The following is a 72,089-nucleotide window of genomic DNA, read 5'->3' as shown; positions in this document are numbered from 1 at the left end:
TTGGTAGTATTTTTATTATACTGGAAACAATTCCTAGCATGTGCTCAAAATGTGCGTGTTTGCCCAAGCAACGCCATCTTAATAATCTGAATCATAACATAGTGCACGCTATATTTATCCACGCTATACTTCAGCATAAATTCTCGTGTTTGACAATACATTTTTTACTTCTCTTTATTCAAACCTTGACAATAAATATACTCTATATGATCAAAACATGTTTACAGGAGAAATCAAGAATATATATTTTCTGACCAGAGCAAATCCTTTGGTGTTGATAATATATTCTTAGGATTTACACCAAACAGAACTCTCCCACCAAAGTTATAATTTACTGAAAATTAATGGACATCAAAGCAATATCCGTATTTTGGCGATATATGGTTATACCTGTAAACTGTTATTTGTTCAATACTCTTACTTTATAGAATAACTCCATAATTAACGATATTATTTCAATTATACAATTCATTGTTAGCATTATCCGTATTACCCCCCCCCACCCGCCCCTGAATGGTGAAGGGGATAGAGTAATGGTAGGCGTGTGTGTGTGTTGGTGTATTGGCATGCGAGCGTCCGGAAATCATGTTCAGAGCATAGTTTGAAAAATATATGAGATATTGACTTCAAACTTCTTTTACAGATAAATATTTATTGTCCGAAGCATAATAAGGATTTCTTTCGGTATTTGCTTAAAGTGTCGAATAAAGATAGAACTCATTGAATGGAAATGACTAGTGTCAGCTAGTAATGAGATTTGCTATCCGATGTTTTCAATTTCGAGATTTGAGTGCTATTAATATGTTAATAATATGAAAAATAAAATATACCGTTGTGTATCCCACATTGTCAAAGCATGTATGGCCGTCCAACTGCCTATTTCTCCTATAATTCAGAGCACAGTTGCAGTCACGCCAGGAACGTATCAAACTATCGAATACTCAAAATGTCCTCCTCGTGTCATTTACTGTTCGTTTAAAAAAAATAAATAAGGATATCGGGTTGTATATTGCCTCTAACAGGACGAATTATACAAGTTTATTTCAACACTTGGCTGTCGGATGTTTAAGTATGAGCCCTGCGTTAAATTTCAACTAAGTTAATTGTTATTTGAAACAGGAAGCTCTGTACGATTTGCAGTGCGTTAAGCGGGACTTGAGGGTGCCTGCAAATAAGTGAAGGAAAATGGACTCTGTTAAGGTAAAGTATATACATATTTTAACAATTAATCAAGGAGGTTTTCATTTTATTTTCAATATTTATTTGTACATGTATTTATGTCAAGTCAAGTTTTTACATCATATCAAAATACGTAGTGACGTACATTTGTGTCTCACAACAAAATCCTTTTTATATTCAATGTTTTCTTATATTTTACTTTGTATACGAATCATAAACTTGCTGACATCGACAAAAGGGCACTTATCAAGAGTTGAATTAGCCACATTCTTCAGTTTGATATTACAATGCACAGGAAGTGGACAAATTAAACCAAATCACCGACAGGAATATAGTCTGCACTTTACTTCTAAATTTCTTGTTTGTTTAAACTTTAAAATATCATAAATAACACAATCAAAACTACAGCGAGAAGCCCCATAGCCTAAACGTTTACCAAGATTCAGCTTAAAGGGACATCCTATGTTTTAATCTTCAGAAATGCTATGCATAAAATGAGTACATATTTCATTTCTGTATTTATTTCTTGGCGACAAACTTCTTTTATCGTTCCTCAAATAAGATACATCTTGATTGTTTGCAATATTTCAGATTCCATTTCTATTGCTGATGCTTTTATTAGGTATGTATTACTTTGTTTTGATTATTTAATCTTGTACCAATAGGTTTAAAACTTAAGCTTAGTTATTCAACTCGATATAGATTAAAAACTCCTTCAATATATTAATTATTAAATTATTAAATTATTAATTTATTAATTCACTCACTCACTCACTCACTCACTCACTCACTCACTCACTCACTCACTCACTCACTCACTCACTCACTCACTCACTCACTCACTCACTCACTCACTCACTCACTCACTCACTCACTCACTCACTCACTCACTCACTCACTCACTCACTCACTCACTCACTCACTCACTCACTCACTCACTCACTCACTCACTCACTCACTCACTCACTCACTCACTCACTCACTCACTCACTCACTCACTCACTCACTCACTCACTCACTCACTCACTCACGCGCTCGATTTCTCACTCACTCACTCTCGCACTGGACATTGTTTAAAAAAATCAAATATTTTGTTGAACTTAAATTGATTTCCAGCTAAATGTGACTCATGTCCTGGTCGATGCCAGTGCTGCCTGAATGACATATGCGGGGATTACTTTGGCTATAACCAGGCGTGTAAGGATGGCTGCAAAAATGGATATTATCAGCCCCGCTGCATGTGGCTATGCTCAGAACACTGTCAGTATTGTGGCCAAATGGACGGTGTGTGTCTAATATGTCAGCCAGGATTTTACGCACCATCTGACGAGTGTTCAAATGCCTGTGAATACAGAAACTGCGCGTGTGCTCAAACCGATTGTGATTATTGCCTTGATGGATTTTACGATGTAAGCCAACATTGCAATTCGGCTTGTTCAAAAGGATGCATTGAGGAAAAATGCAATGATAATGGCTCATGCGACTGTGTGGAATATTTTAAAGGAAATACATGTGACATGTGTGTACTAGGGAAATACGGAGAACTTTGCAATAATGATTGTATCAACGATAATTGTGGATGCACAAATTCAACCAATTGTATTTCCTGTAAGGCCGGTTACTTCTCTTCTCTTTGTTCAAAATCGTGTTCCGTAGGTTGTAAGAATATTTGTAACAATGAAGGTCACTGTTCATGCCATTCGCAATTTACCGGAAGCAACTGTGAAAACTGCAAACCTGGATATTACGGCGACAACTGCACCACTCCATGTACAAATGGTTGCATCAATGGAACGTGCAATAGAGATGGAACTTGCGACTGTTTATCCAATTTCACCGGTGCAAGGTGCGAAACCTGTGTTGTAGGACATTATGGTGATTCCTGTGATAAACCATGCGGGCTAGGTTGTACAGGAAACATCTGTAACAAAGACGATGGCACATGCATTTGTGAATACAACTACAAAGGTGCAATATGTGATATTTGTAACGACGGCTATTTTGGAATTTATTGCAACTCATTTTGTCCGGATCGTTGCTATAAATGCTCTTCAATTGAAAACTGTTTAGCGTGTAAAGAAGGTTTTTTTGGTTTAGACTGCACACACCAATGCTCGGCTAATTGCTTAGGATCACATTGCGATAAATGCTGTGGCCTCTGTACAGATGGTTGTATGGATGGATTTACAGCCGCCGCTTGCAATGACAAATGTGATAGCATTTGTAAAGCATGTTCTCAGACTAATTCTACACACTGTTTATCATGTTTCGGTGGATATAGCGGACCTTCTTGTAAATGTCTACCAAACTGTCAATGTGAATTAAACAGTGAAGCATGCAATGGGTGTACTAATGGTTTCGAAATCGAAAGCAAATACTGCAAATGTAACAAAAAATACTGTGTTGACTACTTGAACTGCCCATCATGCCTCAATGACTCGTTTTATACATATAATGGTACATGCTGTGAGTGTAGCACAAATTGCAGAAATGGACAGTGCGTTTCAGAAGACCAGTGCTTAAATGGTTGTGAGGACGGATATACCGGTGCAGACTGTGCAGATTTATGTATAGATTACGATGTAAATTGTATAAAATGTGGTCAGGTTGAGCGGTACTGTGTTATTTGTGAAAGCGGGTTCTCACCAAACACAGAAAGTGTATGTGCAAGACAATGCAGTGATACATGTTTTAACAAAGAATGTGATGCTAAAACAGGCCAGTGTCTTCAAGGTTGCAATGAGCGGTACTGGGGTCATAACTGCAACAATTCATGTCATCCTTCTTGCATATCCTGTCTGCAGGAGAATGGAACATGTACACGGTGTGCAAACAACTCTTTAATAAGCTTTGGGGATCACTGTGCAACACAATGTAGTGAAACCTGTGTCAACAAATTATGTAATGATACAACAGGCCAGTGTCTCCAAGGTTGTATTCGCAACTTTTACGCCGATAAATGCGATTTAGAGTGTCCCTCGACATGCGCATCTGAACCCAACAAAACAAGATGTGACAACTACGGTCGATGTCTACATGGCTGCAGGGAAGGTTACAAAGGGATCACCTGTGCGAGTGGTAAACACGTGATATTGTTTTCCTTAGTTAGGGCGACTGCTTGTCATGCTTGCAACCTTACCTGCCTGCAATATTATAATTATTCACGAATTTGACATTTACACACATATATCAATTTAAAACACGTTTATTTTTAAACAAATTTCAGCAACATCGACGCCTAAATCCGATGCATCAGTTGGAAAGTTAATCGGGGGAACTGTTGGTGGGGCAATTACAATTGTATCTGTGGTCATTGTCATCGTTGTGTTTCTGTACATGAAAAGGTCTGTTCAATACACTGTTTTGAAGAAAAAAAACAATTTTGTATCCCTGCTCTACACAAAAAAGCATTGCACCTTATACGAAATATCATTTTGAAGAGTACCTTGTCGATATTTCTTTTTATGAAATGTAGCCAACTTTAAGTAATATCAAGAATATTTAACGGACGAGACATCTGTAAAGTTATAATAGTATTTTATAAAAGAAACAAAAAAACATTGTAACAAATCCATTTTCTTTAAGGAGAAAACTTCATAAGAAACCGTCTGAAAGTGGAAACCAACGTGCATTCCGTAATCCTAATCCATTTACCATAGAAGGTAAAACGTAATAAAGTATTCTGTAGTGTTATTATAGTAATAATTGAACAGCTGTTTATTCATGTTAAATATAATTGTGTTTCTTTTCACATAAACCTTACCTAATTGACCAACAGCAAATGTGTACATATATTTTTGAGTTATAACACTCAACTGATATAAAAGGTTTGGTTGGTTTAGTTATGTGGAAATTCGAGATTCATAAAAAAGGTTGAATTCATACTCGAACATTAATTTAAATTAAGAACACTGTCATTGATAAATGTATAATGTTTATTTCAGATCAAGAAATGCACTATCAACAATTGAGCAACCGACATAATACAACGGCAGGCGCACAACAATTGAGCGTACGACATAATACGACGGCAGGAGTACAAGATGAAGCGTACACTGAACTGCAAACAAACAACATGGACTACGAGCTTTTGGATATTTAAATGAGACAATGTTTTCTTTAGCTAATTTTCTTAGTTCAATATCATTTTTGGATTATTTGATCAATTTCGTTTTATCGTATATAATATAAGTATTTACAATCTTAATGACATTAACTTAGAATTAACTAATGATAAACTGGCGTTATGAAATAAAATTACTCAAATCTAAATGTTTTAATTTTCCTTATATTTGATTGAGAAAAGCGGAGGATAATTTTAAAACTTTTGTTGTGCTAAATTCGTTAGATATTGCAATAAACACACCACGGCCGCAGCAATATTGTTTCCCCTTTGATAGCGAAAAACATACGCGCACCTGATGGCTACATGCTACTCGCGAAAAACACCAGAAACTTTTTTTTAAGTTGTTATCTTAAGATTTAAACTAAGATTGTTCTGCGTTGTTGAGTATTCATAAGTGTACGAAGTATGACGTACATGAATAAAACATCTTCAAGTATGACCATTTTTAAATACCATTTAACATCTAATACATCCTCAAGATATTTAATTTCATTGTAACGGAACACTTATCAAATTACAAATGCAGTTTAAATTGTGTGGTCATTTTTATACAATTAACTTGATGTTGAAAAAAAAGTTGAAAACAGGAAATTTAACATAATTTAGAAAGTTCAGAAAGAATGTAAATGCTCGTTTCGGAAAACAGAATGGGACTATGTGAACAATACTATTAAGGAAGGAATTGAAAATAAGAACTCATAACCGTTTTGGAACTATGTTAAATCAAAAAAGCAAGAATATATTGATGTATCCCCCCTTAAAAAGCCTGGAAATGTCATTACAGACTCAAATTGTAAAGCTGATTTACTGGTAGAACAGTTCCAGATAGTGTTTAATTAAATATCAGAAACGGTAAACGAAAACAAATTAAAATACCAGAAAAATTGTATTCAATCCATTCTTGAGTTGACAATTACTGAACAAGGTGTCCTGAAGTTACTCTTGGACTTAATTACTGCTAAGGTCATGGGCGCAGAACAAATACCTAACATAGTGTTGAAAACATATGGCAATGAACTAGCATCACCAATAACATTTTTTTCCAATACTCAGTGGACACGAGAACCCTACCAGCAGATTGGAGAAATGCAAATATAAGTCCTGTTTTCAATAAAGGTGACAGACACCTCGCAGAGAATTATAGATTATTTGGTGTCAAAAGTATGTATCCATTCCTTTGTTTGATTCCGATTGTTATCTTTTATGTTATTCATTTGTCCTTGTATCTTTGATTTTCTAAATATTGGACAAAAATATTTTTGTTTAGTCGAGTATGAATTAAAACTTTGCTTATAGTATACTTAAGCAGGAACTAAAAGTGTGCGTCGGTATAAGTAAGACCAGGTGGCGATGTTAGTGGTGGTGTTAGTAGTTTATTCTCCGAGTCCCGGCGTGAGCACATTGAAGTCTCCCAGAATGACAATTCAACCACCCCACACCTATCTTGGGCAGACTATCAGGCGATTAACCAGTACTAGGTGCTTTCACCTTTGCAAAGAACTGACAACTTCTGTACATGCCAGGGGCAGTTTTACAGTGCGAATGGTCGTAAAAAGGATTTCATAACCAATCACAACAGAAATGACCTGGTCCGCCCGGGAATCGAAGCCGGGTTGTCCGATTCACAGTCCAACGCTCTACCGATTAAGCTAACCGGGCGGACTAGTAATACCAGGTCCGTTCATTTTGTTCCTTTGTTAAATGCGGAACGTTGGGCATTTTTTTATTTTTTTTTAAATTAAGAGTTCAATTAATCACTGAGTCAATTTGCATGATCAATTCACAAGGTGTAAACTAGTTACAATTTCATAAGTATTTCACTATCATCGTTTTGATAGAAAAAAAGGAATTCTTATGTTCAGTGTATTATGTACTATGTTGCATTCACAAAACCTTGTTCAAAAAACCTTAAATATGATCCTAACGTGCGCAAAATCAAAGGAATATATATTTTACTATATATTCAATCCTTATCAATACACATTGGTATTAAGAAGTGAAAACGAATGGCCATATAGATATAGTTCAATTCAGAAACAAACGAAATGAGAACCTGATAAAAAATATATTTGAAGAACAAATCATAACCAAGTTTCCTTCTACATCTCCGAGTTTGTGATAGCGTTTCCTGATCTTTTTTAGGGAGAAAATTAAAAACTGAGCGCTCAAACGGCCTAGTGCACACAGATAATATATCTGTTTTCGTCAATATTAACTATTGCAAAAACAGAAAGTGGGGCTTTAAAACTTTCCTTCATTTATACCTTTAACTTCATGTAAACAAACAAAAACTTCACAATGCTGAATTGATCCTATAATTTTTACGTTTAATTCCTGTTTAATATAAAATACTTTGTGACTGTATACGGTTAAATTCATAATTCACTAAAAAATTTAATTCTTGAAAAGCATCCAATATGCGTTTATTCTAATCCTTATGAAAAAATACTATGTTGTCAAATAGTTATAGCTTTGATTTGGTTGTGCCATAATCCTTGTCCATATTTTTAGCTCTTTTTTCCAATCAAGGTAAAGGTCATATTTGAAATCATTTTTTTATTAAAACGTATTATATCTCCAAATTATGTGTTTAATACTTATGTGAAAAACTACAGAAACAAGCTCAGTAGCCACACGTTTAAACATAAACCCCGTTTATTGGTACAGGGCAAACGACATCTAGCGTATTGCATTATGCTAAAGCGTTTAATGCAATTTATTCAAAAACTCATTGTTTATTTATCGAGTTGTATATGGAATAGACTAACACAGATCTTAAGAAAAAACTCATTTTCGTAAGTTCACTCAAAATCACGAAATAATTAGATAATTTGTAAAAGTTTATATGCTTGTAAATTGTTTTTAAATCAATCTTTTTTATTTCTTTTTACTACAGAGCATAAGATTTAACTTCGAGCATGCATTTCTCATTATGTGATATATTTAAGAAAAATGGTAAACTGCTAAGACATATTTAGGGTCAAATTACATCACCCACTAATGGTAATTTATATGTTTATATATATTGAGGACAGATAATAATGTTGTGTATTAATCTTATTCATACTTCATAAGCATTTATCTACTTACTAAATAATTCATTATAGAAAATCTTCTATATAATTATAATAACATGAATAATTATTTATAACAGGATTGTAATCGTGTATTTGATAGCTGAAATGCACAAATGTTAAATGACTAGTCAGGGATTAAAGATGTACAGTGATCAAATTTTCATCTGAAATGCCGTGTGTGTTTTCATCACGTTTCTTTCAAATAATTCACGGAATCCTTCATCAAAATCATTAATTTTGATATATTTTCGTCGTTTTCGGTAAATCTTTAAAGTTATTTTATTAATTGTCGTTCATCATATTTGCGATTAAAATTGCTTCTTTAATTGAATAAAAAATAAGCTTGCTAGAGATTTCAATATTCAATGTGCAATTTATGAAATAGTAATAAGCCAAAGATTTTTCTCACACATTATTTCTGGCAGAGGGATTAAAATATACTATTGTTCACATATTACTTATTATAATGGTACACCAAAATAACCCCTTCAAATTGGAAAATAAACTGTTCGGAAGATATTTGAGTTATAATCAAGTTGAGTGTAATCATATTTTAGTCATTACATTCATAACAAATGTTTATATACAGAAATTTGCTATGGCAACTAGCATTTTCAACCCTTAAGCGGTTGTGTTTTCAGTAAATGTAAAACTGATTGTTAAATGTATTAAATTGCTTCTTTCATTTTAATTTCATATCATGAATTTGATTGCTTTTTTAATTAAAATTTCCAAATGTAAAAAGAAAAAAGAACGGACGAACAACAATCTAAATAAAGTCAGTTCACTCAAATTCTGTTTTCAGTTTCAGGCTATGTTTACTGGTTTCACTATTTGAAAATTATATGCATTCAGTGTTATAAAGTTCCCGGATTGTGTTTATTAATCCATTGCATTACATGATATACATTTACAAAACGTGTTTACGTAAATATCATATAATAAACTGTTTGTGTGTTTATACAGAAATCACATTTCCCCAACATTCGAATCTAATTAATCTGAGAATTTATCAAACGAGTGCTGTTCATAGTTAACACTTTAGCCGTCATCAATATTTTACGAAAATAAGAGTAGGTCACTGTGTCAAATATTGAAAATAAAACCTTGTAAATCTTAGAAGCGACTATTGGTGATAAATGTTCAGAACATTTATTTTCATGTCAAATTCGATTTGTTGCATCTCAAAAAAGTCAAATGTTTGACAACAGGCCACATGTTCTAATCAGTTTAAAAGACATTAAGTAAACTGGTTTGTTTGTTATGATTCCAATTCATATTTTGGTATGTATAGTCAAGGAGGTCTTAAATGATTGGGCTGATCTGTTAACACTAGCTGATATGTATGTGTCAACCAAATGATCATGACATTTGAATGTTACATCGTCAAACTTGGTAAAGATTCACTTTTTAGGACACTCCAAAACTACCAAAGGACACACCAGGACTTCAATACACCAAAGACTATCCCTTGGCTACACTTAAATATCCACAGTATACACCGCACAACTATCTTATGAGCTACTTTAGAACATCCTGCAACTGCACAAAGACACAACCCGAGAACACCCTGAAACAACACCAAAAAGGCAGGAAATACATAAGAACACTCCAGTACTACCCTATGACACCATGAGGACTACTGAAGGACACTGATGGCTACCAAGGATACTTCGGTACTACTTAAAGACACCACAGGGCTAGTCAAAGGTACTCCAGTACTATTTAAGGACATAACTTGAATACACAAAGAAACTCCAGTTCTACTAAAAATGAACATGACTACTCAAGGAAACCAAAAACTACTCGTGGACACACTATTACTTCCCAAAGGATACGCCAAACCTACCACAGAACACATTGAATCTAAACAATAACACCCAAGAACTGCCGAAGAACACTTCATAATTACTGAATGAAACTCCATTACCACCAAAGGACACTCGAGGACTATCGACACACTACCTGAAAACTACAAACCGTGACTTCCAAAGGACGCCCCATTACTACCCAAAGACAATCGGACAAAACCTTAAAAGTGCACTAAACCACTCTTAAACTACTCAAATACATCCCAGAGCAACCCAAGAACACCCCAGAACTACACAAGGACACACCATGACTACCAAGGGACAAACCAGTACTGCCCAAGGACAACTCACGACTACTCCAGGACACCCCAATACTACTTAAGAATGCAATGATTTATATATTTTAACTGAATTGACACATGCATGTACTCTTGTCCTGAACTCTGTGCCTTCATAATCTTATTCTGTTATTGATATACTGGGTCATTTTACGTAAATATGTGTACAGGTGTTTATTTCTTATCTTACAATCTGCATGACACAAGCAGGCAGATAAATAAACAAAGGCAGACGCTTAACGAAAAAACAAAACGACATTGCCAAAATAGTTTTGTTCTTAAATTCCATGCCAAATGACGTCATAAAACGTTTTAAGCAAAAATGGTGATACAGTTATAGCGCACTGGAATCCTAATCACTCCATCGCAAGTTCGACTCCCTTTGAGTTGTTGTCAATACTATTAATTAAAAACACACAGAAATAAATAAAAAAAAATTAATTAATTTACATCTAAATAAGTGAAAGACTAAACGTTATATGTGGTATAAAAAGGTAAACATATGAATAATACTTAATATGCATTGGTCCAAAAATAAGTGTATTTATGTATGGTAGCGGATGTACGTCTAGTCTCATTTTCTGTTAAAATGTCCATATGTTAAAGTGTTTTTCATTAAGCCATACACTAGATATATCGCAAATAGTAAAATAGTTTATCTAAACATATGCCTTACGGCAATGCAAACATACACATATATACAACGGACATATATATTTCAGTTTTAACTTAAGGTATTAGCCGCGTAATACACACTTTTTTAAAAGCTTTAACCGACAACATAGTTATAATCACGGTACACTATGGGACTTTTATCCAAATTTTGAAGATTTTTTACCGTGAATTAAAAAAGTTATTTATGTTTCATTACACCCACCCCAAACTCCAAGGGCTACAAAGAGCGATAAGTAAATATTTTGTCTATATTTGATTTTTTTTCGCATTATCAGAGATTATGAAATAAACACAACAGTTTCTGGTAAAATAAACTTCAGTTAACAGAAAACTAAAGTTAAAACGAACACATTATTGATACACATGGAAAAAAATCATTTTGATTGATCTTATGATTCTTCGGAAATGAGCAGTTTTTCGATGTTTGAAAATATATAGCAGTTTCATAAAATTCATAAAAAATAGTTAACTATAAGGCAAGCTGCCTGAATTATCTATGATATATATTGAACAATTTAAAAGACAATTTATGAAAGTTTACCGTCCAGTTTTGAAGAAAATATACATAATGTCATGTTACCATACATTTTTATAGCTAATAAAATGCTTAAAAATCAACCTTTTTCTTGTAAAATATTATAAAGCTTAATTGGACTTATTCATAAAATGTACTCTTTCAAATAAATGAATTTTACTTATGATACTAACTCAGAATACAGAGTTTAAAACAAATGAGTGTACTTTTAAACTAAGATATGTGAAGAAACAAGAACACTTAGTGGGCTCGCCCCTCCAAAAATATCAGAGTGAAAGTTCACAGTTTTATTGATATTATAACATGTAAACAATCTCTGTGGGTAATTTAATGTATATCTGTTTTATTTTGTCATTGGTATTCTAACAATTAGTTTTTTTCACAATAATTCTTCATTCTTCAACATTTGAAGTTTGGTCTGTTCCCATGCTTTGTACTTGTAGTGTGTGCACAGATGATAACTCAATGCTGAGTCAATGCTGATTTGGTTTTCATGCACCTTCAGGTACTTTACCCATCAAGAATGTTTAGTGCTGTAAAGGAAAAAAGTTGTACTTTAAAGCCTTTCTAACTAATTAGTATAGATAATTATACTGCCATACATATACAAAATAAAATATAAACAGTTTAATATTTCTCGACATTATTTTGAAAAAACAACAACAAGCTGATACATACATGTATATATATAAAGAAAATTTTAAAAAAATAATAAAATTCATCATCATCATCATCACCATCACCACCACCTCCACCACCACTTGATTATTGAATACAGTAGTTTTATAAAAAACAAAAACCAAGTCAAATATGTTTTATATGAAATACTCACATCATCTCGATCAGATGCAACTGCCTTGTGGATGGACGTGGCTGTCAAATTCGCTCTCAAGGATACAACATAGTATTTAATGCAGGCTGGAATTCTTCATAACCCAGTGTTGTTGACTAAGTAATATTCAGTCATTTTCCTGCCTGGAAGAAATTAGACTTCTGATTATCAACCAGCAGAAACTACCACCGTAAAATACAAATGCACAAGTATTATACATTCTGCACTAAAATCTGTTTTAGCCAAGAGTAAGGGTTGGTAGGCACAAATGTGTAGTTTTTGTGCATATGGTTGATAATGATTCACAACAGTATGGGGTTTTAACGAGACCTACACCAAGCCAATGAATGTCAATAGGGTCCTAGCAGATGCGGCTTCAAGCCCCAAACCACATACAACTTTTTTCACAGGTTAATTTTGAAAATATGCATTTTGTAAACAAATAACGGGTATGTACATGTATTTTGTGGTATGTTAGAAATAAGTCACTTACCAAAACACATCATTTTTAAACAAAATTTTAAGTCTAATATTTTTCTAAGATAAAACAATCAATTTAAAGATTACATACTTATATTATATCTTACACATAAGTTATGTACATAAGTACATATAAAAATATGTAACATGTACATAAGTTGATGTAAAATATGAACATGCTGTCTAAACATTTAGCTAATAAAAATGATTTAAGAATTCCAAAGATAAATTAAAAAACAAACGTTTTTGAACACAAACTTACAAAACTGCTCAGGGATTCTTACATTCAGAGCCCTTTGATACGAATATCCCAGTTCCATGCCGATTGTTGACAGTTCGTTTTTTCGAGAAAAAATCTTCTCTTACGCGTATATTTCATCACTTATAATCCATGTTTAACTGTAATGACTCAAATTGTTAGATGTATCGTAATCAACTGACAGCGTGTACTTTTAGTGTTTATTTATTTTAAACGTATATTCATGAAAAAAACATCACAATGTTTCCAAATCCTACGATGTAAAAATTCCATTATTGACCTATGAATAGCCGGGAAATACCTTCAGTTTCTAAAAATAGCAACATCCGGTACAGGCCGAATACGCCCGATGTTCGTCGCGATCTGTCGGCGAGTGGCGATATATGTCGATGTTACCCGATGTTTCCTGAGTTGTATTACATGGCTAATACCTTAAACCTATAAATGCCCGGGTATGAATGTTATCCTCATAAACTTCCTGAATACAAATTGCAGCTTCAAAATACAATTTTGCCATTTGTGTATCTACGGTATTTTATTGCAAGTTTAATTTCCTCGTCACGCAAAAAGCTGCTGTTTTATGTGCAGCTTGATGCATAATTCACAAAAAAATGGAATTGACTTTGGTATGTACAATTACTTTGTTAAGTACAATACGATTAATAAATCATGATTTAATATTGTGAAATTAGTGTTCATTATTAATTTGATTTCATACGCGATCTTCAAGCACCTTGATTTATAACAGAATTTCCGTATGACAAAAAAATGCTTAATACTATAGTGTCTGTAACGACATGTTCATAAGCAAAATACTACTCTTTAGCGCATTTTACTCTATTTTTTCTATACACCCACATAGCTTCTAGGATTTGGCAGTTCTACTCTTTATTATTCCCTACTTTTGGCAATTTATTATCCTAATTAATAAGGACAAAAAAAGAGTAGAAATAAAAACAATAATTATGATCTTGTCAAATAGTTGAATATATTACTCTTTGTTTTTAACCAAATAGAACTGTCGAAAACACATCATTATAACAATGCAGATGGATTCCACTCCCCCTAAGTTATATTGTACTGACACTCAATGGATATCGAAAGTAGAATCCGCATTCTTGGGATATTGTATTGTATCTGTAATCTGTGTACTAACATTAGACTATAGATTTACTGCATACTAAAACATATTATTTCATTTAAAAATACTTTAAGCGGTATCCCTATTTCGAATTGTATACACCGTTCCACTTAGTAAAGTTTAAATATGGTATTCTACAGGGTATATGCTTAATAAAAGTGCCGAGCGCGATCAGATTGAAGCATACCTTTTGATACCACACGATTTTCAAACGGATATGTTGTTTGTTTGTACGTATATTGAAACAGTTGTCGTAGCCGTTTGACATATACTCGCGGTCAATGAAAACGCACCAGATAAAATAATTATCATAATTTGACGTTGATGTGAAGTTCCTTTAAAAAACCTAGAGTCAAATGAAGTTTAGGTTATTCTGAAAGGTAACACTTGCCAAATGATGATTTTGTGTAATTTGATGATTATTGTGCTACCTACAACGTCGGGGTTAAAATTGAAATTCACAAACTCAGTATCTAGTAAGTCCGCCATTAGCATCCAGGAGAGCTTGGCATCTGCGTCCCATACTACAAATGAGAAGTTGTATGCAGTACTTGGGGATGGTATTTCATTCCTTCCGAAGCGCCTGCACAAGCTCGATCTTGTTGTTGATGACTTGACTTCCACTGTGTATCTGACGTTAAAACTGGTCCCAAAGATGTTTAATGGAACGCAAATCCGGAGAGAAGGCAGGCCATGGCAAAATGTTGATGTTCTGAAGTGTCATAAAATCAGTAGTGAGTTTTGCTGAATGGGACCGTTTGTTGTTCTGTTGGACAATGGTGACAATACGTTGATATTGCAAGAAAGGCACCAGTCATGGATTTAGGATGTCATCATACTGCTGGGCCGTCAGATTTCCTTGCACTACTATTAGCGTCTTGTAGTGCCAGGATATGCCTGCCCAGACCATGACACTGCCTCCTCTCCAGCGAGTGTGTTGTCTGACGTAACCTTCGGCGTACCGTTCACCCCTTCGACGCCATACCTTACGCCTACTATCAATGCAAAATCTGGACTCGTCTGTGAATAAAACTTCTTTCCACAAGTTTTGCGTCAATCTTAGATGTTTGCGAGGCCACAATTGGTAGTTCTAACAAATTTCTGGCGTTAACACGTTGCTCCTTCACGCAGCATATGCCCTTATCCCTGCAGCCATTAAACGCCGACGGACCGTCTCGACGATGGGAAAGGACAATATTATGGTCTTTCTTGAGAGACGTAACACGTTGACATCCTAGGCGCGGCCGATCTGCTACAGAGCCGGTTACTTCGTGTCTTCTCACTTATCGCAATATTGTCGAGTTTGAACAGTTAAGCATTCGTTCAACAGCACGGAACGACATACCACCGGCTACCATATTAATGGCTTCATGACGTATTGCGTCACTCAGACGCCCCATAGTAAAAACTATAGACAAACGTTTTGCCTGCGTTGTAACAGTCTGGAGTTTAGGTGTGTACTGATAAAATAGATGCATTCAGCGCATTAAAACATGACATAAATTCGCAAAAGTAACGATTTGCACAGACCCCAATATATTGCGTAATGGACATTAAATGTCCTTTAAACTATATCGCTATGTTATAACAAATGTGCTAAAACACCATGCTCATGTATAGAAATTAAAGTATGCCCTAATTCGCTGCACATGTATTTTTTATACATTTTGGTGCGTTTTCATTGACCGCGAGTAACACTTGAAGAAATAAATCATTAATTAAACAAAAGAAATTATACACGTTGTAAATAACAGAAGTATGCTCTTACTTGATTGATGAATACTTTGTTATGATTTAAGTATTTACGGCACAAACACGTCAATGTTTCGAAGGCCTAAAAAATATCATTTCTCTTAAATGTATCCTTCAAATTATCAACATGCAATATTAAAAGCAAATAAGTTTACTCCTACAATAAATCATATTAAAGTGTATACCCTTCAATAGTTAATTCTTACCGACCAGGGTAGTTATAAGTACATACGCGTGTATGACGCGCTTTGAACGAATGGTTTATGATTTATTTAGTTGTGAACCTTAAATCATAGGCGATGTGAATTCTTTATAAAAGGGTTTTACACTTGATTCTTAAGTGTTTAACATAGCATCAAGTTGCATGGGTGTGGTGTTTCATTTCTTTATTTGTTCAGTTTGCAAATGTTATGTGCCGTTTGTAATTACATCATTTGTTTACATACTCACAACTGTTTTTAGCGCTTGAGTGGAATTCAAAATTATCATATCACATTTTTAGCGAAACAGATAAAGTACCTTAAATAATTCGATACCTACGGCAGGAATCGGTCAAAAGGCGGGACAAGTTATCCAAGCACATTTTTCACTATTTTTCGCTTTATATATTAAACTGGAATGACGCAAAGTGGCGGAAATCATGGCAACAAAAACGATCTCCAATTTGTGTCTAAAAACCCAGATACAACAATCTCAATTGCCTTTTAAGTAATAAGTTTATTCCTGATATAAGGCTGCTCTAATATATGAATTCGGTGCATTTTTTGCGAAATGTGTTTGGAAATTGTTCTGACCCCGGTGTTGTTTTCCAGAAAAACGCTCTGTTTTTAACTCTTTCGGGTTAATATCTCCCGTTTCAATATAGCTGGGGTAAAATCCATTGTTTTGTTGTTGTTTTTAATCCCTGATACACAATTTATCTCATTTATCTCATTTTTTATCACAAAAACTCTTAATCTTAAAAAAAGTCTAAAAACATGTTATATTAATACATTTCAGACTGTACTTGTATTGCTGTTGCTTTTAACAGGTATTTATCACACTTGTTCACATTTACTTTTATACAAATAGTTTAATAAGTAAAGTTAGAAATCGATAGCAATTCGCAGTTATTCAATTGTTCTTATTCATTCGTTCATTCATTTATTTATTGTTTCATTATCATTCATTCAATAAATCATTCCTAAACTCACTTATTCATTAGTGTGTTCGTTCATTCGTCCGCCCAACCGTTCGTCCGTTCGTCCGTTCGTTCGTTCGATTGTTTGTTCATTCGTTCATTTATTGGTTGATTGATTGATTGGTTTATTTATTTATTGATTAATTAATGAATGAATTAATTCATTCATTATTCATTCATTCATTCATTCATTCATTCATTCATTCATTCATTCATTCATTCATTCATTCATTCATTCATTAATTCATTCATTCATTCATTCATTCATTCATTCATTCATTCATTCATTCATTCATTCATTCATTCATTCATTCATTCACTCACTCACTCACTCACTCACTCACTCACTCACTCACTCACTCACTCACTCACTCACTCACTCACTCACTCACTCACTCACTCACTCACTCACTCACTCACTCACTCACTCACTCACTCACTCACTAATTCTTCTGCATTCATTATGTAATTCTACAATTTTTATTTCTTTTAATTATTCATTTTATTCCCTTTAGTATGTATTTTGATATTTGTACTAGAAATGAAGTATTTGCATAGTACTAGTATATGTTTGCTTAAATATTATGATTTTTAACTAACTGTAGCCAAATGCGATTCATGTCCTGGTCGATGCAAGTGCTGCCTGACTGACAGATGTAGTGCAACTTCAAAGGGGGACCAGGTGTGTTTAGATGGCTGCAAGGATGGCTATCATCAACCTCGTTGCATGTGGCTATGTTCAGGAAACTGTCAGTCTTGTCGCCAAGCTGACGGCTTATGTCAGTCATGTAAACCGGGATTTCGCGAACTATCTAGCAATTGTTCAAAAGCATGTGTTAACAGAAACTGCGCGTGTGCTCAAAGCGTATGTGATAACTGCCTTGATGAATTTTACGATGTTGGCCAACATTGCAATTCGGCTTGTTCTAAAGGATGCATTGAAGGAAAATGCAATAATGATGGCACATGTGACTGTGTGGAAAATTTTGAAGGACATAAATGTGACAAGTGCGTTCTAGGAAAATACGGAGAACTTTGCAATAACGATTGTAAAAATGAGTTTTGCGAATGCACTAACGCAACCAATTGTATTTCCTGCAAGCCTGGCCATTTTGACTTCTCTTCTCTTTGTTCGAAAGAGTGTTCCGTAGGCTGTAAGGACAATTGTAACAATGAAGGCCACTGTACATGTCATTTGCAATTTTCCGGAATAAAATGTGAAAATTGTAAACCTGGATATCACGGTGACAACTGCACCACGCCATGTACAAAAGGTTGTATCAATGGAAAGTGCAATAGAGATGGGACTTGTGACTGTTTACCCAATTTTACCGGACTAATGTGCGAAACCTGTGTTGCAGGAGAGTATGGATTTCTTTGTGATACACCTTGCGGACTAGGTTGTACAGACAATATCTGTAACAAAGACGATGGCACATGTACTTGTGAAGTCAACTACAAAGGTGCACTTTGTAATATTTGTAATGACGGCTATTTCGGTATTCTTTGTAACTCAGTTTGCCCGGATCGCTGTTTTAATTGCTCTACAACTGCAAACTGCTACACGTGCAAAGAAGGTTATTTTGGTTTAGACTGTTCACTCAGCTGCTCGGCTAATTGCGTCGGGTCAAGTTGCGGAAAAAGTAACGGCCTTTGTTTAGATGGTTGCCTAGATGGATTTACAGCTGACTCTTGCAATGACTCTTGTGATGGCTTTTGTAAAACATGCTCTCAGACAAATTCTACATACTGCAAATCATGTTTCGATGGATTTAGCGGATCTGAGTGTAAATGTATTCCAAACTGCCGATGTGAATTAAATAGTGGAGTGTGTAATGAGTGCACAAATGGATTTGAAATGAAAAGCAAGGATTGCAAATGTAACAGAAGTTATTGTTTAAATAGCACGCATTGTACAACGTGTCAAAATAACACGTTTTATTCTTATAATGGTACATGCTGTGAGTGTAACACACATTGTAAAAATAAACAATGTTCGTCAGAGGGCCACTGCTTAAATGGCTGTGAGGACGGATATACCGGCGTAGAATGTGCTGATGTATGTACAGATTATGATGGCAACTGTACAAAATGCAATCAGACTGAACCTTTCTGTGTTCGATGCCAACCCGGGTTCTCACCAAACACAGATGGTGTATGCACTTCATGTTCTGGTTGTATTGATAAAGCATGTGATACTGAAAGTGGTGTTTGTAGCATAGGGTGCAGACCAAATTTTTGGACCAATACTTGCGAAAAAGAGTGTAGCTCAAACTGCAGTGTGTGTGACCAAGTATCTGGCATATGCATCGAATGCACAACAAATACAGTCTATGGGTTGTTTTGCAATTTGACGTGTAGTCCAAACTGTATAGAATCCCAATGCAACAGAACGACAGGTGATTGTAATAATGGATGCATTAAAAATATGTATGGCCAAAAATGTGAGTATAAATGTCCAGAATCATGTGAAGTAAAGGGCGAGAATTCCAAATGCGACTTTGAAGGTCAATGCCTATATAATTGCAAAGCCGGTTACCAAGGACGATCTTGTAATATTGGTAAGTACTTTAGGCAAACCCTAAAAGTAATTAATTTTTCATATAATGGTTTAATAGTTGAACAGTATTACATATTTTATTTCTGTCAATTAACAAATTCAATCTCATAACATAAACTATGTTTTCAAAAAATAATGTGGTTACTGCTCCCGAACCCCCATAATGCATTGTCATTATATACGATACTATTCAAAAATGAATACATGCATATCGTCAATGTGTTTGCTAATTGTGTATAAGATATTTATTTTGCCACAGTTGACACAAAGGCAAGTAAAGTTTCAACAGCCGCAGTTGCTGGAGGCGTGGTTGGAAGTCTGATTCTTGCTATGGCAATTTTTTTACTCATTGTCCAAACACTGCGGAGGTTAGCGTATTATTCACACTTCGTTAAAATTGTATATGTTATCAACATGCGTTATGATATACGCACAAATATTAAATGACGATAACTACTTAGAATGAAAAAATGACATGCAGTCTTTTTTTCCTCATTCAATATATAAATCCGATACTCTTTTTTTATACTTTTCATACAGGGAAAAGAACAAACAACGAAACTCTTCCCAACATGTTTATGTTAATGTTTCCGGCAATAGCACTTCAGGTAAATTTCCATACACCACCTGTGCATATACGTTTAATTGAACAGATGGAAATATCAAATATATTAAGTGATTTTTATGAAACTTTAATATGTTCTTTTTATTTCCATTCCGGACATCATAAGTATTTGCACGTTAACTCTTTATTTATTTTAATATTTCTAGTTCTTAAAAAAAACGATGAAACGGTGTCTCATGGTCCCTTTGTCGAGAGTGTGAATCCAAACTACAAATATTCCCCCAAAATAGAAATAAAGACACAAACACAAGAAAAGCAATCAGGCGAAAAGAGAAAGCTACCAGGAAGACAACCTGCAAAGTCCGTGACAAGCGCAATGCTTGAAATAGGTAAGATAGATTAGGCTGTTTGGTGTTAAAAGGATTAAATATGAAACCTAACGACGTCGGGTAATCATAGTCATTATTTATGTATCTATCACGATTTGGAAGAAAGTCAAAGGCTGATTTGAATCCAACTCGAAACCATATCAGTATTGCTCTCTTGTCAACAAAGTCATTAGAATGGTCGACCTTACGATTAGGTTGTAAGCTGAAGTCATACAGACTTTGGTAACGTAAATCGAAATGAGGTATCGTCAGATCTACTTTTTGACATGATATGTGTAACTTATTAATGCTCCGGGATTACGAAACGGGACAAATGGTGTAATGCGGTTTAAAAACTGCGATTTAAAATACCACTTTATTTAAATACGTTGATTAGATTGCAACATCAATGTGAATTTAAACGCACGTCGAAGAATCTTAAATATGTCTAGGTGCGGGACACAAGGGAATAGGTAATTAAAGATAATATCGCAGAAAAAGGAATTGTGTTGACTAAAAGAGCCTGCATTGTCTACTTACAACTTATAGTAATATAAGCTTGCAAGATGAAAGCAGTGTTTATATTTCATAGTACATATCGTTTTATCAGTTACTGTCATAAAAACAATCTAATTATATAATAAGTCACCAATTTTCCTTTCCTTGCCTTAGGTTATGACAGGCCGTAATCGGTTACATTTAAGGATTTATTTTTCATTTTGATAGTATTGGCTTTAAGAGTTAAATAGGGCTTTTAGCGCCTAGATTCTTCAACGCTTCAGGGTGTATATCTCTTGTCTTAGTGTCTTGGACATCTAATATAGCCAATCAAAAGTTATGTTTTAATGGCTTTATATGTCTTAAATTTACTGCTGTTGTTTTTATTATAGATGAAAATGATGCTTGTGGGCGTGATTTCGTTAACAAAGCTGAAGATAATGACGGTGCATATTACAACGATGCAAATGACGTTAATACAAACAAGGTGCCGGTTGAGTCTTTGGCGCGAAGTGTATACGGAAAGACAGACAGAGAATTCGAGGAAGAATTCCAGGTAAAACTGTATAATGAATACGGAAAATTGCAGAATCAAATCATTACATTCAATAAAAAATACTGTGTAGAAAAATATGTCTTAAAATGTATGATCATTTTTTGTTTGTCTTTTTTTCTCACATTTTCAAGAACTTTCCAAGCGGCCTCACGAAATCGTACCATGCCTCGCACCTAAAAGAAAACGTCTCCAAAAACAGATACCGGGGAATATATCCATGTACGTTTACCATCAAATTATGACACACTATTGTGGAACGTACTGACTAGAATGATAAAAAACTAATCACCACCGTCAAGATAGACTGAATAGTATATATGTTTCTATTAGTAAATTTATATTTTGTCAAAGTAAATGCGAAATGTTTTTTATATAAAATCCGATAGGAATTTGTTTTAGAGCATTTGCGAAACACGACGTGAACATGCACTTGTTCGCTGGTACTCTCTTTTAAACATTCCTTTTGTTATCGTACATGCTATGACAGACATGAACATATTGCAAATACGTGGATAATGAAGTTTATCTAACTGCACTTCACAAACACATGTACAAGTAATGTTTCGTAACCTCTATAATGATCAAGCATTGTATAGGTGTACGTATCATGTCATATTTAGATTAATGTTCAATTTCTAAATATATAATTCATTGTTATTGACATCTTGTTTTAAGATGACGATTCAAGAGTGCGGATCAAAGGAGGAGACTCGGATTACATCAATGCCAGTTTTATCGATGTACGCTCGTTTGAAACTTTCAAATTTTTAATGTATGATGTTCAATTGATAAATTTTAGACATCAACAAAAACTTGCAAATTGTAAACGTATTTTTCAATGAATTGTTCTTCATGTTTCACTAAACTTGCCTTTATTTGTGCATTCGCTGAATTGAGGATAATTGCATTTGTTTGTTTATTTGCTGAAACGAGGATAATATTTTTACAAAACAGTCCATACTTCAGTAATATGATATAGTAATATCAGCAGTAAATGTTAAAGGCTAACGTTTCAAACCGTATTATTTTCCTGCAGGGCTACAACATGAAACGCGCGTACATTGCTACACTGGGTAAGAGACAGTCATAGGGAAGTATTTGTATTTTGTATTCATTTCATTTAGTTATGACCGAAATTTACCTGCAAAACGCATTAAATAGTTTTCAATATGACAATGGAAACTACAAGTAGATATTATGTTCAATACTTATGTGAAAAATTACAGTCACAAGCTAAGTAGCCAAAAGTGTAAACATAAACCCCGTCTTATGGCACAGGGTAAACGCCTAAGGCTTAGAACTCAAAAACAAAAATATCACAAACAAGAAACATGGAACAACAGCGCAAAACTCTACAAACAGCACAGTGTATATAAACTACTAGTATATTAAAAACTAGGTATGTTTATGAAGGATTGTTAACTAGGAACTGCCTTTGAACGGTCAGTAATATTTAAAATTACTTGGGGTTTGAAGTTAGAAGGTATAGATGTAACAATAGAAATTTAAACTCCATGACAAAAACTCAAAATGGTGTATACAATGATCACATCAAAAAGGTATTTGTCGAAGCAACTCCAAGACATTCAAACATATATTCAATCAATCATTAGGACAAAAACGTTACTTAGTACATTTTCGGGCCCATGACGATGCCCATGTCTTAGATGTCAAGCATGTGCTGAATTATTTATAACGGCAAATGTTATCTATTACATTTATAGGGCCAATGTCGAAACAGCTTGGAGATTTTGGTATATTCTGGCAAATGGTTTGGCAACAAAAGGTTGAAACGATTGCCATGGTTACCAATCTGATTGAAGACGGGGTATGTCCCTTAAATATAATGACCATGAGCCTATATTAATCACTTTTGCGACAAGTGAGATTATGGTACGTTGTTGCAATATATCACAATATGGTTGAATATGCCAAATGAATCGACTTATCGTATGCGTTATTTAAATAACAACATCACGCGACTTCTTTTCACATTTATTTTATCAAGCATGCACAATGTAAAAACTGCGCGAGGCTTGAATGAATTCATTTCAGAAAGATAAATGTGATCAGTACTGGCCCGACCCTGGTGTCAGTAAGACGTATGGCGATATCACGGTGTCGTGCTACACGGAAAACAAATATACAGAATTCACAAAGAGAGTGTTTTCAGTATCTAAGGTCAAGGTATGTTTTCAGTTATAAGGATGTTATACCGTGAAAGCCACTTCAATAATTTCCGCATGCTTTGTATATATTTTAATTTATCATATTTGTCAATATGTTAAACGATGCGCTCAAAACATGCTTTGTCAAAATTGACTGATTGATTTAAATTTTGCTTTAAACATGTACTACAAAGAACGCAAATACTTAAAACAATAATCGAAATTGCATAAAACCTGACGGTTATTTGGTAAGGATATTTGCATCTGCATTATTTCACTTTAAGAACTCTAATTGTATATTGTTGCAAGCTCGGAGAACCTGCTAGCACTTTACAAAGTTTAATTTAATTGAAATAAAGAAAGTACTGTATTACTCAGCGGAAAAAAAGGATGCTGCACCACCTACACTTCACTTGTTGGCCCGATAGAGATGTCCCCGATGATGTCACCGCTATAATTGAGTTCAGACAGGCGGTGTTGAACTCGCCACAACAGTTCAATGGTCCACTGCTTGTTCATTGCAGGTTTAAATGTTAACATTTCATTTAAGTTGCCATTGTAGTGACTGCTTCTATGTTTAAGTTTGATAAAACTTTTCAATCATCACTAGTTTATAAAAATCAATTCGACAGCATGACTGTTATAAGTTTGAGAATCTGACAAGTCTTTCTAAATGGGTATTGAATTTCATTTACGGAAATTATTTCCTATCGGTTTTACTTGCATTATACCGAAGCGAAACATAATTTAAGCAATTCAATTTGTGGTTTTGTTATTTTATTAATAGTTCTTCGTGACAAATACAACTAGTTAACTAAAATGGTTTTACCCGTTTTGTGCAGTGCCGGAGTGGGAAGAACAGGGACATACATTGCACTTGATATTTTGACCAAAGAAGGAGAGGCCGAAGGAGCTATTGACATTCCTGGATGCGTCGTCAGCATGCGGCAAAACAGGCCTAACATGATCCAGACACTGGTTTGACAACACTTTCATTAGCTATGCTTCCTACTCTATTTATAAGAAAAACAATACAAGGAAGGCTACTGTGACGAGCCCAAGAACAAAAACATTAAAAACATTAAACTTGATCCTGTTTAAAGGCCAAACTAAAGCAAAACAAGATACAAACCACTAGGAAACTAAACTAATAACACTTATGTAAAAAAATATCTGAAGTCAAAGGTGTGCGATTAGATACAAACTGTTTTCCCCGACGATAACAAACTTATTCAGCATGAAGGTCTTGCTTAATGTATTTTGTTATTGACACTTTAATTATTGGTTTCTACCCCAAAACAGAATTAAATATCATTTCCATAAGCTATCACATTTTGTGTAAGCGGAAGTGAACTGAACGAAACATGACATTACCCGTGAAGTACACTAAAAAAGATATGAAGAATGATGTTCTTTTTCATTTTAGATTCAGTACAAATACCTTCACACATCTCTGGTTCATTCATTGACTCTCAGCTGTAGTCCAATCAAAGCAGAAGACTTCCAGCAATACCTGAACCGTACGAGAGATTCCGAATTGGTGCACCTTTATGAGGTAAAACTTCTACGGAAACCTTGACATTTGTTTTAAAAAGAAATGTGTTTTGATTTGTTTCTTTTAATTTATTGGTATAATCAGTTTAGTTAGTGTCACATAGAACAAATATAATATTACACGGTTCATACTTACTTAAAAGCGTGCAAAATGGCATCTTAAATCATGGTTCACTTTTCTTTGAATGTCACAACTGCTTGGAATTATTCCAATGTTTCAGAAAATTAACTTGACTGTTGAAACAATGTCAAATGAGGAAATGATAGCAGTAGAAAGACACAAGACAGAGACTAAAGCGAATAGACTCCATGCAGACATCCCAGGTATGACACAATGTATATTTGAATAGCATTTATCATAGTCTTAAAACATTTTGTGTGTACACGCACGCAAACCCATTAACACCTTTGAACATTTGTATGACTCCTATGAATACATTTAGGCTTTGTTGCACGTTCTAATATCAAACATAACACAATCGAAGGTTTCATACGCGACCCAAAAGAAGATAAAAACATTGAAAATCTTTTTCCTATTTACATTTCATATTACTCATTTAGGAGATAAGAACAGGCCACGATTATATCTCAACCTAAAGCCTGGCGAATCTGATTACATCAATGCTGTTTACATCGACGTATGTATTAAACTTTCCAAGACTTATTTACATAACAATTATTACGGAAATCTTGTTTTGGCATTAAGCATACGATTTGTTAGTGACCATTGCTTTATCAAATCAATACGGAAATGAATTATTTGCATATTTGTCAAGAAAAATAGACGCATATGCTTATCACTGACTGGTAATGAAACTTATTCAAATGCAGAGTTTCACTGCGAAGGACCGTTACCTTATTTGCCAAACTCCCTTGAACGAAACTGTGTCGGATTTCGTCACCCTTGTGATGCAAGAACGATGCTCATGTGTCGTCAGCTTTGAAAGTGAAATGGAAAAACATAGGGTAAGCAAATATTGGAATATAATGTTCATGTGTGTCTACTTCTAAATATTTTTGATCGGCGTGATAAACTGTCGATGAGTCATCAATCATTGTTCTTTGATAAATATTTTGTCTCAAAATTTGAAATGAGCAAGTTATGAAATTTTAGACAAACTTGAGTGATAATTTAGATTGCTAACATACTATGCAATTGATATTTGTTTCATATTTAAGAACGTGGGATTGTACTACCCAGCTGACAATCAGGAACTTGTAATTGGTGATATTACAGTCAGAAGTCACAAAGTTAAAGGCAAGGATTGCTACCAGAAAAGAACGCTGACAATTACACACGACACTGCGAACGGAGTAGGCTTCATGTTATAGTCACACTAGGAATTGCCTAGAAGAAAATATTAGCTTTCATTATTTCTCAATAACCAAAGCAGAACAAACAATTAAAAGCGTAAGATTGAGTGATATATATATATTGCTAATAGCGCGATAGGAAAATGTGTCTTACGTTATTTTTCTACGCGTATGTAAATTTCATGATTAGCCTACTAGAATCTGATACGTTTAGTTAGTAAAACTTTTCACTTTTTGGTCTTTTAGCATTCAGATGTGCGCACATTACCACATCTACAGTTTAAAGACTGGGATAAAAAGCACAACGTTCCAAAATCTACCCAGAATTTCCTGGCCTTCATTGAAGATGTTGACGCGGCAGCGAAGGCGTCACGACATGATGGACCGATACTCGTCCATTGCTTGTGAGTGATATGCCTTTCAGCGTGGCATTTTCTAGTACATTGCAACATAAGGCTATCGTCAATAATCTGTGTATTGTTGAAAACCTGACTATGTTAGCATGATTAATGTACATATTATAGATCTGAGAGTAGGTTTGAAGTTAAATAATGCAATTTCATTTTATTTTATGCTTTCCAGTGGTTTACAGTAAAATAAAATTGATATGTCCATGTTCAAAAACTGAAACAAAGAATTATCCTCTATCATCAAACCATTTGCAAACGTGATATTAAGTCATTCCAACGAATAAATGTTGTTTAAGGAATAGGAACCAAATATGAGCTTGTGAGCTGATACCTCCATTAACATCTTTAATGTTTAATTGGTATGCCTGGTTAATTATCCTGTTGTGATATAAATTGAAAATTTGATCTTTGAGATTACTAAAAGATGAAATAATTACCGAAAGTATATCGGTCTTTTAGTGCGATTATTGTTTGTTTAAACCATGTTTCCCCCGCTATTTCTTGATTTGTGTATTCCATTCCATGCCGAATGGGTTCAGTCAGCTGGTAAGTTACATGTAACAACCTATATTAAATTTCAACAGAGACGGCGCAATCAAGAGTGGTCTATTCTGTGTGGTATCACTCCTTCTACAAAGAATTGCTGTGAACCAGGAAGTTAGCGTAGTGAATGTTGTGAGAAAAGTAAGAACAAGGAGGAGGCTTGCTATTCCGAACAAGGTACATAGTTTTAGAACTCTTCTGAAAGTTACAATACCTTTCATAGTACTTACTTTCGATTTTTTTTTCATACTAAGTTTATATCAGAAAGGAATATGCCAATAATTGGAGCCTGTTAGTGTTTTTGTGTTGTATGTCATTACTTTAATTGATGCTACCGAAAGAGTCAATTGTAAATTATTCCTTTCAGGAACAGTTTCACTTCTGCCACGAGTGCGTACTTGGATACATCAACACGCGTGAGAGCACTACTTATTATAACACTTGTGGTGGACTTGTACGAGGTCAAAACTAGTAAATGCGTTATTAAGACCTCTCGAAGACATCACCTAAAGGGCACGTGGGGTGCTTATGTACTTGGGAAAACTTTAAACACTACTAGTAAAATCAATAGATTCTACAACAGCTTAAGAAATGTATACAGCGATAGTGACTGGTGCAACAACATGTCTCTGTATTATTGTATTTACGTATGGTCTTTATATTTGAAAGCTACCAGTGCCATATGACAAAAGATTTTGCACATAATATAAATACACGAATCTCTACGTATACCTTTCCTAGTGCGTGTATATTACGCGTATATACATAAGTTGTAGTTGCATTTGACATACAATTCGTTTGAGAACGCTTTTCATTGTCGTTGAACAATGTGAAAACAATGATACTTGGTTGAACGCGCTCTCAAAAAGAAGTAAATAAGTAGTCCCCAAGACGAAAGAAAATGTGCAATTTTGGATATTCAAGTACATGTAGCTGTTTGTCGCATAAATGATATGGTGATCATGTACATGTAGATTTTGTCACATATCTAATATTGTGAAAAAGCATAAGTACAATGTAGCTGTTTGTCACATATCTAATGTTGTGGAAAATGTATTTGAAGAGTTTAAATAGCTCTGGTTAGAATTTGTTACATGGTAATGTATTCGCGTCTGTGTACATTTAGTACCCAAATAACATCTTTTTGACATTGTATATAGCATTTTATTGTATAAACCTTGCCTTAGAGTCTTTGATTATACAATTTCACTGGTAGCATTAAATATTGATCGTATCAAATTATACTAATTTACTGTATTAACTACCTAACAAAAACATATATCGACAACTATTTACGATTTCATAATGTGAAGAAAAGTAATAATTATATACATGTATACTTCTAATCGATTCAAATTTCTAACTTGAATACTATCCGAGTACAAAAATTCAAACATATATTGGTCAACTTCATTTAAACAATGTTAGTAAGCTTACGTAAACATTTGATATATTTGTTCGTTCCATTAACCGGTTACATCAGTTATCATGCAATAAAAATGGTTGAGTATATTATTTTAATAGCTCTTTATTTTTTGAAGATTTTATACATATGTCTACCTTCTTATATAGGTTATTGAAGAAGTGTAAACACTTTTATAACTACTCTGATGTATTTGTAATAAGCAAACACTGAAACAATACACAAATAAACGGCGTTTACGTTATATCGTTTATTCTCTCTGCACCATAAGTCATGTCATGTAAGAATTAGCATATCATTTTTTTTTCTTATTTATTCAATCAGTTGTATACTGTACTATTTAACTGTGACCTCTGCTATGGAAGAATGTCATGTTATATTGAATGTTAAAACTGTTGGTAAAGGTTTATTTAAATGTTATCTATTTAAGTGTATATATTTTACCTTTTTATGTTTGTTAAGAATAAATGAATCATGAACTATAAATGTCTGTCCAGTTGTGTGATTGTAAGAAGTTCAATGTCTTTGTGCTAGGAGGGCGTCTGTAAAGTGTCATAGGTGTATAGACTCAAACGTATGTGCTATCGAGGACATCTGTAAAATCTTTAATCAATAGCTATATAGATGTCATCGTTTGTTCCCATGTCTGGTCAATTATATAGATATATAGTGTCCACTATCTGAGTACGTCTGTAAAGTTTCAAAATTATAGTTGTATAGAGTACAACGTTTGTCTTATCGGGCACGTATGTAAAGTGTCGAAGTCATGGCTGTTTAGACTTTAACGTTTAGCCTATCAGGGGACGCCTATAAAGTGACAAAGTCATAGATGCATAGATTCAAATATCTGTCCAATTTGTAAGTGTATAGAGTCAAATGTTTGTCTTAGTGTAGGTCTGTAATGTGTCCAGTTCATAGCTGTATAGAGTCCAATGCTGTCCATTTTGTAACTGTAAAGATTTGTATCCAAAAAGAATCCGTAAATGGTCCAATTCCCACGTAGTCCGGGAATATAAATAGTTGAACTGGCTGCAATCAACAGTTCCATCGATAACTTAACATGTATAGAGCCCAAAAGCCAGTTCGTGAGGCTGTATAGAAATGAAAAGCGACCTGATTGGTGATACTTAAATCAGTGATGTACAGTGGTATGGCGATATATTTTATTTTACCGAACAAAACGTTATTTTTTTATAAATGTTTTATTAATTTATTCCTTATTTTTGCCAAGCTTTATCCCCCAAGACCTCAAAAACAAAAACATAAAAATAACTTATTAATTTATTTATTTATCTTCAACTATGATGTCTTATAATATAAAACAAAAATAAAACATAAATGTAACGTATTTTTTGCTTCTTTTCCCTCAAACATAGTTCTATTTTCGTCATCTCAAAATCATTCAAATATATATTTTATTCTTTAATGACAAAGAAATATACTTTATAAAGAAAACTTTTCTAATCTTATTTTCGCGAAACAAACTTTATTTTCGTGTTTTAGTCGAAATCTTATTTTCGCGAAAATAACCATATTTTGAGGTAAAAACACTTTTCGCAGTTTAGTTAACGTTAAACTCATGTACAGAGACAGTTTAACATGACTAAACAGTTCGTTTAACTTCAATATACTTCTACAATATGACACTTAAGTATATTTTTGCAAAACCTCTTCTACATAAAGGGACCTTACTCAGTACAGAGCCCGAGAAGATTCTACAGATATTAGTGCAATGTAGCCATAATTATTTCTAGTCTCTTTTCATTAGTTATTTTTCTTTCGGTTTAAAGATTAAGGTGAAGGTCACCCAGCCGGCAATCGTCAACGTGACATATTTTGACATAAACAGGACGTTTTCTTAGCAAACTTGCGCTTCAATTCCGCTATGGCTCCAATCAAAAATTTATCTGCAGCACCCGGCGTTAATGCGATTCTCCTGGGGCCTCCCGGATCAGGGAAAGGGACACAGGTAGATTTTTTATTCTATAGATTAAATTCCTCTTTAGTAAAATGGCTCCAATTTTGGCAAAAAAAATTATATATTGACAATAAATGCGTTCAGCGTCACAACATGAGATCATAATCGAAGCCATTGTTCATCATTGCATCCAACAGAATAATATATGAAATATGAAAAGGTGTACACAATCAACAATGGTGACGTATAGTCTAAAATAGTAGACGTGTTATACGGGATTCTTCCAATCCCTAACGTCTAAACGGGAATGTGCAAAAAACGGGGGTGTTTTAAAAATATTGAAATTGTTTTAAGTGAAGTATTTTATGGTTGAAATTGATCATAAAGAGTTATATTCATATTTTACCATGTAAGTGAAATGTTATTTTGCACTAAACAAGCATTTAATGCATTAAAACTAGTTGTTTACCTTTCGAATAAAACGAAAGTTGACTGACACAGAAAACAATTATGCGAAGGGGAACAACTCGATACAATCGTAATAACTCGGCCTCCTCCGACAAAGCTTCGAGATAGACATCGTTATACAATCGTAACAACTCGGCCAATGCCGAAATGTTCCGAGCGATTTAAAACTGTGCCCTGAAGCCTTGCAGGTGCCCTTCATGTATATATCGTTCTGTTTTGACAGAATGAAATGAAAAAAAGCCGTCAAACTCATAATTATAAGTTGGATATTTATTTTGTGTGTACGGAACTAATATAAAATAACATTATCTGGTAATATTTCTTGTTTTTATGATATTTTATAGACTCTATATGCTTTAACCCGGAATCCTGATCGGAACAACTACCCACTTTTGATACTAAACAATTTGTACGTGAAGGATTTGCCATATCAAAAATCTAAAAAAAATCCGCCAACGTACAATTATTTGGACTATGGTGACGTAATGCACCAGTCAATTGTAACCACAGCCCTAAGGTCCGGAGAATAGCGGGGACTTTGACTTTAGGGCAAGCCAAACCCAGGTACAATTCCTGCCCTGCGTGAACAAACTGCTGGTAAAATCCCAGCCAAATGCCCACGCACCCCAGGGACCCGTGGTATAGTCCATATAAACAGCCGCTTCAGAGTCTTGGATAATTTTTGTGTTGGCGACTCTTTGCGTCCATATACCACTTGTTGTTTTCCTAGCCAAGATCCCAGCGCTAAGTATATTTAGCGCAAAGATAACGCGCACCTGTTCCGGTTAAACTCCACTAATAAAATGTGCATTTGAAATCAGGTAGTCATCTTCAATTAAGGGCATCAATATTTGATAAAAATGTGAACACATATAAATAAGTTTTTTTAAAAGGTTTAATAAAACAAATACATTTATTTATATATACTAATCAGGAAAACAGTCAAAAAAAAAATCAACGTTATGAATAATGTATCAAGAATATTGATGTCCCAACAGGGGAGTTCACTGCGTAGGATAAATATACTAATAGTGGCTAACCCAATATGGCAGTGAAAAGTTGACAGAAGCCGATCAGCGTCAGTTTATCATGGAAAACTTAAGTTATAAATAAAAGGTATTAGCCAGTATATCATTTATGTGTCCCTTTTATGTTTTCTTTTAACAATTCAGTGTTGTTGTAATATAATAGTCTAATATTTTATTTTACACTGGTATAAATAACTTGTGGCGTTATAGGGAACACAATAAATATCCAAATGTTAAAAAACTTTCCCTTAACGCGCATTATTGTGGCTACCTGTGGTAAGGCCTATTTCCCGCTATATAAAACCACCACATTCACCTTGTCCAAATAATTGTAAATAAAAATAGCTTTGCACTGACATGGTTAAATATGAATATAAACCTTTATTATCCATTTCAAACATAAAATACTTCACTAAATATAATTCCCATATTTTTAACCCCCCCCCCCCCCCTGGTTTTTGCACAAACCCGTTTAGACGTTAGGGATTGGAAGAATCCCGTATAACATGTCTATTATTTTAGACTACGCGTTCACCCGCCACTGCGGGGCTACCTGAAAGGTAAAAACACAGCCAATTTCCCCGGCTATCCCCTGTATATCCCATACCTTGGGGCCGTGGTTACAATTGACTGGTGCATAATAACCATCAACTGTTTCCCAAAATGGAATTTCAATGGAATCTTTCACAGTAAGTTTGGAAGGAATTAAGCAGGTGTCATATCAAAATGAGCAAGTCCTGATAAGTATTTATATACAAGTGTTAATAAAAATATGAAGAGGGTGAACAAAAAAAGTTAAACAAACTTAATCATAAATCATGGCACGTTATGTTCCTATAGATAGTCCGTAATGTCCCAAAATATGGTCTGTTATGTCTGGTCTGTAATGTCCATGGTTTGAAAGTCCTGACACCAGAAAGAGAAGTGATGAAACAATCCATTTCAAGACCCATAGTTATCATATTGTTTGAACACTGAATTCAGCGCAAAAACTATCGTATGTCAACAACAATTGGGTATCTACTTATGCAGAATGTATTCATCATTATGCAAATTTTTTTTTTTTCCACTATACTCCTAAAAAAAGCAAAGAAATGACGGTGACTTCCACAACTTTTGGACTGTTTTCACTGTGTTACTTTATAAACCCACGCATTGGCTACTTTATTCAGTGTGCTCTTGAGTACCTGCAAATGTTGTTCTTTACTTTCTAGCATAATATTTGAATAATTTCAGTCTGTCACAGACTGTGGTGTGCTGAATTAAATAGGAAATGCGTCGGTCCAATAACCATTGCTATCACTCGTTGTATAATTTAAAAAATGAATTATTTTTATGGGTTATAAGTTACTCTTGTTTTTATTTTTCAGGCTCCACTACTTGCAGAAAAATATCAAGCATGTCATTTATCAACAGGTAAATATAATCACTAACCATAAAGAATTATGAACATTATCCTTTTGTCGTATTCATAAAGCAACGTAATGAAATATTTCAACTTTTAAAATTTGTGAATTTTCATATTTTTGGAAAAGAAGTTACCGTACACTCTGTTAGTTAGACCCACTTTCCTCCCTCACTTTGAGAGATAAAGGCAATGAACGCAGGTTTCATCCGAGGGTAAAACTGTTTACCTCACTGGAAACCCTCAGAGGTCCTCTGCGTTGCTTGCTAACCCAGAGTTTAATATTTACGGTCAATTTTATGACCCGGCTGTAGAACTCCGCGTCTGATGAGATTTATAAACAAGAAATATTATTTCTTGTTCAGAAGTTATTATTTTTAATCTTAATGTACATTGATAGTCATCAAGTTCTTACCAGTGACTTTTTTATATGTGTTTGTAAGCGCCTAATAAATATTGTCTTGACTAAGTAAGTTGAATGTTTTTTATTCTACGTTTTACAAACTTGTCTTGATTTAGTAAGGTGAATGTTTTTTATTTTACGTTTTACAAACCTACTGCTCGAAAAAGGGCGATCTGAAAAAATGATATTTAAAATGCCTTATTTTATTTATTTATTTCCGTCACTGTGATTTGGTAATAAAATAAATTTGTTGGGAAATCATCAGCGAAAAAAACATATGAACTGGAAAGATATTTCATTTTGGGTTCCCATTTTAATTCTCACAATAGAAATCTCCACCAAAATAATGTGTACCAAGGTCAAAGGGAGTCAGAACTTGTTAATTTCTGTAACGATTCATCGGAGCTTCTCGACCGCTTCAGTAAAGAACTGTGCACTGGGCTTACTCAATTTCAGGATATTATATAGCAGGGCTAGTTAAATGTTTTTCATACTAAGCACTTTGATGTGTAAGAATTTTGGGTTTCTCAATAAAACATATAAATTCAGATTAATTTATTTAAAACGTTTATATATATATATTCAATTTAATATGTGCTAAAGGATATTTGTGATACTTCTTAGGAACATTTTTGTTTTTGATAGGTGACATGCTAAGAGCTGTTGTGTCATCAGGGTCTGAGCTAGGAAAGCGAGTGAAGCAGGTCATGGACGCAGGTAAGTTTGTTTGTGTCCCTAGCTAAATAATTGCTGATATTACTTTGTGCAGCTTCATTTAGGTGTCAAACTTTCATTTCCAATCAATAACTTTTAAATAACTTGTTCTAGAGTAACCAAACTTGGTATGACATTAAACATTGATTTTGGGGTCATCAGGTCATAGGTCAAATTCATGATGACTTACTAGAAATATGATGGGCACCACATTGAGGCTACACAGGGTATTCCATTTATATATCTCCGTAAACGTGTCTATTTTTTAAAATTTATTTCTGGCACTCACTTATTAAACTTAAATATTAGAGATCACAATATTTCAATTAAGATATATAAGTCTGAGTATACAAAACTGAACAAACAGTCTAGGAATCTTAAAGTGGTTCTTGTAATAGGATGGGCTTAAAAACAACAACTATAGCTGTGTTCAGGGCAATTTTTTCAAGTCTTTTATTTAAACCTAATTAAAAACCATCTTTTTTTTTTCATTACTAATGACTGTAAAGTCCTTTTGTGTCGATTGCAATTGAAAACAATTAACATATTGATTATTTAATATACAATATACCAAAATGTCATGTGAAATGTCATTGTAAGCATTCAGGAGACTTTGCCCTAAACTCAGATAAAAAAGGCTTTGCAAATGTAATAAATTATCAGGAAAACCTTTTGGAAACTGAGAATAAAAACAAAACACCTTGATAATGGGTTTAATCAAACAAACATTAATAAGATTTTCTGCTGTTTCTTTTTGCAGGAAAGTTGGTTTCAGATGACCTCGTGGTTGAGATGATCGATGATAACCTGAACAAGCCGGAGTGTAGCAGGGGATTTCTGCTGGATGGTTTTCCCCGCACAGTGAATCAGGCAGAGGCTGTAAGGATGTTAATAATCTCTTAAATACTTAAAAGAAAATCAGTTCAAAGATAGTCTTCATTGTTCTTATTGTTACACAAAATAAATTACAGTAAAACTGCGATCGATCGAGGACACTCCAGGCACCTGTGCTAAAAACTGGAGTGTCCAATGTTTTGAACTGCCCAAGTTTGCAGTTTAGTTCGTTATGAAATTTCTTAAAAATGTATTTTCAGTTTGGGTTGTCAAACCAGTGTTCGAAATTCGCGGTAGCCCGATAGCCCGAGGCTACCAAATTTCAGCTTGGGCTACCGATTTTCCACAGAAACTAGCCCGACCGGGCTACTGTTTTTTCCTAATGTGATTTAAAAAAAAAACACATACCAATTAAACGCGTAACACATCGTATTTTTAATACGCAAAACCTTATTATTTAAGAATGCGTTCTTCAGGGCGACTGGAAGGACTAAGTCGCCTTGACAACGGCGAAGTCTGATTCGCCGAAATTTACGATGATCAAAAAGCTTATTGCTCTGCGATTCAGGGCTCAAGCCATGTGCTGAATGTTTGTTTATTTAATCAATGAATATAAACACATACGTCAAAATTAATTAACGCCTGAAGTGACAAGTTATTATCGATCAGTTTCTAACCAGTAAGTGTGTCTATTTATAGCCGCAGTCAAACTCTATGACGTCAATAACTCCGCCCATTATGTAAATTAATGGATAACATCGGCAGTTTCGACAACTTTGATGACAATGCAAATCAACAATGCTAAAATAGCAATATCAACATTGATATTTTGTTTATTTCGTTTAAATATATTTTATTTATTTGCTGAAATAAAAAGAAAGATATCTAAGTTTTTAATGCGAACACAAAATAACCATTCTATAAACATCGTCTTAATTTAAGACTTAAATGCACAGAAAACAGGTGCCCGTTTACTTCCTGACAAATTTAATCAAAGTGAAAGGAAAGCTGTCGGATATAGTACTCGTTGTCAGTGTACAGTACAGTAAGGTTCTATTTTATACCTTTGAATTGCTTTGCCATTTATTTTAAAGAACAATTATAGAAATATTGGCAATATAAACATCGATATATTTTTGTTGTTTCTTCCGAAACTTCAAAGTGAAACTGAAAGTTGAAAAGAGAAAAATGTCATTGCACAATTGCTGGTGGATATCGGATTTGACAAGGATGCATTGGATAACGGAACTTAAAGTACATGCATAATTCTTTCCATTTAATAAATGATATGTTCAGAAACTAATAAATGATATGTTCAGAAAATATTTTTCTCTTTTTATCACCTTTTTGAAAACTATTAGTTACTGAACTTTGGATGACAACACTAATATATGTATGACTATAATTTATTATTGACGCATTGTTCAGATTCGGGAACATTTATTGAAACTGGATGAATGTGCTTGATTAGATGATCAGAATTGTTGTGGAATCGTATTTAAACTTCCAAAAATTATTATGAACAAGTGATACTTTATAATATTTAAGTTTGGGCTAGTGAAATTGGTTTTGGGCTAGTAAAATTTCCTATCTGGTAGCCTGAATGGGCTAGTGGAATCAAATCCGAAATTCGTACACTGTCAAACTGATTGTTTACTTTGACACTGATTATATATATTGCTTTGTGGAAATCACTGATATATTCATAAATTATCGTATATTTAATGTGAAAATGTAAAAGAAAAAACCAATAAACAATCAATTAATAGCAATGTATTTTTTGCAATATTTGCTATTAAAGCAAGCAACATAGGATTTTTTTTACAGAGATAATGTTAATGTTAATCTGCTCATATGCTCTTATAATAGCAATCATGCGTAATGGTGATAATCGTTTTATTTCACCCATTAACAAATTGTCTTTCATCTGTCTGCAATTTTTACTATATGCAACAACTTTAACACCTGGCAATTTTTGTTTACACTTCCGGAAAAAAATCTGTAAAATTATTACCTCATGTTAATCCAGGTTTTGTGCATAAATTGTGTATATGGGACGAGCAATGTTGCCCTAGTTCTAGATTTACTGGTATATAAGTTTCAATCCATTATCAGTGTTATATAAAAATAGAAGGAATAATATTTGAAAGTGTTGATCTTGACAGACAGCCAGTTCACGAACGACCGCCTGATTGAACAATCACAGTCATACCATACAAGCAGGTCATTTGGCATAATGAAATAGGAAATTTTATTAGAGCTATTAATAAATAGTTGTGCTGAAGAAAACTTAGCTTAAACTGCTAATGAACTGTTATGATTTAGATTTTTAGAGAACCTCGGTCCACTTCAATGCAAACTCTATTTAACTATAACACACGAAATTGCTTATACTGTTTTTTCACTATTTCAGCTAGACCAGTTGTTACAAAAACGAAAGACAACCTTGAACTCAGTTATTGAGTTCAAGATAGACGATTCTCTCCTGGTTAAGCGAATCTGCGGGCGTCTGATACACAAATCTAGTGGGCGTTCGTACCATGTGGAATTTGCACCCCCAAAAAAGCCCATGACAGATGATGTAAGATTTCATTATAACAGTTAATGTTATTTCAGAGACCATGGCAGGGTTAGACACTAACATTTTTCACAAGGTAGTTCCTCAGAAGCCTGCAATGGACTCCTTCAGTGTTTTGTGATACTTAACCTTCTCCTTGAAACATTGTCAGTATAACCCTTTGATTGGTCATGTTTTTTTTCTGTCTCAATCTTATAATTTCCATATTTTTCAAAACTATTTTGGCCTTCAAATTTTATTTTAAAACCATAAAAAAACCTTTAAAAAATGCAAAAATACAACAAATTAAAAATCTAAAATACCATGCTAAAATCCCCAATAATCTGTCATTTTGAGGGAAATGGCGCAATAAATCACTTGACACCTCGTCCGAGATCGTTGCTAAGTTACGACACAAATGACAGAAATCCTACTGATAACAGACAATGCGAATGTCCGTCGGACAGTCGGACATGTCCGGTATATTTCCATTTTGACCGACGAAACTTTTGTTTTGGTCGGTCACAATGTCCGGTGAAAAAATACAGTCAGCACCGTTTAATTTTCGGAAAATTTACTTTCAGTTTCTAAATAAATGTTATTTTTAACTATTATATCATGATTATTCAGCGTGTTAATCCGTGTATCACTATTTGTAAACCCCGTAAGCCCGTTTCGACATGTTTCCGTAAAAGCCGATAAAACGCGAAAGGTTCAGATCTCAGCTCGTACTAATTATAATACTTTTATTTTACGGAAATGTTCGGAAATTACAAAATGTATTTATTTTCGGCGAAGTGGTTCCCGGCAATCGTGTTAATTTAAATATGATGATTAATATACCGAGCTGACTTTCTTTCCGCTCTGTTTAACATTACCAATAACAAGAAATCTACTTTCGTTTTTGCATGAATGTTGTGCCCGAGTTTGACTTGTAGTAAAATTCGTTACATTTTATAACTGTACTGTATCTTTAATTTAAAGATGAATTAAAAGAGTAAGATCTAGCTGTTCCATGGGTAGGCGAACCAGATATGAGGTTTTTTTGGAAGGCAAGGGAAGAAAAAAATTATGACATAAGATTCGAATATTGATTTTTTTTTACATGATGTTTAGATTTTTTTTGTAATCTATTATAGTACTGTAGGACAAATCTAACCAAAAAGATCTAAACCTGTTATAATGGGGAATTACAAAACTTATTTAAAAAAGAGGCTTAAAATCAAGGTTTAGGCTGATGTAACCGAATACTGTTTGTATCATTGCGACAGGTAAAAATTTGTTGCGACAGGTAAACTTTAAGTGTTTACCTGTCGCAATGTCCTATGAAGGAGAAAAAGTTTTCGCGTTGTCTGTGATAAGCAATATTTGATAATTGGCATCCAACTATTCAGTATTCTTTGTTAATCTAAACGACATATATAATAATGTTTAAAAATATAATGAAATAAATTTCCAAATTGTTATTAATTATTTTAATATGTGAGTAAGATGAAAATTGCTATTGGCCTTAGCTTCAATGTATAAAATGTTACGACATTTAATAAAATGGCGCGAAATATGCACACAATTCTGCCGTCGTCTGCACTTACACTGAATTAGACCTTTTTGGCAGTATGATTAATATATCAGCTGCTCTTCTTGAAGGCAGTTTAAAGATTTCACAAGCCATACATAATGTTCCTTCTGTTTTTATCAAGAACACCGACATTTGGCAATACCCTACACGATAATAACCATGACATATTTTCAGAACATCTAAAAATAGTAACAACCATCAAGTTTTTGTTTACATCACATCAATCGTCTAACTGAAAATCAAAGGGTTTTAGAAATTCTACCACTTTTGAACCAAAATCTACCTCGCTGACAATAGCAGAGGTTCACATGTTTGAAGATAAAAACACTCCATACAGTGGGAAATGGTTTTTCCCTTTCTAAATAAAAACATTCTACAGACTGGTTTAAATATTAAGGGAAAGGCTATACGAAATGTGCGCGAAACTCACTTTAAAACAGTCCACGTTGTCCGGAACTGCTCAGCCATTTTCGGCAAGCTTTAGAATGAGTGTTTACCAGTGATATTCCGCTTTTTAACATCACGATTTACGCAAGTTTAAAATTAAGGGTAATAAAGATTTTATGCTCATTTACCTGATGTGATCTTTACTTTTTCAAGTAGTCCGACAGAGTTTTGACTTAAAATTTCTTATAGTCACAGAGCACAAAACTGGTAGTCTCGGACTACCGGACTACCGTAAGTCTCGAACCATGCCATGGGGCCATCTGATACATGCATGTTTCGTGGAATTGCTTTTTAAATTTCTATTTCTGGATACAGTCAATGCCCATCGATTTGAAATCCCAGGGATTGGCTAAAATAACTCAAGCCTTGGAAAATTTGAAAGTGGAATGCTTACCTTCAGTCTAGAGAAATCTGTCCTTTGCATCTAGTTTGAGCCAACAAGGAAATGGAGCCAAGCCAGTTTGAGCCAACCGGGTTTGACTGTATTATTATCTATTTCAAAACTTAATTTCTCACCAATTTAGTTCAGATTTTTTGCCCTTTTCCAATTGTGAAACAAATTCCTCTCCCAAAATGAATGAAGAAAATTCACAATTTGATTTTTCAGAAGATAAAAATGATTTCAGCAAAAATGGGCCCCATAACACTTTTGTGTATGAAAATTGATTTTTTCTGAAAGGAACCAATTATATTACAGTTTTAATTCCTTAATTCTGATTCTTATCACATTCTTGTTCATTTTTTCCTACCTGAAAGGCCCTCAAATCCCCTTTCCAGTATGGTTGTAAAACACTGCTACTGTTGATATCATACTAATTGGCCCCATCTTTACAATAAGCATTTCATATGGTCACTTTCTCTAAATGATATTTTCATGATGTTATATTATCTTTTTCGAAAGAAACTGTCATATCAAGCATATTTTTTTTTATATTTGAAGCAAAAAATTCAATTGAATTTGTGACAATGATATTTATACCATATAGTAATAAATATCTGAAATGGTATCTTTTGAAGTACAGACATTGATAAGATGGTCCTTAGGGTATGTACATGTATGTGTGTTGTGCTTTTAAAGCTGCACTTTCACAGATTGACAACTCTTTATTTTTTGTCTTTGAATTAGCCAAAAATTGCATGAATTTCTGTGTTATATGAATTAAAGTTTTTAATATTTTCACTCAAAACTTTATGTTTCATTTATGGCTAAACACGTTACTAACACATTAAAAATGATATTATGTTGCAGATTTCCAAACATAAGAGTTCTGTTCTATTGTGAGTTATCTTATATGACTGAATTGAAAGCACTGGTACCAAAATCAGCTGATTCTGAGACAAAAAATGATAAAAGTTATCAAATTGGTCAATCTGTGAGAAATCTGTGAGAATGCAGCTGTTAGGGAACTCTCTCTTACAGAATACATGTTTGTCCAGAAGAGCTCTCTGAAAGAACTTAATTGGTTCAAACTTTCTCTTTCACTACAGGTAACAGGTGAGCCTCTTATGCGTCGCTCAGATGACAATGAGGAGGCTTTGAAGACTCGATTGAAGTCCTACCATGACCAAACTCGTCCACTTGTGAACTACTACAGCAAGCGCGGCATCCACACCGCTGTCGACGCATCACAGAAACCAGCCACAGTGTTTGAAGCCATCAGGTTGGCCTTTGAAAGGACTGCTGGAGTGCGCTTGAGGTCTAGCAATTAGTTATAACTCTTCCCTTTTTTGTTGGGATTTCACACCGCTGTCGACGCATCACAGAAACCAGCCACAGTGTTTGAAGCCATCAGGTTGGCCTTTGAAAGGACTGCTGGAGTGCGCTTGAGGTCTAGCAATTAGTTATAACTCTTCCTTTTTTTTGTTGGGATTTCACCAAATGCAATGACTGTACTTACATTCTTTTCAATTTATGCAATGATTCTTTTGCAGATTTATCAATTGGAATATTTATTTCCAAACATATTTTTAATGAATTTAATTAGATATTTTAAGAACATACCATTTTTTGTTTTACTAGTCTTTGTATATATTCATAATTTCACACAGGTTGTTTTCATTGAAACCATTCTTATAAAATGTGACTGTTTATAAATGCAGCTTCAAACCATCTTTGCTGACTAATTTAATTATTTGGAAATACTATTGAACTGTATTGAACTGTATTTTTACCAAATTCATTTTTTGTAATATGTTTTGTCTGGTACAAAATTGTGAATATTATAATATGTTTATTGTTGGTTGTTTGAAGGTACACAAGTCATGTAGAAGCGAATGTTAAAACAATTATTATTAATCATTTAACTAGGCATCTTTTTAACAATTCATTTGTTTCATACAAGTCATGAAGCTTTAAGAAAGCCAAATTATCAAAGTAGAATTCTAAGAAAGTGAGTATTATTTGTTCTTAGGCCTAAAACAAAAATATGTCTGTTTCGGGTAACCCGACCCATAGCTATAAAAATGCGCCGACCCTAACTATTTTTTTCCGTTTCTGAGCAAAAAAAATATTCGTTAGCGAATAGAGAGTTACAAAGGGCGAATAATGCAGATTTTAATCAGAATTATTGTTTATATGATAAAACAAAGTCAGGCAATGACAGTAATGTAGGAAAGACTGCCATGTGCAAGAAAACACGACAGATTTTGAAAGAAAAAATAAAAAAATAAAAAATCCCTACCTACCCTACATAGAAATTTTGGGAAGGTTACCCTAAACAAACATTTTTTTTTTTTGGCCTTACCAACCTCAGGACTGGTCTTTGCCTAACATTCCTTCCCATATATTCATTGTTTAACCTGAGATATTATAAAGTATTCTCATTTGCTCATGTTAAAATTCCCATACATACTAGAAGTTATAGTACTGTTGAAGATTGTTATGTTTGTAAGATCATCACATTTAAAGTGACACTCTTATTCAAAATGAATATACATGTATAACAAACATCAATTTTGACTGATAACTTACTTAATAATGTATTTATGGAACATACTCATTACTGATAAAAAGATTGTAACCGTGTATTTAATAGTAGAAAGAGCAAAATATTAAATGATTAGTAAATGCTTAAAGATTTACTGTTGTCTATTATAGTCTCATTAGGTAGAAATACTGTGTTTTATGCTCATTTCTTTCAAATTAAACTCAGTATCCTTCATAAGAACCATTTTTTTTTACATTTATTTGTCCTTTTGGGAATTTTAAACCAATTTTATCAACTGTGGTAAATCTTATTTGGGAGTAAGAGTGCATCTTTGAATGAGAACGTTTGTGGTACTTATCTGTTCAGCCAGTGATCAATGATGAAGTGATTATACTTTTAAATGGACAAGGTAAACCTCTTACTCTAGTTCTTAACTGCTTGGCATTAAAACTTTCAATAAGCTCTGATATATAAAATCAAACTTACACATGCCCTGAAAGTAAATTACATGTGCATAGCACAAAGGCTTGTGGGCATTTTGACATCTGTTTCACCACCGTATTCATTGTAGTGTGGTTATATTGTATTATATTTTGTCTCATGGTTATACAGGCTGGATATTATTTGTATCTAAAGGCTTTATGCCAAAAGAGGTAACTTAATTTTGGACATTACTTTATATGGATTGTTATAATCTTAAGTCATGTAAAGATAAAATAACAAATAAGGTTCATTGTTTAGTAAACAACAATAACTAATGTTTAATTTGTTTGTATTAATTTTATATTATATATAAAATGCCTTAGCTATTATGGCAAAGATTGCTCTTGCTTAAGTTACATTAACATTATAATGGTAATATAATATTTATTTCTTGAAAGACATTTTGCTCTGTTAAAAAAATTGGGGTTACTTTTTAGAATATTAGTACTTAAAGCTGCACTCTCACAGATTGACCGTCTTATATCACTGGTTCTCAGACATTTACGCAAAAATTGGCTCATTCTAAGACAAAAAATAAAAGATGTTGTCAAACAGTATATCTGTGAGAGTGGAGATTTAAAAATCTTCAATATACAAGAGATACATGTAATTCTGGTAATTTGGTAACTTAAACAATTGCAAGCTTACTTCAGCTTACTCATTGCACTGTGTGTGGTTTATATTGAATAGAATATTTTTGTAATGCCTTTTCTCATAAACTAGATGTCCCTATGTGTGTTCCAAAGATGTGTATTGCTGTTGATAGTGGATATAAATGCAAACTGTTCTACACTGGGGTTTTAGACAGGGTTTTTTAAAAAAATGGACCGGGTGCTTGGGTGGAAAGGGCATATTGTATAGCGCTGTCAATTATTTGAAAATTATGAATTTGATAGAAAATGATAATTATGTGTTTTTATTGTGTTAATATGAGGTTTCATTTGCCATCTATGTCAAGTTTGTTTGTATCATAATCATATTATAAGTTTTAATTGAAACAATAAATATATTTGTCAGTCTTAAGCATTTAATTCTATGATGGAAATATTTGTCAGTCTTAAGCATTTAACTATATGATGGAACCATTTTTTAGTCTTAAGCATTTAATTCTATGAAGGTAGAGGGGTACACATGCTGGCCTTCATGAGTACCGAATGAAGCTACCAACAAAAGAGCAAGGTGCAAAACCCTTTCATAAGCCTTTAACTAAAACACAAATTTTATACATCATATTTTAGTGCGACACTTTACAACTTTTATAACATCATTTGATTCAATATCATACGATTTTTGCGGGAGATTCTAAGATTAAAACGTCAGCTTTTTATAAGCATCCACCTTAATTGCTGCCACAGAAATAGATTCAACTTTCTATACCATCATGATAATAAAATAGGAAAACCTGCAGACTTTGTAGAAATTTGGATTTGTATCACATTCTCGATTGTATATCTCTAGCATATATTTGCAAGTGATCTGTAGTGTGTAAAAAGGAGGAAATAAACAAATGCATATAGAGTGGTCTTGTTATTTTACTCCTAATAATGTCCTTGATGGACGTTAAAGGGACAGAATATAAGTTTACACTTGATATTTCTTTTTTATTTTGATGCTTTATTATGTCTCACTCGTTTGACTTGAATGATTAAAACAAAAAAACACATTTGATTTGAGGACTGATAAAAGTATTACCGATATTGTGGAGCTTTTCAAGGGGGTAATTTAGGATTGCATTTAATTAAAAAATGCATCTATCAACTCTAGGGCTGAATGCGAAAAGGTTCTAAGTGACATTAAATAAAGAAGCAGATAGAACCTTTTCGCTTTCACCACTCGAACTGTAACCTAGTATATTTGGCCCCTTTAACATGATTGTGTAGATCAAAAGGGCGCCTCCTAATTATCATAACTGTTATCAGCGCCAATTTCAGCGTTTGAACATCACTGGAGGCTGCAGATAAGGTATTTTTAAAAAAAAAATGTTTCAGCGTAAATACCTATAAACCTTCAAATCATTATGATATCGGAAAATATTGTCCATATAAAAACCGATCGGATTTTTCCAGAGATAAGTATCTTCCATGGCCGAGAGTGTAAGATAGGTTCATTCCGACCCTCGCGCAGGGTGTTTTGCGGAAACTCGGTGAATGAACCAATCTTACACGAGCGGCTATGGTAGATGCTTTTTCTCCCACCTCAGTTAAACTAAATTGAGTTAAAATGTATTTTTTTGCTGGAACTCGTTTTTGCTTAGTGAACATAATTGTGTATGGATATGCGATAATTCGTAGTTGTCATGGATATGCGCACAGTGATACACAATATGTTAATATACAAATAGTTCTGAGGAGAGTGAAACATTATTTCTTGAAAGGTGCGTGAAAACTGTTTTATGGTAACATTTTAAGCGATAAATAATTAATTAGCGTTCTAAATATTGCCATAAGACAAGGTTTCCATGATGCTACAGAAGACAGTTTTCAACAAGGGAGGTAATTACTATGCGGCGACCATAAAAAGGAGTTCCATACGGGCATTTTATCTTCGCCCGTGAGCAAGATAAGAATTTCTAGCATTGTTAAATTATGGGATCTACTTATCTGAGGTGAGAAAAAATAATATTCGTTGAATTTTCATGGCCCTGATCGTGTAGTACTCATTAGCAAACATAGGCCATAATATAAGTTCCCTTCAAAACACAACAAACGCAACGAGATAATGTGACAAATGAAAACAATGGTAACATCAACAAGATATGGAAAAGTGCTACAGTAAACTGAAAGATGTACACCGTAATACATTGCAATAACTATTTGTAATTTTAACTATAGATTATCGCTTTGCATTAAAGCGTTTGTGTAAGAACAAACCAGCCGCCTGGTAGTCCAAACTAGAGAGGATCCTACAGATTAAATCTTTAAGACAGCTGTGCAACAACAATCAAACCGTAACCATTAGTGGGGGGGGGGGGGGGGGGAGGTGCATAGATGAGGTATGGTATTTATCATGTAATTTTAATACTACTAGATTTTGCTGATATTATTGAAAATGTAAAGTCGTATAACTTAACCAAAATACTTGCCGAAAAAACACACACATGTAGTTGCATATGTTCGACAGATGCCATTTGCACGGCGTACGACTGATTCGTGGAATGTGTGCTTAGTTGAAATGCGTCTCTAGCAACTAAATGCAACTTCTCATTGGACCAATTACTCGTTCTTGCTTTGACTGGGCTTATGTTCATCATAAGATCAACTACTTTACACAAACTTGAAGCTGACAACATCGTAAAGTCAGTGCCGCGAAAACATGCAATCCCGCCCCTACAGTGCGTACATATGTTATCCATTGCCAGACGGGACACAGGAGCTTGCTTTTTGTGATTTTATTTAGAATTAAAACAATTGACTGTCAAGTAATCTGGTTTAGAAACCACTAATATACAAGGGGGAGGACGCAATTTAGTTTCATGCAAACATTAAATGAGAAAAATGTTTCATGGCAAACAAAATGGCGGATTTAGAATGAAAAGTACCTATTCCGGTACCAACTTTTGCCTGGTAAGTGGACTTTTTCTTTAAATTTTGAAAAATGTTTGCGTCCAGTATGTGGCGAAAACCATATTCTTCGATCGACATCTTAGTTTGGTATCATAACTTTAAAGACAAAAAAGTTATTGAACAGATTGTGGATTAGGAGGCATTGTTTACAAATAAACGTGTTGATTTTATCCACAAAGTTTCGTTTTGTTTTCGGCAAATAAGGCATATCTGTGCATGTTGTAACTGTGCTTGTATGTATATATCCCTATTTTTTTTAAAAATTCATGGTCATTACTCGATTGTACATGTTTCCAGGCCGATTTTATTTCCCTTAACCCCCATTATGTTTATTGCAAGCACATTACCCACGTTTTGGTGAAATGCAAACAGACTTCTGCACAATTGTTTAGCCTTGAGAGGATACGTTTTAGTTCTGAGAATCGCTAATGATTGAGTTTGGTATGTGATGTGTATCATAATTTTAAGTCAACGACTTTTTCACTTCAGGAACGGACTTGAACTTCACCATGGCCCGATTTAGAAGGAGACATACTAGGCATTGTATATGAACATGGCTGAACAGGGGCGAGGTCAAGGATTTAATGTAACTTAGGGGCGTATCCTTTTGACTTGCACCTCTCACTCAGAATGAAGATTTTTTGGTTTAAAGCGTTGACGGGGGGATTTAACTAGAACAAGGGTTCAGTAAATGAAACAAAAAAATCCTCTGAGGACTAGATTCTGTTTATTTGATTGAGTAAATATATATGCACAATTTCATACAGATCAACGCAAATGTAGTTATTAAAGGAAAGGACTCCTCGCGTACTTTGACAAGCGCAATTGCATTCATATCCCCGATAATGACATCAATCCCGCAATACATTACTTATATTCACACCAATAGTTCGTTATTTCATTCAAAAAATGTTAAAATTACTTAATTTCATTTAAGACAACATTTCAGTTCTTCTTTCTCACCCATAGAACGACCCGAACGTAACCAGAAACAGTTTATCAAATGACGTCACACTAGCGCGGGAAGAGATCAACCACTTGAAATCACTTTTAAACGTACAATTGAAACATTTATGACTACAATACATTCAACATTTCATAAATTTACAATTTGTAAAATGTTTATTTAACTGTTTCGTGGCCTGCTGACACAATACAAACAATAACAAGATAAACATTGATTTATGTATATTGTTATGCGATGATTCGCGATCGGAACATATCCGAAGGTGTTGCGTTCATCGGATGATCATCGCAATTGCCGAAAGGCAGTTCATTTAAGGAATGGAAGTTGAATTGTAAATAAATGGAGGTACAATCATATTCAGAATAAAAGCAATCATAAATAAGATCGAATAATGTATTTGTTTTAAACCTGTTTATCCAAGTAGTTTTATTCCGCATGCTATCGATTAAATAAACAATGAGAAACGCAATAAAGTCTTTGCAAACTGTTTACCTCGGTTTCGCTAAATAACAAGATTCATATTTCCGAAACTATTTGTGCAGATGACAGTCCAATCAGTACCGATCGTGTGACGACGATGTTTACCGATAGCGTTCGTTAGATTCCGACTGTTTTCCGTTAACTATTCAAATATTGCATGACCGTTAAAAATATATATATTCAAAGCGTTTTCTGGCTAACCACATTTTAGCCAACTTTGATGACATTTGAAATTAAGACATTATTTTATCAAAGCACCAGCTATTCGAAACACTGAATGATAAGCAGTTCTCTATATTTTGCAAACACCTTTTCCAACGTACAAAAAGCAAAAATAGTGTATATATAATTATATATATATATATATATATATATACATACAAATATATTAAAAATCTCTTACAATGGTTATGATTTGTAAAAATTCTATTCTTTTCTAATTCTATTGATATATTTATGGTTCTTGTTCACTATATTCATCACATGACGATTATTTCACACGGTAATGTTGATGGACAATGTCGATACACACTAACTTGATATATGTTGATGAAGCTTTTAAGGCACTCCAGGGTTTAAACTGAACATAGTAAAACTTTTGTCATAATGTTAACAGTGATTTTTTTTTTTAAATAAGACAAACTTCTTTTATCCGACAGCCCTTCAACTATGGAATTGCGTCCAATTCCTCGATGTCCAATCGCATTTCGACGAGTGGTAAGAAGCAAGGCTATGTAATCAAAATCAATAGAAAGAAGTGATTGGTTATCAACACTTGATTATATAAACATATGTATCAGTACTTGTCTACACAATACCATTCACTATCCCTTATTCAGGAGGAAGGCAGAAAACATATTCCAGTGATTGGCACTCTGAAGCAATACTACATCTTTGACATAAACCTGAATCCAAACTCTATTCCCGGCTTTGATGGTCAGCAGTTGTTGCACGGAATTGCAAGTGACCGCACGATATTCATACATTTCTCCACGGAGACTTTCCTTGCCATCGATTACGAGTCCATAGTAAAGATTTTGCTTATTTTTGACGCACATATGCAATGATACAAGGTATATTCCGTCTTCTGGAGCTGTGAAGATACCCGTTGTATTATCGTACGCGTTTCCATCGTTTACCAGGGTCTCAGTAAAAACGATCGTGTGTCCTGCCTTAATTGTGGTGTCAGCGACATTCTTAGAATTGAAGAAAATAAAGGGAAGAAACGATTTCTCTGAAAAGATGAAAGACGGACATTGTGTTTAATAGAAAACAATTAAAATAGTTATAATTATGATTAAAATAATTATGATTAAAATAATAATAATAATAATAATAATAATTAATAATAATAATAATAATAATAATAATAATAATAATAATAATAATAATAATAATAATGATTATTGATAATGATAATGATTATTGACAATAATAATAATAATAATAATAATAATAATAATAATAATAATAATAATAATAATGATAATAATAATAATTATAAAAACAAATAATACAATAACAATCATTGAAATAATAATAATAACAATAAAAATGATAATAATAATATGATAATAATATTTATAATGTTAATAATAAAGTCATATAAAATATAAAATAAAATAATAATAATAATTATTATATTAATAATAAACATGATAGTGATAAAAATAGTAATAATAATTATAATATTATGATAATAATCATAATAATTCTAAAACAAAATGAAGTAATAAAAAAAAACAATGATAATAATTATAATTATAATAATGACTTACTTGACAATTATTTCACAGAATTCACCTACACACACATATTTTACAATTAATTACAATATTTTTGTCTAATTTTGTTTTATCAACGATACTGTGCAGCATTTTTAGTTCGCTTTTCTTAGTCGGAGTCAATATATTAAATCTCAAGATTTTACTGAATACGAGCCCTGTATGTGATATGGGAATAAAGAAAAGCAAAAGTAAGCATACCTTTAACTTTCTCCAAGTCCGAAATCGATATTTGAACTTCGTCTCTGAGACTGCTTTTGAGTTCTTCATTCTCTCTTTTCAGCACCTGCAGTTCTTTTGAGAAAGCGTCCAGCTTTGCAGCAACTGTTTCTAAGATATTTGTTACATCTTTCTTTTGGTATTCAAACTCCATTCCCATACGGACAACTCTTTCAAGAATCTGTTCTTCATAATGATAGCGAGAGCACTCTGGCTCCTTAAATCCGCTGGTTTGTTGGATAACTAAAATCACAAATAAGCTAAGGGTAAAGACGTACATTTCTGACGGTAACTCAGTAACGGTCGGAAAGTAAGTGTGTATCCGAGAGCGAGTCGGCTAGTCTGCAACAGATAGTGTAACCGTGTAAGAATACCGGATGGAACTGCGCATCACCGCGTACGAACGCTAATGAAACCTGTGTCTAATTAAAGGAGCAACATGTGGTCAAAATTAAAAAATATAGTTGTGTTTACAGATTAAGTTGTAAACTGATAAAACCGGTTTAATTTATCAGTGATATCGTTATTGCAAGTACAGTTTCAAGACGACCATCCAATTATCGGTTTTTAATTTCGCCACTTTTGTTTTAATGTTATCTGTTCGAGAATTTCAAGAACAGTTCTTAAACAGTTTAAACGTTAACGTTAAATTGCCTGTTTTTTAAGCATCACGTTCTATTACATTTCAAGAGTAATAAGTTCTGGAACTTGTTTTAGACATGAGGTCTTAAAATATGCTAGAATTGGAAGTTCTGTAACAGGCCATTTGGATTTCTTACACTGTTCTAGTAAACATTTCAAGAACAATTCAAGACTAAAATAACTGAACAACGCAAGAATGTTTCATTGCTTTCTCGGACGTCACGATATTGCACTGTTCTAGAACATGATATTTTTTAGAATCGACCAGTCCTTGAGAAGCCCTTGCGTGAACGCTGTGTTGGAAGTTTTCATTATTATATATTTATTAAGTGGAGGCAATTAACTTAATGAAATAGGTGTCAAGAACAACAAAAAATTACTACTGATTAAAATTGCAAAATATGTCATCCCAGAATACTCGTCAAGGCGGAGCAACTAGTTTAATTTCAGAATGATTATGTCCATGTATTTGACAGCAACTACATACTTATGATATAATCCGAGGAAACTCGTGCTTTGCCTTTTAGTTTCATATGTGTTTTCATATTTTAATTCAGTAACATTAGGAATGAATACTGGAAATTTCATGATTAATCATTTCATATTTAGACAGACAAAGCCATGCATAACACATTTTAAATGCTAAATTTAACCAAGTTATTCAAAATAATGATTTAATGAAACTCAATTCAATTAAATGTTTGTAGAATTTGCAAGTGTTTCATTAATAGTCAAAAATATGTCCGAAGGACCAAAATCACGCGTCGCAGAATACTATTAAACTTTTTGGTCAAACACTGTATTAAAGATTTAATGCTAGCCTTTAAGATTTCAGTCGACATTGATATATTTTTTTTTTTGTTTGACAAGTATTATATTTGTCATATGACCTGGCATGATGAATAGTTATGGCTTTAATGATAATAATTGGCAGAATACCTTGAATGTATGCCTGTAACGAATTAGCAACGTGTCAGTTCTACATACCATGCGCAGTGGTACATACCGCCGATCAATGTCCTGTTTTTTATTCATCAAATTTGCCAACGCAGTTTGCGTGTATTCGGAGTTGTACAGTACATTCAAATAAAAACTATGTTATGTTCTGTATATTTATTGCTTAACCTATTCGATAATGTTCTGATTAGATTTTATTAATCAACTATTACGGATTTGATTCTATACCGGGACAATTGCAGGACTAATACTTGACAAGAGAAGACAATATATGCCAACATTCGCCCAATAGCTACCACAGTTGGTCGACACGAATATCTGCCGTTCGATAATGTTCTTATTCATTTTTATCCATCGACTGTTAAGTATTTGACGCGATGCAGGGACAATTACAGTACTAATACTGACAACATATGCCAGCTCTTACCCAATAGCGACCACAATCGGCCAATACGAGTATCTGCCGTTTTGATTAGCTACTTAACTTGCCAAATATGGGACGAGAGGAACGGACCATTTTCATTGGCTGTCGAAACTCGCCCGTATATGAGAATGTTATAAATCATCTTAAAAGGCAGCCATTTTGTTTTCCGTTTAACCGACTGTTTTGAAAAGGGTGTGCGTTGTTTATAACATATGTGGAATTACTAACCTACTAAATACTTTAACAATTTTGCACGTTTGGATATTACAGTTGTATTTAACCTGTTGGTGGATTTCATGACAATTATTGGTTTGGGAACCGATAAAATGGACGAGGAAGGCGAAAACAACTTTAAACTATTGACAAACGATTTACGAAATATTCACTGAAAGATATGCTACCTTAGACTGTACAATCGGTTTTGTCGATAATTCTATGCACATTCGGAACTCCTCTGTCATTTTTATCGAAAACAACCTCGGATGTATGCCGGTACATCAGTTGAAGTAGTTCGTATTTTTTAATTATATCAATAATTAAATGTAGTGTTTTAGAGTTGTATTTATAGATCTAAGTTTTAATTGATTGCCAGTGAAGTGTATTATTGCGAACATAATTAAGATTCCCAAGAGTTTAGTCATAATGTTTAACTGCTAAATAAAATTACTACGCGATCTACTTGCAGCGGACTTAAACGTACCACTTTTTAAGTATACATGTAAACCGTCCAAATACATTCGAGGCTGTTTTCGATAAAATGGCCGAGGAGCTCCGAATGATCTGTGCAATGTCACTATAAAGGGTGCATGTCGAAATCAGCAAAGTCCAGCTTAGAAAAGCAGAATCCATGATTGAAAAAGGGAAATAAGCTTCAATATTGCGGTAAGGTATTAGAATGTTTTTACCAAAATGTAGCATACGTAATGGTTAATTAATAAAATACTCATTAAAGGGGTGATTTCATATTGGGCGAGTTCTTTGCCCTCAGTCAGCAGTATTGCCCTTCGACCTTCGGGCTCAGGCCAATACAGCTGACATCGGACAAATAACTGGGCCAATATGAAATCACCTAATTACTAACATTATGATATAAATAATGGAACTATTACGCAATTCTTACTGGTTGTTCAGACATCAAGTTGTTAAAGAACTGTTAAGATTTTGATTTTGACATCAACCTTTGGAGAAAGGGTAAGTGAAGGTTGCGATATTTTTGAGTTTTCATTTATTTAATAATCAAAAACAAATCGAATTTCAGAACATATAAATATGAAACAAAACAGTCACTGGCAAACTAAATTTATATTTCATTTACTCCTTCATTTTTGACAAACAAAATAAATACGCAGTATACAGTGAAAGTCCAACATACTAATAAATACCACTTATCTACAATTTTCTGACATAAGTCACACTTTTAACATATGATAATTAGACTAGTAGTTATTCTTTGCCAGTGAACACATATGTTAAAAATATATGTCACGTAATCACTATGATTTTTGCTACGTTATAGATGCAATAAATAGCTATATTTTAATTCCAAATCTTTAGCCTACATGATATCGACCTTGCACAAAAACGAACACACAAGACAAATATGTTGCGAATAAAACGCATTTCTATTGCCTTTTAATATATTTACTGAAATTCAAGTAGTATTAAATAATTGCAAAATGTACTATGTTCCGTAACTACAAGACCATGTGATACCTGTTCTATAACAGATAAACTGACAAACTGTATGAACTCGTCAAAACCAATTACGTCCACTAGCGCGCCAGTGATCTTTATCCGGGCTTTCTCCGATTTATTACAATACCAGAGGACTGAGGAAAACCAGGCTGTAGAGGTTAGCTGTGTTTATTTGGCTCTTATATTTTTCCTAAATTCTACATTTATAAGACTATTTCGGCTTTAAATTTTTGTTTCAAAATTACTAACAGTATTCGTCGGTTAATTTGCGGACATTTGTTTGACATTCTGGTAATTATTCAAGACAAAATTCCAAAAAGAAGTTCAACCCTTGTTAATCTATATTGGCATTTGGACCAGTTTGTGTTCGCCATTATTGGTTTCATGTACTAAAATTAGACAATACACATTATAATACATCACTGTACACTTAGTTACGGGTGACTGAACACACCCCGTCATTGACCAAAATCGCGCATCTCGCTTGAGCAGACAGAAATTTTCTTTCGGCTAGATTTTCTTTGGCGCCATAGTTTCTATTTTCTTGTTGCTAGTTTTTCTTTGGAGTTAATTTCAAACAACGTGTATTCGGACAAATTATTATCAGATAAGTTACTTATATTTGCTATTATTTAACTGATTAAGCTCAAACAACCCACCTACATCCTGTTTGAATGTTAGTTATTAAGCTTACGTTTGAGTTCAGTCAGTGACAAAGCTCGTCTTGCTGAAGCTGCCAACAAGTACTAGAATTCTCGAGCCAAATATTCACATACTACCTAAATTAGCTAAAATTATATATGTGACTGCATCTCTATAATTAGCCATTTATTCATTTACTTAATCATTGTTGTTTTGCTCGGTTTCTTTGCTTGTGCAGTCTTTTTCAGATATGGATCCGGAAGAAACCACCACAAGTACAGCTACTCTCACCAGCACCCTAGGGACTTCAAGATTACCCAAGCATCCTCGGGCAGCGATGGGGTCGGACTCCTCCGTTGATGGAGAGCTCTCATATCTGGATCTTGACACTGGGAAAGTTCAATCGACAAGAAACAAAGACTTTGTGATGTTACCTACTGAGGCCTATGACGCTATGATGGGCAAACTCACTGCCATGGAAAAAGGACTTGCTAAGCTAGACAAGCTAGAAAAACTTGACAAGATTGAATCGCAAATGTCTACACTGTCAGCCAAAGTAATTGACATCGATGAACGACTGAAGAAATCTGAAGGTACTACAGTTGAACTTACACAATCTGTATCATTTCTCAGTGACAAATATGACCAAGTTATCCAAAACAACAACGTAGATTCTGCCAGAATATCGAAAACAGAAACTGATTTACAGCGAATGAAGGAAATAAATGAAGAACTTCGCCATACACTAAGTGACATGAGCATTATAAATAAATCCCTCAAGGAGGACTTGATTGACTTGAAATGCAGAAGCATGCGTGATAATCTCATCTTTACAAACATTCCTGAAAATGTTAAGCGCACTGCAGACGGTCGCAAGTTTGAAGACACTGAACACGAATTGAACGGGTTCCTTTCAGAACATCTGGGGATAAGAGATATTCAGTTTGAAAGAGTGCACAGACTGGCACCGCAAAAGAAAGGACATAATGGACCAAGACCAATTGTTGCCAAATTTAGTCTCTTCAAAGAGCGTGAACTTGTAAGGAAATCTTCGTACAAGTTGAAAGGGAAACAGTTTGGTATAAGGGAACAGTTTCCAGAAGAGGTCGAGGAGAAAAGGAGACAACTGTACCCCGTCCTGCGACAGTTGAAGCAGAACCACCAGAAGGCCACCCTTGTAAAGGACCGCATCTTTGTGAACGGAGTCCCAGTCCGACCCGACCAGCTGCCTGTACCAGAACCCCCGCGCCAGGAACAACACAGTACCCGCCTGTAGGATTGCCATGGTGACGACCCCTCGAATCAACAAAGACTATCATTTTCATGTTTAAATGTCTGTGGGCTCAAGCCTAAACTATAAATTCCTGAATTGTGTTCATATTTGTCAAATTTTGATATTTTTGCCTGCACTGAAACGAAACTAGATAATTTTGATAAAATCAAGGTAGAAGGTAGATAACTTTACATTTTTTGCCAAAAATAGAACTCAGAAAGTACATAAGAAATCTGGAGGAATCGGTGTTTTTATTAAAGATAGTATTCTGCCGAAATTCAAGTCTATTGATAATAATTGTGAATACATACAGTGGTTTAAGATAGAATGCTCTGCACTTAATACTGATGAAGATGTTTACTTTGGCATAGTCTATGTACCTCCAGATAATTCAAAATATTTCTCTAGAGAAATATATGAAGATTTTTATCAAGAAATTGAAACTTACAGTACCACATATAATAATGTTGTATTACTTGGAGATTTCAATGCACGAACAGGGTTACAATCTGATATTACTACTGTTGATAATTTCATCTTTGAGCAAGTTGACATTAATCCTAATGAAGTATTTGATGATAATATTTCACAGTTACTAATTGCTTCCAATATGTCTGTAAGCCGCTCTTCGAAAGACTTGGTTGTTAATAGATTAGGGTCTAACCTAGTGGAATTTTGCAAAAATATGATTTTCTAATGTTGAATGAAAGAGCTTTTTCTGACAAAGATGTCGGTAGATATACCTGCAAAAATGCATCTGTAGTAGATTACGTAGTTGTCTCAAAGCACTGTTTAAAACTGTTTGATTCATTTGAAATTTCTGAATTCTGTCCGTTGCTTTCAGATGTTCACTGTGCTGTTGTTTTTCAATGTAAATCAGCTAATGTTGAAGTAGTAATTGAGGAAAATGATACTGAGAGAGTAAGACGTTGGCAAAATAAAAAATGTAATGATTTTATAGCTAATTTAGATATCCAGGAATTAGATGAAATTAGAAATATATTGAACTCAACTGACACTACATTTGACAAAGAAAAGATAAACAATATTGTTTCAAAAATTGGTTCTGTTCTTAGTGTATCTGCCAAAACTACTTTTGGTGTTAAAAAGATGACCTCTAAAAAGACACCCAAGAAGTACACAAAGAAGAAATGGTTTGATAATAATTGCTGTAATGCTCGTAGAGAATTCCATAGATGTAAAAGGATGTTTAAGTCTTGTAAAACAGATGCTAATAAGCAAAGTCTATTGAATTCAAGTAAATTATATAAGAAAACTATTAGAACTGCTGTTGTTAATTATAAACGTAAATTCAAAAAAGACATTAGAAATATGTATAGTAAATCACCTAAAGATTATTGGAAATATGTGAATAGTTTGAATGATAAGTCTAAAAGCTCATGTGTTAATGAAGAAATATTTCTTAACTTTTTTGAAAATTTGAACTCTGCAAACGATGATGTTATGGAAGACCCTATTGCAGATTTCCCAGATGTTACTGTTTTACATAGTCTTGACAATGACATTACTAGAGCTGAAGTTGCAAAAGCTGTCAAGAACCTTAAAAATGATAAAGCTTAAGGTTTAGACCAGATAGCTAATGAATATATTAAATCATCATGTGACATTTTTCTTGATATCTATGTTAATTTGTTCAATGTTGTTTTACAAACTGGTATCTTACCAGAATCCTGGCTTGTTGGTGTTATATATACCAATCTATAAAAATAAAGGGGACATGCAGTCTCCGGAAAATTATAGACCGATTACAATTTTGAGTTGTCTTGGCAAAGTGTTTACTGCTATACTGAATAATAGACTGACAAATTTCCTGGAAGAAAATGAATTACTGTTAAAAAACCAAGCTGGATTTCGAAAAAATCATAGCACTATTGATAATATATTTATATTGCACTTGTTATCAGAATATTGTAAACATAAGAAATCAAAATTGTTCTGTGCCTTTGTTGATTTTAGAAAAGCTTTCGACTCTGTATGGAGTGCTGGCCTCTGGGCAAAGTTGTTAAAGTATAATATTAATGGGAAAATGTTTAATGTAATAAAAAATATGTATAGCAACATTAAATCATGCTTGTTATTAAATAATACTACCACAAAATATTTCCAATGCTGTAACGGTGTTAGACAGGGTGAGAATCTATCACCGATACTATCTTCCTTGTTTTTAAATGACCTAGAAAACTATATGTTGAACAAAAGCACACCATGTATTGACATTACTGATGTTGACTTAGATATATACCTGAAATTAATAGTTCTATTGTATGCTGATGATACTGTAATATTTGCAAAATCTGAGCAAGAGTTGATATGTACATTAAAGAATTTTGATGACTATTGTAATATATGGAAACTAGATATTAATGTTCAAAAAACAAAAGTAATGGTGTTTGGAGATAAACCAAGACGAAATAGAAATATTATTGTAAATAATAAGCAGTTTGAGGTCGTAGATACATTCTCATGGGTGTTACATTCTCTAAAAATAGACATTTAGTTAATTGTAAAAAGCATGTTGTAGAACAAGCTAGAAAAGCCTTATACTGTTTGTATGTTAAGATAAGAAATTTATGTTTGCCTATAGACTGTCAACTTAAACTATTTGACAATACTGTTGTACCAATATTACTTTATTCATGTGAAGTGTGGGGCTACGGTGATCTTAACCTTATAGAAAAAGTCCATACAGACTTTTTGAAGCATATTTTGAATGTTAAAAAGAGTACACCACACATTATGTTATATGGTGATCTTGGTCGATACCCATTAAGCATTATGTTAAAAAAACGTATAATAGGTTTTTGGTATAAACTAACTCATTACAATTACAATTTGTCATCTGTTTTGTATAAATACTTGTACAAAGATTTCTCTGTTAATGGCCATCAGTATGGATGGTTTAGCAATGTTAAATCGATACTTGATGCTTGTGGTCTGAGTTATATATGGCAAAGTCAATACTTTCCAGGATCTAAATATGCTTTGTTAAACTTAGTTGAAACTTCATTAAAAGACCAGTACAGACAGAACTGGAACAGTGATATTGTTAGTTCATCCAAATGTATTAATTATAGAATATATAAGTCTGAATTTAGGCTTGAAAATTGTTATATTAATGTACATGATAACCTCATGCAACCTCTTGTAGATTTCAGACTATGTAACAACCACCTGCCAATTGAAAAGGGTAGATGGCTTGGCATTGATAGAAATGATAGAAAATGTAATTGATGCACTTGTAATGAAATTGGCGATGAATTCCATTATCTTCTTCGTTGTCCTTATTTTATGAATGCTAGAAAAATGTACTTGCCTACTATAAATATGCAAAATGTGAATATACTTACATTCAAGAATATTATGTGTGAAAATGATCCTCATAAGATAGATAACCTTAGCAAATACCTAAAAATTGTTTGTAAAACTTTCAAAAACCCACCTGGCAATAATATCTAATATTTAATAGCTTACTAGTCGTAATGATTAACACTGTACTTATGCTGTTTTGTTGTCTATACATGTAGTCTATATTTATTTGTACTTAGTACACCTGTTTTGTTAGTTTTAACTTCTAACCATACAGCCTGGTTACTTATAGAAACTGTTTTGTTATACAACACATGTTTAGATACATACATTGTATTGTATTATACATGTCACCTCAAAACACATACTTGTAATATGTGATGAGAGTAAAATAAAACTGTAAACTGTAAACAGAGAACGTGATTTGCTAAACTGTCCGTACATTTACTGACAAATTGCCTTGAAATGGTAAAGCCAGATCGGCAATAATTGAGTTCAATTTTTATTTCCTCCTATATATGAATAGTTAAACATATTTACATAGTTATAATGTTTACATATATATGGATATGTTTAATACATAATATTAGTAGACAGCATATCTAAGAAAAGCATTATTTGACCAATCCGATACAACATAGAAACCCTTATTAAAAGAATTTAAACTGTATACGGGCGGTAAGGCAAACCACACACACATACTTCTTATAGTTAACTTAACTTGAAAAAGAAAACCTAGATTTCACAAGTGTGTTATATAATAAAGGTAATCATACATTTACAATTTAATAGCAATAGAAGTGCTACTACTGGAGCAATTTACATATTACTATTGCAACAAATATACTTTCCAAATACATTTTCATTTGTAGCCTTGGCTTTACCTTATATGTTTCTGCATTGGCTTCTCAAAGATTACTCTGACAGATCGATGAAACTTAGATATACTTTTTGCATAATTATTTGTTCCCATAGTTTTTCTCCGAGTTCGATCAAACTTGGACAAAACACATTTTATGTATGATGTAGTTTTCATGGTGAGAATTAGTGATGAAACGATTATCGAGTACAAATAAATATTTATAGGTATATAAGTATTTCGATTCACTATCGGACAATAATCGAAAGCTTATAATATCATTTAGGAATACATTCAACCATGATCATTTAAATGGTTTAACCTGGAATCAGCAGGTGTGATGCTATAATCATGCTTTTTGCAACAGTAAGCATAACCTTTTTCTGTCTTTAATAACTTAATGAAAAAACAACAACAAAACACATACGTGTACTTCATAATTGCACATCAATTGCAAAATGATGCTCACCGCATCAAGTAAGTTATCTTAGCATTTTATCCATGTAAAAGCATTTTAACAAACAATTTGTAATTTAGGGAGAGTTTGTCAGTTTTTAAGCAAAAGTATTTACATTCACCGCACACTTCTTTCATAAGCAAATTCCCGTACCGGGCAACATCCACAGCCTTATCCGTGTCCCAATTAATATTTGTAAAATTATTTGAGTCATTTTCATCAACACGTTCATGCAACAATTACTCTACATGTATCGGCTTATGACGTGAAATATTTAAACAATCGTCATCAAGAATATCACAATTTTCATCACAGTCAAATATTTGAAATGGCAATAAAATATAGTTTATAAAATCGAACACCATATGAAACAAATGTAGACTTTGAGCCTACATATAAGAGTACAATGCGTCGGTACAAGATTGCAATCCCTAATTGTATACTTCGCGTATGTACTTTCAGGCGAGTATGTGTTCTATAAGTCATAAAGTTTATCTATGTTTTTTACACAGTTATTGAGTGAATCGTGCAAGGGAGATAAACCCTGAAAAAAGAACATGTAATTATCATGAGTGACCTGCACTTGAATACCAATTATATTGTCCTCAGCAATATGTAAGTGAACAATTTTATATCTCAAACGCTTGTGGTATAATAATGCAACTCCGCCTTTTCCTAATCGCCTGGGTTTAGTTATATCAAATAAGTTATTGTTACAAAGAAATAAGCATTGTAGTCAGAAGGCAAACTGTCCAAGAAATGCAAATATCAGGGTACAACCAATGTTCAGATGTACCACATATAGCTATGTCTTTGCTAATAAGATTCGTTTCGATAAGATACGATGCACTAGAGAACACTCATTCCACGTCAAAATGTTTAAAGTCATAGACAGAAAGTTATGGCGACCTCCCATATAGGCAAGGGATGTCAGACACAACTATTAGCGGTAATGTAACGCCAATTTTCTCCTGCACCCGGGCAGCACGAGTTTGTTTGTTTAGTATTTTAACATGCATTGTAATAGTTTTTTCCAAGACTGTTTCCCGGAAATTTACCACTGCTTCGGTATTTAATCAATACATAAGCAAGGTTGTATTTTTGAAGAAGCGTAAATATATATTCGGTACAATTATATCCAAATATTGAACAATGAAAGAGTTATTTATTGGCAAATTTCATGCAAAATTAATTAAAAACAACTGATTTTTTATATTTAAATTTGTACAGAAATAATTGTTCGATTGTTATCAAATACGAAGTGTCAATAACGAGATCAGACATTGATGAATGCATGGATTCGGAATGTGAAAATATATATTTGGTTTGAAATACATGTCTCCCTTGATAATGTGCATTTCATACTTACGAAAACTCACATGATATTACATGTGATTTTACTTTATGTGTATTCTCATTTACATACATGCAATTTGGGATTCATATTATAGAAGAAACAAATGCTCCTGGAGTACATCTCAAGTTAACAAACTTCGGTTTATTATGTACCAAATGAGCTAAACTGTTAACATGTTACTCGTTTAGCATACTACAAATCATATCTTTTCATTCCAATTAAATTAGGAATAACTAATGTCCATATTTTTAACCAATTTCAAGAGAGACCACTCCATAGATGGTACCCGATATGATAGTACTCAATAGCTGAGGAATTAATAGAAATAACTGTTTTATGATCCCCTTGTAAAAACAATAGTGTTATGAGTTTCATTGCCTGTGTATGACCCCGTAATGTGCACATGTTTATACAGGCATATGATGCTGCATATATTAATGTCAGTTTTGTCTTGATAAATTTACGGTATGTATGGGTATGCCAATTTATATAGATGCTATTGAAACATGCTTTATTGGAAATAGTTTTTCATAATAACTACGCTATTCATATTATATAATAAATATACGCTCCAATCAATAATTCAATATATAAAGTATATGATCTAAATAATTTGGTATTGTTTTGCACAAATTTCATTAATTTAAAAAAAAAAACTATCTCGATTATGTATATGTTATTCACATATCATTGACGCCTGTTTAATGGTGTTGTGTTCGTGTGTGTTCGTAAGTTGATTCTTTATTTCAACTGTAATGAAAATGCCAAATTAGGACACTTTGAAACATTTTCTTGGGCGTTCCCCGCTAACAAGTGACCTCAAATGAAATGAGCATCAACCTTCAATGTACGTGGACTTAATGAACTGCTTATGTGGTCAACAATCAAGGCAATAATAAAATATTTACAACGTTGTGACCCCGTACTGAACTATCATTAGCGTAACGAAGTCAATTAGTTATTGGTTGATAAGTTCAATTCCAACGAACGTATACATTATTTTGTATCCTATTTTTATTAGTAAACGTTTTCGTGATTTACGTTTTAGACATCTCTGTCATTTAAAGTATTTGATGAGGATTTAAAAACATGCATTTTGTTATATAAACCCTAAGTCTCATGGTATATATTAAGAATTATAAATTGTATTGTCGTGTCAAGGAAGGCTTGTACGTCCGAATGATATTGTTTTCAAGCTAACAAGTTATGGTGAAGGTACAAATGAATCACGGTCAAGGTCACACAGACAATAATCAAAACTGATTTTTTCATGTACAGTAATGTAGTTGAAAAACAAATGACCATACTGTTGTTTAAAGGTTTAGAAATGCATAATTAGAGTTGGACAAATATGTCAGTTTTTTCACACAAACTCAGTGTAGTTTAGGTTATTTGTTTAATTACAACAGCAACAAAACATATCTTGGCAATTTTAATTATTCGTAGTTTATTGTATCCGTTAGTTTTCCACAGATCATTAAACACACACAAAATACATTGTTAGTTCATTAATTGACACTGTAATAAGGTTCGTTATCAAGACATTTGTACGATACCATTGCTCCTGTGACCACATGGTGCCCATTTGTTAAAGTAACGAAGGAAGTTAATAACTATTCCATGAAATAAATCTAAGAAAGGACGTATTATCTACTTTTAATCAACGTTTTTGTATGAAGGATATGTATGACAACTGTCATATAAGAAAGGATTGCTGAGAAGAAACACTTACTTGATGACACAGGTGTGATTTTAACACGCAAATAATAATATATACCTGAACCATGTTAATGCCAGACGGTGTCTACATCGAATAACACCACAAATAAGGAAGAAGGTGAGTTTTACATTCATTATTGCAAGATTCATATTACATGAAGCAAATAGGAGGTTCATTTTATATTTCTGCCGGAAGTAAACTCAATCTGGTTTGCGATTTACTTTGCATTTGTATTATTGTTATTTTTATAAGTTTAAATTGCTACCTATTATCATATTTTCATATTTTATAATATAATATAAAAAATATTAAATATATAATATTAACAATAGCGACATTATAAATAGTGGATATATGATACATAAATAATATTATATACATTATTATATAATATAGTACAACATAACATAGTATCCTTATTTAACTATAAAATAATGTAAGATTGAGTAATGAGCTATTTTACATGTTATCCTTAATACCGGATATGACAAATGTGTACTAGTTGAAACATTTTTATATTACTGCTGAAGAATGTAGTCTGGGCTGCATAGAAAATACTTGATCTTCATGTAAATGCGATTTGAAAGAATTTACACAGGTTAAAAATGGAACGTTTGTACTCACTGACTTATAAGGTAAAAGAAGTGTGATCAGAAATGCTCTTTTAGATACCATGGCAAAACTTTATCACTGTATTGCAGGTCGGTATGGAGATGACTATTAAAATGTGGTGGTATTTACTGCTTAGGAAATACTCAAGTATAACATTTGGGTCTTTTTGATTGCATTTATCAAAACAATTCATGCTTGTTTTGTATTCTTTGACAATTTACCATGCCACAATACAATAATAGCAGTTTCACAAGTTATTCACAAGTGTCAAGAATCCCCCATATGTCACTTCTAACACTTGTCATAAGGTATTTAAAATCCTTTATAAGGATGACTTTCAAATTTTACCGCATTACAAAAATAAGTTATTACCGAAAGAAACTTTAGCGTCATCGATTTTGGACGACCAGCCAGTGGAAATTAGGTACCTTGACACATACTCACTCGTACCTTGACTATGTTTATTCTCGATATGATATTGCATATAAATATAATTTTGTTAAGATAAAAAATAATCTGAAACTTAATTAAGCTTCGTAATTAGATTTTATATTATATTGTATAAGTATATGATAGTATGCAAAACAACAAAGTAGAAAGTGATATTCGGATTCAATAACAGTCTTAGGACATTTACGTTCATTTTTACAATATTATTGAATCTACTTTTTTTCATTTCAAAATTACAAAATGTTCAAAAATGTGTTTTTACGTCGATTCGTCCACAAATTGATGATTTAAGGTATGCAAAAAGAAATAACAATCATGGTCAGGATAAAAAAATGGGTATGCTGCGTGGCCGGGAATTTGAATAGTTCCTTGTTTACTCACGTTCCGATGGGTCTGATTTTATATTCCGGACCGAAAACAATTGAAAGATATTATTTATACTAATGATATGCATACCGAATCGTCTACAGAAAGTATAAATAACGTTTAATATCAACATTAAAATAATAATAAAATATAAACAATGGAATTCCGTTTAAGAGACTAACAAAGCACTTTAGATTGGCAAGCGCAGCGAAAATGTGGAACGTCGTTTTCTCTCATTTTCTAATTTATAATTCAATATGAGTTATTACGCTGAGAAACTATAAAAAAGCGGTACATGTACATATGTTTGAGAATCGACCAAAACAAAACGTTCAGCCCAGTAGCCCCCCACTGAACTGAGTTTCATTGATTGCCTAAATTCACTAAATTCACAAAGAATTGTGCTAGAATGAACAGGTTTTCGTTTTCAAAGTTTATCAAGTTTGTAAAGTATTTTGGTGTAAATTTAACCTCAAGTTGAATTGTATATTTAACTTCATTTTGAAATAAAGGTCAGACATTTTATAGAAAATATCCTGCCTAAACAAACGTTCATTATGTGTTATGTTTATAATATATAAGGTAATTTAATGATAAAGTGAATATTAAGTAACGAGTTAAAACAATTGCATACCTTTATGTTGACATCTCAACAATTTCATCGACGTCTTTGCAAAAATCAACGAGAGCCGTAGACTTGCTTTCATGACCCTATATTTACACCTCCACTTCCATTCCTTAAATGAGCTGCCTTTCGGCAATTGCGATTATCATCCGATGAACGCAACATCTTCGGATATGTTTGTATCGCGAATCATCAATAACAATAATCATGAAAATTGTTGATCATTTTATTGTTTGTTTCGTGACAGAAGGTCCCGTAAAACTAATTCCAACATGTAAGGAAGTATAAACTTATGATATGTTAAATGTATTGAGGTCATCAGTGTTTCAATTTTATGTTTAAAAGTAATTTCAAGTAGTTGATCTTTTTCCGTGTTATTGTGGTGTAATTTACAGGCTACAGGCGGGTGAACATGGATTACTGTAAGGTTTTCTTAAGTGAAATGAAGTATTTTTAACAATTCTTGAATGCAATAATGAACTCTTGGAGAAATATTAAGTAATGAATTGCATTCATACCCCGATAATGACACCAGTCCCGCACTTTATTCCTTAAATAAGTACTGCGTTTGGATATTGGTGGTTATATTAGACACCAGCGAATATGACCCGAAGTTAAACTCAGTACAAATAGCCCTTTTTATTACCATTAACGTTGCTGTTTTAACACACTTAACATATTTAAAATGCATTTTTGTATAGCACTATTTTCCTGTCGTTATTTAATAATCGTACAATGGTACTGACTATGACGTTATTATGACGTTAGCATTGTGGAATACGGCCGTATTGTTCTGGTTTTGATATTTGGCAACCATATTTTTGCTATTAGGATTGCAAACGGTTAATTGTTGGTAAAACACTTACAGCTTCGTTATGCTCTTCGTTTCATATCCAAGAATATGTTCAACAAAATTTGCTGGTGGTTTGGACTGGCTGTAGGATGTTTGGAAATGGGACATGCAATGCCCACTATTAGCGATATTGAAACGGAATTTAAACAATGCTCCCAGCGATTCGAGGAAACACAAAATGCCTCCTGGACATATTTCAACACTAGCATTTGGCAATGTTCAGGTACGTGGTTTCTCCGACAAGGGCATATTGTTCTTAATTTTGTTAAAGTCAACACATGAATAAAGACATTGTTGTCAACTTTTAAACTTAAAGCATTGTATGATGTGCTCACTGTTTTAATTATAAACATGTTCAGCTGAAATTCAGTTCCTGTTCCCATTTAACCATCAACGCAGTAACGATTTGAAATTAAACAACGATGTCGATAACAACTTAGTTAATTTTAACAAAGTTCTAAACATTTGGCCCAATGTTTTATACTTCAGATTTGAGCTAGATAGAGTGACGCTTAAACTAAATTGTAGTATCAGCAAATTTTAATTGAAAATTAAAAGTGTAATTATATAGGTTTAGTTTTTCATGAAAACATATAATTATATGAGCTGATTGTTGAATGTAATATATGGTTTTATACCTTTTAAGTTTAAGTGTTGAATCTGAGTGTTATGATTGGACAGTAAAGCAAATAATTAATTGACTGAAATAACTTAACTCACGGAAGCATATCTTATGACAGGATACTATTTATATTGACTATTGTCTCTGTTGATATATGAACAAACGCAACAAGTACATTAGAAACAGTTGTACACATTGTGCACAGATCATTTGTTTGGCCATGATACTAATCGACGAATGAAGATTTTAATGTCAACAACAATGGCTTCAACACGTTGTTAACTTTAACAAAGTTGAAACAAACGGACCAGTTAGGATCAGATAAATTTTAAAGCTCTTATTTAAGACATCCGAAGTATAATTGTGCAAATTTGAAGACAAAACTTATTTGGTAATCATTTAAAAGTGTTTAATGTCTTATGAAAATGGTATCAATTTTTCATGAGGCCAAAAGGCATCGACAATTAATATTAGTGGCACAGATAAAATGAAAAAGTGATAAACTCGTGTTATTTTTTGCAGATTGCTCCTGTTCAACTTTGTGTTCAGGGAACTGCTGTTTTGGGGAAATGAATCCAATCGCTTTTACTGAGACAGAGGGTATTGTCTGCACTCCATCGTCGGTGGGAGACAAACTGAACGAGAACATGTATGGGTTATTCATGGTTACTACATGCCCCGTAAGTTTATATATTTCCTTACCTTCTTAAACTATTAATACTAATTACGTGAAGTTATAAATAAATAACGTTGGAAATGTGCTTGCTACTTTTGGCATTTATCGATGAAAATTATACAATTAATATTTCTGATATATACAAAACATGCACATCTTGGTTATATAATATGGGTCATCAATTCATTAAACTCGCTTGGTTTTATTTAATACATTTACGATGCACATGATTAGGCAGCCGAATATTTACTACTTTCAATGATCTTTGAAGCGTTATATAACAATTTTGTAGTTTGGACCTCCACCAATCCTCCAAATAGTAATAAAATAAAAAAGTAAACAAAGTACATATACATAAGGCCAGTGCACGGCTAATCGTGAAGTTCACTATTCTTATACTGACAAAACGTGTTCACACACCGATGGACCGTAGTACTGAGACAGTCACTTATGTAAAACCTAAATTTATGTTTTGTATATGACACTGTAGTGATAACTTACGACGCCACGTCATCGATCAAAAACCCATGCGCGCTGCATCGATGTATTAAAACGCTGAATTGTATCGAAATAAATTTTGTAATATAGATTAAATATCACATCCCTGGTGATTATTTCAGACTTTATTCCATTATGTTACTAACTAAAGATTGTTGACAAATCGCTTATGCATGTTTTTTATCAAATTTAATAAATCCCGTATTGGAAGACAATTATATATAAAATCGTCTATTCATCAGATGAATTTACTTGTTTCGAGTTGAATACGATCATGATGTATTTCCTTATATTAAACTCGTGTATTATGACTTGAAACTGACGTCATTCGGCCAAAAAACTAATTCCGCGGAAAAATGAATAAAACCTTCATTTCTGCCGAAGAATGTGCTAATAATCTGTAATGCAAATTGTTACGAAACTCGTTACTTGAAAGTTACCAAGCGAACTTTTTCCAAACAACAAAACGGAGCAATAATTGCGAAATTAAATAAGTTATCAAGAACTTCTCTTGTCAGAACTCACTTATTACAAAGTGTATCATACTAACTATGTGTAAATGAAAAACTAGATAATCAAGACCTGTTTTAACTGAATTGACGTGAAATGGCATCTTTTGAATTTGTTCAAATCCACAATTGCTGGTTCTTCACAATACTTTTTATAATATTTAGTTCTATTTTCTGCACATAAAATCATTTTATTGACAAGTGAAACCAAACCAATAAAGAGTTATGAGGCAACAATACATTTCATACTTATGGTGTTTTTGTCACATTCAAATGTTCCAAGAAAAACGACTTAATGATTGTTTGTAGATTGAACAGATATAATGTGTTCTTAGTTAATACGTTTATTGTTTTTCAAACGTATAAAACAGAGTAAGTCAATAACACTTTGTCCAAATATAGAGTATCACATGTTTCAAAAATTACACTGAGAAATATATATATAAATATTTATAAATATATATTTCTCAGTGTAATTTTTGAAACATGTGGTTTATATATATATAACATTTCCGTTTTGTTTGCAGGAAAGTACTAATGAAACAAGCCATTTTAATTGTGGAGCAGAAATTGTAGCGTCGTGGGGAAGCCTTAATCCAGTCTATTCACCTGAACGAAAACTAGTGTACAAAAATTATCTTTGTGCCCAGTGTCACCATGCTGCCGATGTTGTGAGTCTTAAACCCTTGATTAGCTGTAAACTGGAAGTTAACGGTGTTGTTGCAAAGTCTGTGGATGAATTAGTTACAAAGGTCAACACAAACTTTGAAGATCAGTCATTTTGCTCTGTTAAATTTATTCTACCAAAGGAAACCATTTGGGTCCCTCGATCCTCCCTTCAATGCTTTCCTAACATTATAAACACTTGTAACGAATCAAGTTCCTATGCTTCGCGGGAAATGATCCATCTATGTGAAAATGGTCCAATCATGCCTTCAGGGCCGTCAACTAAAGATGTATTTTATTGGTATAAAAATATTTTCTGCCAATTCTGCAACGAAGGCAATGCCCTTTGTCTACCAAGAAGGCATGCTTATTTGGCTGATTCTGGTGACCCCAAACCAGAAGGCCCTCCAGGAACGATTACACTGAGGAGTTTAAATACAACCAACGGCGTAGGGGAAGTTCCTTCGAGAAAAGCATGCACTTCAAAGTCTGGGGAAAAGGTATGATATTTTTATTTTTAATAAAAACTTACATTAGCCAAAACAAAACTCAATGAGAGTGTTCGCTTATAACATAGCTTACCGCTTAAATTAATATTGGCACTATTCAGTGGTCTAAACATGGGCTTTATATAAACTGAAATGTTGATGATCACAAACATTAATTATACTTTTCATTGACTGTTGAAATTGAATAAGTGCAATGATAACAGTCGACCCCTTAATCGTTATTATAAAACAACTATCAAATTGTCCTTATAGCATATATTTTAACCAGCTGGATATGCAGGAAATACATAATTGGTGCCGGGATGATTGCAATTAATAAGGCTATAAAAAATAGTTTGGCCAGATAGCTATTGCAGCAAGACGGATAAATTTCAAATTGTTCTTTAACCGACACCTGCGCCGTTGCAATGACACACGCAGTGTTCTTGAATCGAATTACCGTGAACACGTACATACGATATCGACCAAATTAAGATTTTCTTCAGATTGTACATTATATTCACACGAAAAAATAAGGCTTATAGTTTTAATTTTGATTTCAATATTTAGTTTTTTAATTTGTAATTATTAAAACATGTTGGGGCATGTGTGAATTTATCGCTATACTAACTTATTTAAACACCCAGTAGGCCTGTGCTCAGCGAACTCGTTTTATTCTGACCGATCTAAGGTGGTGATCCCATTATTTATCTCTTAAGCTGTTTTGATGTCGGTTTGTTGTCATTGTATTTATGCATGTGGTGTTTATACGTCTGTATATCTGGTTCGTTGTCGTTTGGGTCCCTGCATTGCTTCTGTCAGAGGGCTTGGTTTTGAACTTCCGACTTATGGGTTTGTCCATCGATAAGATTGTTTTCCGTCGTCACGGAATTACGTCCTAGATAAATTCACAGTTAAAAACCACTTGATGGTGTCAAATGAAATGTGTATGTTGGCTATAATAATGAGTATGTGAAACCCCATTTCATACAAAAGAGAAAACTTTCAATACATTGCATAATAAATAAATGAAAAATAACAATGAGGGACTTCATACATGTTTATCTGGCAGGCCTTTATTCGGTCATTTAGAGGAAACATAGCAGGATAAAGAAATATATTATAGTTGTCTTCTGTAAACATTAATATGTGTCTGTACCAATTTAATATGACGCTGTTTTTTTCAGGACTGCCGACCAGTATTTTGTACAGGTCCTCTCTCAAATTCAGATTGCGGACCAACTGCTGATA

The 72,089-nt window shown here is 33.4% G+C and overlaps 4 protein-coding genes and 1 long non-coding RNA gene across 7 annotated transcripts in view; 4 read left to right on the top strand and 1 right to left on the bottom strand.

Moving 5' to 3' along the window:
• The window catches only part of LOC128206760 (multiple epidermal growth factor-like domains protein 10), a 5,721-nt gene extending 290 nt beyond the window's left edge, over positions 1 to 5,431 (top strand). The window contains exons 2-7 of one of the 2 annotated variants that reach the window (XM_052909442.1): positions 1,120 to 1,200; positions 1,771 to 1,801; positions 2,296 to 4,257; positions 4,406 to 4,523; positions 4,765 to 4,841; positions 5,124 to 5,431. In XM_052909442.1, the coding sequence (XP_052765402.1) occupies positions 1,186 to 1,200; positions 1,771 to 1,801; positions 2,296 to 4,257; positions 4,406 to 4,523; positions 4,765 to 4,841; positions 5,124 to 5,281 (2,361 nt within the window). In that variant the 5' untranslated portion in view covers positions 1,120 to 1,185 and the 3' untranslated portion in view covers positions 5,282 to 5,431. The remainder of the gene's footprint in view (positions 1 to 1,119; positions 1,201 to 1,770; positions 1,802 to 2,295; positions 4,258 to 4,405; positions 4,524 to 4,764; positions 4,842 to 5,123) is intronic. The other variant, XM_052909443.1, reaches the window with a different exon arrangement.
• Positions 5,432 to 13,804: 8,373 nt separating this feature from the next.
• LOC128206797 (uncharacterized) lies at positions 13,805 to 18,243 on the top strand. The gene is made up of 3 exons (XR_008256582.1): positions 13,805 to 13,938; positions 17,205 to 17,235; positions 17,991 to 18,243. It is a non-coding gene; the product is annotated as an uncharacterized LOC128206797 (long non-coding RNA).
• Positions 18,244 to 18,312: 69 nt separating this feature from the next.
• LOC128206752 (receptor-type tyrosine-protein phosphatase alpha-like) lies at positions 18,313 to 29,817 on the top strand. 2 transcript variants are annotated; one of them, XM_052909426.1, is made up of 20 exons: positions 18,313 to 19,946; positions 20,205 to 20,313; positions 20,486 to 20,553; positions 20,717 to 20,899; positions 21,769 to 21,932; positions 22,064 to 22,151; positions 22,608 to 22,672; positions 22,969 to 23,005; positions 23,657 to 23,760; positions 23,988 to 24,119; positions 24,479 to 24,624; positions 24,943 to 25,078; positions 25,527 to 25,655; positions 25,876 to 25,978; positions 26,216 to 26,292; positions 26,486 to 26,620; positions 26,834 to 26,968; positions 27,215 to 27,372; positions 27,963 to 28,098; positions 28,289 to 29,817. In XM_052909426.1, exons 1-20 carry the CDS (start codon positions 18,725 to 18,727, stop codon positions 28,391 to 28,393), a joined length of 3,432 nt encoding a protein of 1,143 aa, XP_052765386.1. In that variant the 5' UTR covers positions 18,313 to 18,724; the 3' UTR covers positions 28,394 to 29,817. The 2 variants fall into 2 exon arrangements, 1 of the variants encoding a protein (XP_052765386.1); XR_008256563.1 differs by lacking the exons at positions 27,963 to 28,098; positions 28,289 to 29,817 and having other exon boundaries at positions 26,834 to 27,065; positions 27,215 to 27,350.
• A 1,329-nt stretch (positions 29,818 to 31,146) lies between these two features.
• Positions 31,147 to 45,625, top strand: LOC128206780 (adenylate kinase-like). The gene is made up of 6 exons (XM_052909477.1): positions 31,147 to 31,313; positions 34,129 to 34,174; positions 35,212 to 35,283; positions 36,041 to 36,159; positions 38,528 to 38,695; positions 42,186 to 45,625. Exons 1-6 carry the CDS (start codon positions 31,230 to 31,232, stop codon positions 42,405 to 42,407), a joined length of 711 nt encoding a protein of 236 aa, XP_052765437.1. The 5' UTR covers positions 31,147 to 31,229; the 3' UTR covers positions 42,408 to 45,625.
• Positions 45,626 to 48,378: 2,753 nt separating this feature from the next.
• On the bottom strand, positions 48,379 to 51,490 carry LOC128206782 (heavy metal-binding protein HIP-like). Its single transcript, XM_052909479.1, has 2 exons — positions 51,103 to 51,490; positions 48,379 to 50,351 (listed from the first exon to the last, which is right to left on the bottom strand). The coding sequence occupies exons 1-2, from the start codon at positions 51,398 to 51,400 to the stop codon at positions 49,942 to 49,944; spliced, it is 708 nt and encodes a 235-aa protein (XP_052765439.1). The 5' UTR covers positions 51,401 to 51,490; the 3' UTR covers positions 48,379 to 49,941.
• Between the last annotated feature and the right edge of the window lie 20,599 nt (positions 51,491 to 72,089).

This window comes from Mya arenaria, chromosome 10 (assembly GCF_026914265.1).
Source record: "Mya arenaria isolate MELC-2E11 chromosome 10, ASM2691426v1".
NCBI lineage: Eukaryota > Metazoa > Mollusca > Bivalvia > Myida > Myidae > Mya > Mya arenaria.
Note: the sequence above shows the minus strand (reverse complement) of the source record. Positions and strands in the feature narration are given on the sequence as shown.

Coding starts and splice junctions, on each gene's coding strand:
- LOC128206752 (XM_052909426.1), top strand. CDS start 18,725: ATGTGCGAAACCTGTGTTGCAGGAGAGTATGGATTTCTTTGTGATACA. Junction 19,947..20,204: donor AGGACGATCTTGTAATATTG/GTAAGTACTTTA, acceptor ATTTTGCCACAG/TTGACACAAAGGCAAGTAAA. Junction 25,979..26,215: donor ACTCCATGCAGACATCCCAG/GTATGACACAAT, acceptor TTACTCATTTAG/GAGATAAGAACAGGCCACGA.
- LOC128206782 (XM_052909479.1), bottom strand. CDS start 51,400: ATGTACGTCTTTACCCTTAGCTTATTTGTGATTTTAGTTATCCAACAA. Junction 50,352..51,102: donor GGACTTGGAGAAAGTTAAAG/GTATGCTTACTT, acceptor TCATCTTTTCAG/AGAAATCGTTTCTTCCCTTT.
- LOC128206780 (XM_052909477.1), top strand. CDS start 31,230: ATGGCTCCAATCAAAAATTTATCTGCAGCACCCGGCGTTAATGCGATT. Junction 35,284..36,040: donor GAAGCAGGTCATGGACGCAG/GTAAGTTTGTTT, acceptor TTCTTTTTGCAG/GAAAGTTGGTTTCAGATGAC. Junction 36,160..38,527: donor CAGTGAATCAGGCAGAGGCT/GTAAGGATGTTA, acceptor TCACTATTTCAG/CTAGACCAGTTGTTACAAAA.